Source organism: Rhipicephalus sanguineus, chromosome 2 (genome assembly GCF_013339695.2).
Source record: "Rhipicephalus sanguineus isolate Rsan-2018 chromosome 2, BIME_Rsan_1.4, whole genome shotgun sequence".
Lineage (NCBI taxonomy): Eukaryota > Metazoa > Arthropoda > Arachnida > Ixodida > Ixodidae > Rhipicephalus > Rhipicephalus sanguineus.
Window position 1 is genome coordinate 174,149,437 of NC_051177.1, and position 72,089 is coordinate 174,221,525.

A 72,089-nucleotide genomic window follows, 5' to 3' on the forward strand; every position below is an offset into this window, starting at 1 on the left:
ACATCGTAATTTAGTAAAAAGAACTTCTTCTTTTCTTGTTGAGCAGAAATTCCTAGGCCAAGGGAACAAGAGGTGTCGGTATTCGTTTAGATGAGTGATTAATGTTTTGCCGGAGTCTTGAATTATGGCACGCCTTCTAAACCTGTCACGAATTAGGAGTGCTGTTATGGGAATAACTGAGTATATAGGACCACTGAGAGCGGCTTTCGCCAGAGAGTCCGCCATTTCATTCATTTTTATCCCTTTGTGTCCCGGTACCCAGATTAATCTAATTAAAGTTACGTGGGTAGGAACAAGAAAATGAAACGTACGTAATAATTGAGATTCGCTATTTGCAGCGAGTGCTGAACACAAAGATAATGAATCTGTAATTATTGCAACTCTTGATGTTGATGGGGTCAGCTTTCGTAAAGCCATATTTACCGCTAGAAATTCCGCCCGAAATACTGATAAGAAATCAGGAAGTCTTAATGAAAATGACCAGTTGAAGGTCTCAGAGAAAATACCAATGCCAGATTTTTCTTCGGATTGTGAGGCATATGTAGCTATGATATTTGTGGTATGTATCCCCTCTAAATGCCTTTGTGGTAGGCCGTTTAATATCTGGTAAGGCACATTTTTGGCATGATTTCGATATATATTGTCAAAAATGATTTTAAGGTTGTGCCTTTCCTTGTCAATGGAAGGAACTTCACTCAGTTTAACATCTAAGGGTCCAATAAGTGCTTGTACGTAACGCACCTGTGGTGTATGAAACTGAGGCCAGTACGATTGAAAAAATAACGCTGGGTGAGACCTGAAAATAATTTTTAGTTTTATAGGATATTCATACATCTTTAGAAAAGTTTGTACCGTTAGTATCCTAAATCTGGACAAAAGAGGGGGCAATCTTGCCTCTAAGTACAGGACATTATTGGCTACGAATTTCGGGAGTCCGAGGCATAACCTTACGGCCTCCCTTTCCAGCAGTACAAGTGGACGCAATTTAAAAGCTGGTGCACCCGAATATAAAACACATCCGAATTCTAATACTGGGCGTACATACATTTTGTATATCATAATTAGTGTGTCTCTTCGCATCCCCGATCGACTGTTGCAAAGTCTTCGTAAAACTCCTAGCGCTCGTACTCCTTTCTTTGTTATGTATTCAATATATGTTTGCCAGAGGAGACGAGTATCATGAATTATTCCCAGATATTTTACCGAGTCCACTTGTGGTATGTTCTGTAGGTTGCATGTTAGTGTTATATTAACTGGGTTATCCAAAGGGAAAACTATCACTGAGCTCTTTGAAACATTGAGACATAAATGGATAGCCTCTAACCAATTTTGAATGGCGCACATATACGTTTGTAAGCCACACAGAAAAGCCGTTTTTTGTCCTCTTCCTCTTCGGGCGCATTCTAATTTGAATATCTGATGCACACCCACTGCTGATAAGCAGCAGCCACCATAATAAAATAGCGAGGCGTGCTTACATAAATGGTGAGTTCTTAAATCCTGTTTATATCTGCGCGTTCCTCGGCCAATCCCCGAGCTATCTGTAGGGCCGTATTCATTCCCATTTTATTCATGTCGCTAGCTTGTAGCGTTCTCGCTCGTTCCGTTGCAACACACAAGTGAATTCCTCTGTAGTGCCAAGGCATATAACGGTGGTCTCGTGATGCCTGCTTCTGTGAAATATTTATTCCCACACATATATATATATATATATATATATATATATATATATATATATATATATATATATATATATATATATATATATATATATATATATATATATATATATATATATATATATATATATATATATATATATATACTCATTTGTTTCCCTGTAAGCAACCTTACCTGTTCTATTGCAGCGCGAGTGTTATATTCGCTGAGCGCGTATGTTCACGAAGGCGACGCTTGAACAGAGCAAACGTGTCTGATTCTGTTCGCTCGCTGGCGAAAAGAGTGGAGCAGATGCAGCCGCGTGGCTTCGTTTTAAATGCAGCGTTACCGAAGATGAGAAGTAACCTTAGCGCGCACACGGTGGTAGTACGTCACTGTTACCAGTTCAGCTTACGTCGCGCTTCGGCACCATGCTTAACTCCGCCAACTTCAGGCTTCATAAGCAAAGGGAAACACAATATTGTGCATAAATTGGAGGCTGAAGTAGCACTACCATATCGTCGAACAGACATTTTTCGCTATTTAGAGATGCACTGCGGAGATTCTATGTGCGCATCACGCTTTGACAACGTATCAACCGAACCTTTGAGAAAAATTACAGAAACAGTGTAACGCAGGCGGTACAACTGAACAGATTGGCACGTAAATTACCATGGCGGCTCTGTCGTGGAAGTTGACAACCATCGCGGTGTTTTCCATGACGATAAATAAAATAAATATCTCAGCGTTAAGGGGACCCTGACACGGTTTTTTGAAGTTTTGTCAGCGTTTAGGCAAGAGCGTCCTCAAATCATGCACACCACAACTTAAGCGACGCACCGTATACCAAGGCCGCTACGGAAAATTACATCTATACTCTCCTCCTCATCATTGCCTTGCTTCCTCAACTCATGACACACGCTGGCATCGCCAGCGATCGAAGCGCTCTCATGAGCGCACTCGACTGTTTGTACTTCGCCCAGTCATGGCTTCCGAAATTGCGCGCAGTTTCGAAGGCCATGGTTCAGTGCACCCGGCAGCACGCCGTCTGTCTGTCTGTAGAGACGAAGCTCGCGGAGTGGTTGATATCTGTTCCGACGGGTGCCGCCACACTACCAGCCGATCTTATTTTATTCTCCTATCCAGGGACAGAATTAGAAGACGAGTGGGAGGCTCTGCTGGTGACGCACGACCCTGACAACCAGCTACGATTGGTGAACAGGGCTCGGGAGGCGGCAGCGAGCCATGGCTACCTGGACTGTGGAGGCCACCCACCTTAGGTCTGAAGTACAAAGAGCATGGTCAAAATAAATTTCATTTCTCTCTCTCTCTGCGACGACAACCTACAAAGTCATGCGGACAAACAAAAATATTTCGAGAACGATCACCGATAAGCGTAAACTCGGGCAATGTGGTTGTGTCTTCAGAGGTGACGTTACAGCCGCAGACACGTGGATCGTGGAGTTTACCTGATAGCGAGAGCGCGCGCGACGCTTATTGCAGCGACGATCTGAAGCGATTCCGCTCGCCAGATGCCTCACAAACATTACACGATGTCGCAGCTTGATAAGTCACATATTGCTAGATGTGTGGCACACAACACAGCTAGGGCAATTCATTGTGTCCGAGAAAAGAATCCGACAGATAGACACTGGGTCACTCAGCTCACGTTAACACGGAGCACGTTGTAACACAGGCAGACGGCACTAGCTGCGCAAAGGAGGTTCCGTAACGTAGACTGGACATATCCAATCAGATCAGCCGCCTGCGTGACGTCGCGCTTCCTAGATCTCATGAACTGGAAGTGGGTGGTTGAAAATTCGTTTCGCTGAGCCGCTGGGATCGGTGGCGATTCGCAGCTTTAAAGCCTTGTAATAAGTTACACAGTTCACGCAGAGAGCTTAAGTCGGTCTGTGAATGATCCTTAGAACTTGCTCTACGGGCCCAATGTGTTCGTACAAAATTGTCAAAAGCGTTTAAGGGTCCCTTTAATATACAGAAGAGAAGCAGGCACCCTTTAAATCGAGACTAATGTTTTTATGCCCCTCCGAATGAGAAATCCATGCTTATTAGCCGTGGGTAATATACATGTTATTCTGGATTGTTTAATATCACGTATCAAATTTCTGCCATAGATATTGAGCATCTGAGAAAGTCAAAAGCAAGTGAGAAACTGCGTCCGGGTTTTCTCCATACTCGTCTTCTTATTTGCCCCCCCCCCTCCTTTTTTTGCACCCTCAAGCAGTCTGGGATGGCCCTTGAAAGTATCGAAAACAACAAAAACAACAGAAAAAATATTCGGCAGATCCCACACCTTGTGGCAATCGCTTTCATGCGAAGCAGTCACCAAGTAGTTCTATGCTTCATTTTTCGGCTTTGAGCCGAGTGTTACGAGGTGAATCGACGTGTTTGAGGGGCGAAGCTCCTTATGCCATGGGTCTGTCCATCCTCCGTTTGTTTGTTTGTAGTAGCCACCTCTAGTTCGTGAAGTGCTCACTAGATGGCATTGGTGGCGCTCGCTCCACACATACACACACACACACACACACACATATACATATATATATATATATATATATATATATATATATATATATATATATATATATATATATATATATATATATATATATATATATATATATATATAATTGCATACAATATCGCTAGATGGTGCTAGTTTTAGTATAGTTCCAAAGGAACCAAAGGAATTGGTTGGAGAAGGCGGAAAAGAAGAGGCTAGAAGAAGAGGTAGAAGAAGCCAGAAGGAATGTAAATAAAATGGCTGAAAGCAAACTGCTTTCGTTGGAACTTTGCATGCCGACGTAGACGATGTGGAACGAGACCCCATACTTACTGCGGTGGACTTTCTCTGTCTTATCGAGACGTGGAACGCCAAAAGACCATATATCAAAGGATACGTTCCAGGCGTGTGCATCGATGATGCACAGCGCCCTGCAGGTGGTGTAGCCGTATACGTCAAACAAACCGAAAAGGCACAAGATCTGAAACTACTACCAACGACACAGAGCCACAACGGTGAATATGCTGCCATCGATTTTGATGGATGCATCATCGTGACCATGTACCTTGCACCCAATTTGTCGAGTGGGAATATCAAGGCATTCATTGACACGGCATTGTGTAATTATGGCAAGTACAAGAATAGACCATTTGTGTTAGTTCGTGACCTGAATGTCGATATTGCCAAAAAGAACAATGAGTGGTTAATACAACATATGAGAGCCAAATATGCCCTCACGTGCACGTGCTTTGAATCATATGAAGCCAACGACCATCCGAGGGACGTGTATAGACCTGGTATTTTCAAATTTCCAATTGCAACCCGTACAGGAAACGCTATCCCTTCATTTCACAGACCATAAAGCCGTGATAATGAAGGGACAACGCAAGCCAAGCATCATCTAATTAAGAAAAATAAAACTTTGATGTTTGTAATATACACACAGTGTTTCTCACTCTTTATATGATGATTGATGGGGCGTTACGCGGAAGGTTCACGGTTTACCAATGATTTCCTCCGGAGCTTCGCCCCACTCATCATCATTCACCACGTGGATATGCTGGGTTTTGTTTTGTGAGTGTAGTAGTTGTGTGCACATCGTGGGCTTACCAGGCACGCGGACAACACTGGCGTTTAAAAGATAACTTATGGTCTGACGTAACGTCAGCACTCACGTCGGAGCACGTACGTCAATATTATCGAAACGAAGTGCACTTTACAGTGCGATGACGTGAATATCATACCTAACTTTCGTTAGCGTATTCCTGCGGGGTCGAGCAACACTTAAATATAGCTTGCTGGATCACAGGAATACAAATGTGATGTTTATTAGACTCGTAACGGAACCAACACTGGAACCGCAGACGTTAGCCTGACATGGCACATGTATCGTAGGAGTGCATTGGTAATGTTTATTGCTTTGTTATATAATTATAATATGGATAGCCAGCACAACCACAATTGACGTTGCACCGACATTACGTCTGCATAGGGTGTTTTTCCAAAGCAATTTGTAGACATTGCGTGGCTCTGTGGTAGAATACCCGACTGCGACGCAGAATGCTTGGGTTCGATTTCTGCTGGGTTCCTAATCTTTATTATTCTTTTCGCTCGTCGGGTCAACGCTTCCGATGTCGGTTTTCTTAGCGCTCTCGCATTTAAATGACAAATGTCTGTTCTCGCCGTTCCTAGGTAAATATAAACTGTCAGTCACCTGTGGCGCCTACCCGTACACCGCGGCCCGTGGTAAACGGGTGCGTGCCACACGTGTCTGGAGGAAAGGCTTTGACTACGTACGCGACAGGATTTTCACGTTATTCATGTCATGACCCGACCGTCATATTCGTCAAATCCTCTTACCCTCCCGTGCCAATTTTGGTCTACACCAATTTAAGAAGGCGATCACGAGAGCACCCAGACGTAGGCATAGATAGATAGACGCATACGTAGATAGAAACGCCCAAAGTGCCTTGGGTTCGCTAAGAATTGCTTCGCATTTAATACTACTACCTCCACAGCTTTTGAAAATTACCATCCTACGGTGCGATAAATTTGTGAACTTATCTCTTCAAGTGGCGCATCGCCTCATGTCCTCGTTGGTTTTGCTGGAACGATTGTTCCGCCAAAGAGAGCTACAAAACAGCATCCGAAATCCTTGAGTCTCTGACAGGCGCGCTGCTTGGGATGATCGCGGAGGCCACGCCTAGACGTGCCATGAGAAGCATCGCGTCTATTTGCGCCAAGAGGCCTTCATTGTACAACTCTGTTGAGGATACTTTCACAATACGGGGGTAATGCCTTGAAGCCTTGAAGAGCTCAGGGCGGAGCTTACATGTATGCTGGTGATAATGTATTTCAGTCAACAGCCCCTTTCATCCAGCAACCGCTGTTCACTACGCCGTTTTGTTGCCTTCTATCTGCGTGAAATAAATCTTTGACATTGAAATCTAATTCAGGAGCACGATACGGATACTACTGTGAAATCTCTTTTTGGTCTCTTTTTGAGAGATCTATTTCGATTGATTTCGCCATTCTAGGTTCATCATCGCAGGCGAAAACGGAGATCAGCGTTTCGTTTTTAAATTTTTCACCAAAACTTCAACTGTCGCGTGTCAGTGTGACGTCACAGATTTCAGTCATTCGTTCATACTCTGGCTACATTCAAAGTTACAAAACATGCTATATTATAAATCGCTGGTTCCCATGGAACATAATGCAATTCACTTTTACCGATAAAGAATTAAGTAGAGCATAGCTGATGCTGTATGAAATCAGTGACGTCACAGGGAGTCGATGCGACAGCCTGTAGGTGGCGTTGCCATCACCAAAGCACACTGCCGCGGGTTTAGTTGGGGTTCCCGTTAGCCTCATTAACGAACTACGACATAAGACTAAAGAAGCATTGCTGACAGCCGTAGAAAAATGCTTAAACGACAGACAGATACCGGATAGTTGGCGAAAAAGTAGAATGAACTTAATCTATAAAGGCAAGGGAGAAAAGGATAAGGTTCGCTCGTATAGACCACCAACCATTACATCGGTACTATACAGGGTGGCGATGCAAGCAGTAAAAATGAAAATAGAAACATGGACAGAACATAACGATATTTTGGGAGAACTTCAGAACGGATTTCGAGTCGACAGGCGGTTAGACGATAACCTGTTTTTTCTCACTCAGTGTATAGAAATATGTAAAATAGAAAATAGGCCCTTGTACGTAGCTTTTCTAGACATCACTGGGGCGTACGACAACGTTAATCAGGAAAGTTTTTGGGATATATTGAAAGGAATGGGCCTAGGCGATGACTGTATACAGCTTTTGAGGGAGATATACCGAGAAAATACAATTTGCATAGAATGGGAAGGAATGAGTAGCAAAGAGAACGTTGAGATTAGCAAGGGGCTGAGACAGGGATGTCCTTTGTCCCCGCTGTTATTCATGCTGTATATGGTGAGAATGGAAAAAGCGCTAGAAGGTAGCAACATTGGTTTTAAACTGTCACACAAACAGGGTGGCGTGATGATTGAGCAGAAGCTTCCTGGTTTATTTTATGCGGTCGATATCGTCTTATTTGCGGACAGTCGAGACGATATACAGCGGCTGGTGGATATATGCGGAAGGGAAGGTGAAGCTCTTGTACTAGGATTTAGTGTAACGAAGTGTGGACTGATAGTATTCAATGACCCCTGTGATCACACGGTGTCAATACAAGGCCAAGAAATACCGATGGCAAGCGAATACAAGTACCTTGGAGTATGGGTAAATGAGAGTGATAGATACATGGAGGTACAGGAAAAAGGCTCGGCAGCAAAATGAAAGAGGAATGCTGCCATAATGAAGCACAGAGCGTTGTGGGGATACAAGAGGTACGAGAAGCTTCGAGGTCTGTGGAAAGGTGTAATGGTTCCGCCGCTTACTTTTGGGAATTCAGTGGTGTGCATGAGGGCAGAGGTGCAATCGGGAATGGATGTAAATCAAAGGACTGTGGGACGCCTCGCGTTGGGTGCTCACGGGAAGACGACAAATGAGGCTGTAAAGGGCGATATGGGATGGGCAGGCTTTGAGGCGAGGGAAGCTCAGAGCAAAATAAGGTTCGAAGAAAGGCTAAGAAATATGAAGGAGAGTAGATGGGCAGAGAAGGTGTTCCGTTATTTGTATAGGAAGAGCGTGGACACACAGCTGCGAAAAAGAACTAGGAGGCTCACTAGTAAATAAACGGCCGGTAGTGTAATCAGTATGTCAACAAAGAGCGTTAAGCGAAAAGTCAGAGAGGCGCAGAGGATTTACTGGACGACAGCTATGGAGAAAAAACCGGCTTTGAGTAGCTACCGAAAGGGCGAAAATGAAATGAGGAGGGAGGCATTTTACGATAATTCAAGGGGAAGCGCTTTACTGTTTGAAGCGAGGTCGGGTTGCCTTAGAACACGTAGTTATAAAGCGAGATTGAGTAAAGAAGAATAATGCACGTGCTGCGGGGAAGTTAAGAAAACGGTGAGCATGTTCTGATTGAATGTGGAGATATCCACCCAGGTGTACGTTTGGGCACGAGTCTACACGAAGCCTTGGGTTTCATGGACAACAATGGAAAGCTGAACACACCCGCGACTGAAATAAGTAAGAGGCGGTTAGAGTATTGGGGGCAGAAAATTAGAGCGAAATGACAAATATAAATATTGGGAAAAAAATAGGGACAGTCTGCCGTAAAGGGCAGAGAACTGGGCTAGGAATTTACGTTCTTTTTTTTTCCTGTAGTAAGATATACTTTATCGAAGCAGAGGCATTAGGACAACATAAAAACAAGAAAGATATTTTTTTTGTCGAGCCAGGTGGCACACTTGTCACCTGGCTCGACAGGAGACAAGTTAAAGGGGACGCTCATAGCATCCATTCATCCATCCATTTTTTCGAGTCTTCTCGCTTAACAAACGTCGTCTCGCAGAGAGGGTGCTCAATGGTATTGCGAAACTTAATTTTCTACTACGAGAAAATAATTATTCTCCTAAGCGTCCTTTTAGGTGCGGCTTCGTTCATGCAACTCATGATTTGGATCTTGTTTGTAACCAGCAAAAGCTTTACCGATAAACTGTATGTTTGAGGTATAGCCAGCGTGATGGTTACATTGGCGATTTAACAATTATACCTGTGATGCGCCGAACTGTATGTTTAAAAATGAAAGGAACCCAGCGACTAAAAATAGAGAAGGACTGAAATAAAAGACAATGCCAAAGACAAAGACAAAATTAAAGAGAAAGACAAATTTAGATTCAGCTTACGCAATTGGCAACCATCCAAAAGAACATGTTTTATTGTGGTAAAGCGATATGACTAAAACGCGTCACAAAAAGAAACTCAAATTTTAAACGCAGCAACATGTAAATGTTATAAAAAAAGAGAAATTATCCCATGCCGTCGTTCTACTTAATCCTCATGCACTCCCTCCGCTCGGAGCTCGACCTGTACTGGAAAGCAAAGAACTCGGCCAATTTCTTCAGCATGCGCAGCCGTGGGAAGGATCCGTAGCCGCACGCGTTACTGGCGTCCTCGTACTGAATGTCGGCTGCGGCGAGCGTGTACTTCAGGCTCGTCATGTTGCCCCTGGTGCGGCATAACTGCGTGGTAACATTAGTGAGAAAATGGAGAACCCAGTGAGTCGTTCGATGAAGTTGCGCCACAAAGAAGCAACGAAGAAGACACCGAGGCATAACGGAGTGCAAGAGTACCTAGCGTATTCTGGAACAATGTTTCACGCTACACACTCCACAATAACTACAGCGATCTATAGACTGAGGAGAGAGGACGACTACATCGCCCTTGAAACATGCAAACACTGCAAATCTCGGGCACTTCAGTGAGATTCCTATGAAGAGCGTTAGCACCTTCACGAGTCGATAGGTGCACTGTTTGTGATTAACGAGGTAAAGTGGATGTTTCATTCCTTTCTCCTGAAACTTCCAGGCAAGGTCATAAGGTGAAAACTTGTTTGTGAGCTTTGCACAACTCTGTATGCATATTTTGTGAATAACTGTGCCTTGCTGAAATACCTAATAAGGAGTAGCGTAAATAAATTATAAAGCATGCAAAAACGAAAGCACTTTGCGACTGTATAGATGTAGAAATGCAAAGTAGCATGCGCGAAATGTTTTCTGATCGAAAGACGAGTGCATGTATTTACCGACGAGTCTCGCACAAGTCAACGCTTTTGACAACGTAAATGAAAAAAAAATTGGGGACCCTTAAGCTTCGCCTTTAAACGGATACTGAACAAAATTTTCGCCGCCGAGATAAATGACTCAATTGAAAGATTGGGTGCTGAAATTTGTTAAAACAACCTTCATTTCAGCCAGAGCCTAGCAGAAAATAATGAATTTAATGCATTTTTCGCGAATTGGCGCGTCTAGCGGCCGCGCCGCGAACTAGAGAGGAAGTGACGCGAAACTCCGCGGATAGTGACTCGCCAACCGTGCTCGCAGCAAAATCGCTTACCAATCGATATCGCAAGCCGCCACCCGTGCCGCGCGTCTCTCTCAAAACGTGTTTTCACGGTCGGGAAGGTGTTCTCCGTGCGTGTTCTCAACCGGCAGCCAACGACGCCATTGCCGCGCTCTCGGCCGTATATTTGTTTTCTCAAGCGGAGCTTGCGCCCACGTCTATGAATTTGCCGTCGGTGTTGTGTGCTGCTACGTAATGTGAACGGTGAAGCACCTGACACAACTCAGAATGCCTTAACGCTGTTCTGCGCTAGGGTGTGCCCTGTCATACCTTTCCAACAGAGCCGAAGCTTCGAAGGATATGGATTCGCGCTGCGCGCCCATCGCAGCCAACGTGGGTGCCTTCAAAGCGTGACTTTTTGTGCTCCGAACACTTCGAGGATAGTGACTATGAGTTACTGTGTAAATTGCTGGTCCCGGCTGCCGACCCAAGTTGGGCTACGGCGGCTCGTCTGGCTCGTCGTTCTTGCTGTCGCTTGACACAGCAGAACGGTCACACGCATATGGTTGTATTTGGCGCATCCGTTTTGGAGGCCTGTCGAACTCGGAGTCGCAATGACCGCTCGTGGAACCACTGTCACTCGCACCTTGCATCTTTGCGCTCTCGCGACACGCTCGGTAGTTGTAGCGGTTTTTGAGGAATAAGCGCTATTTTGTTTCCTATGTGGGGAAAAGAGGACAAGGCTCAGCGCCACACCAGCCACCCTCGGTTCTTGAGAGGAGAGGTGGAGAAAGGGAAGTGGCAGGGCAGGAGAGAGCGTGCCGGTTGCCCCCCTCTTGCTGAAGCACTCGACGTCACGTCCGCCGACAAGCGCAGTGGCATGCAGCCGCCGCGCTCTCACAATCCACTAAAAATACGGTCAACTGCTCGAAATTACGTGAAAAAAACGCTGCGTACAGGAACAGTCGTGTCGTCCGAGTCGAATGTAAGTGTTTTCGTAGCTTTTTCAAATTTTTGTTCAGTATCCCTTTAAGAGTTGAACGCAATAGCGAAATCCGGCCCCTAGTGCGCACTTCAACCACTAAGTGCATACTTATTAATGTGTATTGTTACACACACACGCACACAAACACACACACACACGCGCGCGCGAATGGTTCAGGTTTTTTATCTAAAGCAAGAGTCGCATGCCCTCCAAGATACACGTTGCGCGCTCGCCATCTCGGAGGCGATGAAGAGTCTCACAATGCCTCACAGATGGCAGCACATTATCGAGCGTTTGCTGTTTGCTTGTTGATACGTTTTCCGCTAGATGGACATAGTTGTCCATTTTTAGAGCTGTTTGAAAGTTCGTGTGTGTTTTTAACGGCGATGGCTGCACTGTCCCGGCCTTTTTCGACATAGTTTGATGGCCCCCCAAATGCGCCTACAAATCGCCGAATGGGCTCGTTTTCGTCGTGACACCTGTCGAACAAAATGCGTTAAGGAGACTCCTTCCACTACATGGCATTTACATAGTGTTTTTTTTCCGACGCAGCTGCAAGTAACATCGTGGCTTTGTGGTAGGACACCTGCTTGCCACGCAAACGGCCCGGGTTCGATCCTGAATGGGACCGAAATTTCTATTCTTTATTTTATTTGCTTCGTTCTCGATTTTTCGCTCACGGTCGATTTTTCGCTCACAACCAACGGTGCCGACACCGATGGCGGAATTTCTGCGACACGAGCTCTCTAACGCTATCGCGTTAAAAAAGAGAAGTCACTGTTATGACTAACAGGAAGAAATGCATGACGCAGAAGGTTGAGCACCAGCGCATCATCGCGTCGTGACGTTCGCAATTGGCCGCACCGGTACCTTCTCGACGTTTGCGTTTCTTTTATTAGGGTTTTGGCGCTAGGCTATGTGATGGGATTGAAGATTCGTGAGGGAAGCATTTTTTTTTTCTTTTATTCGCACCTAGTAACATATGTTACTAGGTGCGAATAAAAGAAAAAAAATGCTAATTATGCAATCGGAAGTCCTGAAGACTTCACGAGCTCGCTTCAATAGTATGAATATATACAGTTAGGGTTAATTTATTCATTATTAAAATTTATTGGAAGTTTGATGTAAAAGGAAGCCATTCCAACAGGGGTCACTCTTCGCAGAGAACCTGGTCCGGGCGAGGGCTAACGTTAGTACGAGGGCTAACGTAAATTCATAATTAACATTTACTGGCTCTCGGATGGCACCGCCAATATACGTGATTCGAACGATCATTAGACGTATAAAAATTAAGTTTCTGCGACGCCACGATTAAAGCGGCTCGAGATGATATATGAAACATATATATGAAGTATAAAAAGATTCTCTGGCCTTCAAGGTTGAAAGGAGCATGAGAAAAAAAGGGGGAAAGATATGAATAGTCGCCCTAAATTAACGTCGCTCTGCGGCCCTTAGTACTGTTAACTTCATGCAAGAGCGCACACGATAATTGAGCTGAAACTTCGGTATTTTCAAAGTACGGCTAACAGAACTTTTCCTGCTAGTATTGATACGTATGTTGCAGTAGTTCCCTACATTTCTACGCAGTTCACTATGCCCGTTGAGCTCTCGCAGTAATGTGCTTTTGAAGCCATGCTTGTAAGAAGTATTAGTCGGTTTTTACATTGAAGGTATCATTGCGCAGCCTGTGCAGGTGTCTTCGGCTTTCGTCATCTATGGCGTTTGCTAAAACTCACGTGATCGAACACGGTGAAGTGGTGTGAATGATGGTGGGAGTTAATGAATAAATAAATAAAGCAAAATGCCTTTTCCTGGCGAGGCAAGGTGTGAACCCTGCCCCTCACGGCCCAAACACTACTGTCATGGCCACTGGGCTATGCAACCACGCGTGCACAGCATGTATTTATGGGAGTCATAAGGATGCGATAGGGGCGTCACCACACGGGTCATTCGCCCCTCACCTCTTGCAGTGAATCACGCGCGTCTCTGTGCGGGAGTCATAGAGAGTTTTAGTGCCGGGTAACCAAGCGGCTTGGTACACAAGACGCTGGGGCGACGGTACTGCGCATGCACGAATCCCCGAGCACATACGTACAGAGCTAATCGCGGAGGCCACGTCCGAAGTGTCAGCTGTCACGCGTACGTATGTGCTTGGGCGCGCTGTCGGCGATAACGTACGAGGCCACGCCTTTAAATTTTTACAGTTGCGTGAGTGTTCTCACCGAAAGAAAATTATGGAAGTGCTATGAGTTAATGCTGATGTACCTGCAAAGATTTTATACCAGTAGTGAAATAGAGTATGCATGTCACAACAATTATTAGCCTACTGAGTATCTTCTTGGGTTCTACATCACCAGATGTCGCAAGCAGCGCGGCGCTATAACGTGTTTTGTAGATGTCGCAGAATACAAAAAATCTTTTTGCATTGTCTCGATAGATAGCTTAGTCATATTAATTAGGTATATATTATTGAAAACAATTCGTTTTACGTCAGAATCTATGTTTGATTTAACATTTTAAATTATAAGAACGGAAACAAATCCAAGACGTGACAATGCGGTTTGGCGCTGCGAACGCGAGTGACCTTCGTGCGGCTTGCGTGTGGGGACGCACACCTATAACGCATGTTCGCTTACGTACGCATCCTTGTGCGTACCCAAGCTCTTGCGCCCTCTTGCATTTGCGTACCCGGCAATAAAGCTCTCTATTCTCGGTCTGTCGTTGTCACCTTCACTTAGCGCACGTCGTGCACCTCACACGCCACGCGCTAGCGACCACAAGACGGCGACTACGCTAACGGTCGTTTCGCCGGTGCGAACAGGACCAAACAAGAAGAGACGCTCATCATGAGCCAGCTAAAGGGTATATAGAATAGATAGTGCAAAATTTACGTAAACTTAGGAGGAAAGTGTAATCATTACACTTTCCTCCTAAGGGTTGCCACCTTACCACTAGAAAAAAGCCAGCTCTATTTAGGGGAAGGGGAGGATGGGGTGGGTATACAGGCGGTTGAATTTACACTAAAAAAACACGCCATGTTCAGTATTTGACACGCAATGTGATGCATTGTAACATTGTTTGCCTAGTCAGAAGTCACGATAATGTACATGTACAAAAAAAAAGAAATCAGGGCTGACAAGTTGTTCTGTTGGGGTAAAAATAAATGCCCTCTACATATATGCCATCCATTTGGGACGTAAAACCCCAGAAATTGTTATTAATACATGTCATCCACGGCCAGCAGCCAGACCTCGTTCTCAGGTTCAGATCTCCAGTCTTTCGAAACAGACATGAAGTAATTTTCACGTCTTCGAAGGCGGAAAATTTACGCTCATGAAGCAAGCACGTACCCACTGATGTTGATTTTTCGCTCTAACTAAATGATTAGTATAACTGGACGGATCAATTACTTTGCGTTTTTAAAGGCACGAGATAAACATTGGTTGAAAATTACCTCAGATTTTTGGTGATTGACGCAAGATATTTAGTATCTTCCATGTTACTGAATATACGTTTACAAAATGAAAAAAAGAAATAATCGCGATACGATGGCCAAAAAAACGGGCCAATGAGGCTTTGTCTTAGGTGCGCACAGGCAACCAGCCCTAAAAGACTGGCCGGGTCGGTTTAAAAACCGAGCAGGTGACAACCCTAAATTGTAATGCCTTACGAAAGGAACTACAGCTTCGCTCATCAATGGTTTTTATGGCGTGAAAATTCAGCAAAGGTTGTCACAAATCATTAGGAATTGAAGAACCCAGAAGCTGCCTCGACGGTCAATGAATTACGTCAGGAACTACGCTTCGGTGATGATTCTTCACATTACCCTCATTGTTCATGAAACGTTTGTATATATTGGGAAGCAAGGGAGTTTCGACGAGATGTTATAATGTGCTCCATTACTACAAGCACGTTACCAGCTGCAACTTCATAAAACGCAGCCAATATTTTGAAATATGCTATCTTTGAGAATCTTGGCCAGTTACGTAAAATGGGCTTCAAAAGTTTAGAGAACGCATAAAAAAGCTGAATATTCTCGCTGCTTAGCCAGGCAGCCTTGAATTTATATTTCAGGCCGGTTTTAAAACGCGTCCTCCGCCGGATAATGGCAAAGCTTGTTCGTACCCACCGCTGTAGTCTAGTGGTTAAGGTGCTCGACTGCTGACCCGAAGGTCGCCGGATCAAATCGCGGCCACGGCGGCCGCAATTTCGATGGAGGCGAAAATGCTTGAGGCCCGTGTGTTCAGTTTTAGGTGCACGTTAATGAACCGCAGGTGGATGAAATTTCCGGAGCCCTGCTCTACGGCGTCCCACATATAGTGGTTTCAACAAGTATTATTAACCCTGTGTACGTCTATGATTAAGTGTTATTCTTTGCTTTATTTCTTGTCCTGTTTTTTTTTTTTTGTATTCATGCGCATAAACGCTGGCGCATGCAACTTATGGCACAGATCTGCGAACTTATCAGTCTAAAAGCCTCGCACGCGTTCTCACCTTTGCACGCAGATTTGAAGCGCTGTCGTACGTGAAGAACAACCTTTCAGTCTTGTTGTATGCCACGAGCGCTTCATACAGTGTGTCCACTTCAAATGTGTTGTTCAGTGAAGGGTCCGTACAAGCCTGTCGAGAGAGAAGGATTTAGGAAGGGTAGGATATTGAACCATCTCCTAAGCCATATTAGACAATGCGAATAGTTCAAAATTAGCAGTATAGAAGACGAGGCATACTGAAGAAGCGCTAAGCTTACGTTTGAGATCCGGGAGGCAAAGCCTATTCAGTTCTTCTTTTACCTCAATTTACATTTTATTAATTGTAACCGCATTTGCTCGGTTTATATGTACTCTAAAAAAAGGTGTAATTTGACTCTTCTTTGCTACACATGTGACTCTCCATGTATAACTCTCTTTAGAGTGTGACGATCACACTCTTCGCGGGACACACGACTCACAGTCGTGGGACACACGACTCTCCAAAAGAGAGTTAGCGTGGCTCTCTACAAAGAGTTATACATCTCATGACTCTCCTAAAGAGGGTCAACGTGACTCTCTAAAGAGACTTATCCATGGGATAGTCACATGGGGAGCAAAGAAGAGTCAACGGACACCTTTCCTTCTTGCAGTGTACCGATATCTAAAAAGGCACTATTACCCTTCGGTCTTCACACTCGAAGCGCAAAGCAAGAGGTATCATTTCACGATGTTTCAGGTTGCCATACATGCAGATTTTTTCAATCGTACGGTGTCGGGAAGCTTTTAACTGCAGGTGGGAAGGTTCCAGCAGGCCGAATTTCCTATTCCTTTGCTTCAAGGTCTACATGACTTAGCCTGTAGCACAAAAGCTATGGACAAGACGAGTAAAGTTGCTGCCGCAATCGATGCAGCGATACGCAGAAGCATATGCGGTTTTACAAGCTTGTGTCTTTGGCGCACAAATTTTGTCATCACCCTAAAGGGGTAGCAGGGAAGCATAGGGAGAAATTGGTATTTTCCGCTGCTCATAAAGGGGACTGTAGTGAAAACTAGAAAGACCATGCATAATGAGGCATGAGTACATATCGTGCGCCACTTGTGTTAAGTACAGTATTCATTTGAGCTGCTGTCGGGTCTGCTTCGTACAAATGACCCTGTGCTGGCATTTGGGACAAGGATCCTTTCAATTAATTTTCAAGTCCATCGTGCAACTTTAGGCCTAGGCTTTAATTTAGCCATAGGTCAGATGTGTACTCGTAATACCTGTATTGTTGGCATTCTGTAGGAGGACTTGTTGTTGTTAGCGTTTGCTGAATTCCATAGTGTAAGACGAAGACACAAATACAAAGACACGGACACACACGGCACAAGCGCATGTGTTGTATGTGTCCATGTATTTGTATTTGTGTGTTGGCCCTACATAATGATGTGCCGTTGGTATTGTTTGGACTCGGGCTGCTTCCACATTTTCTTGTATTCTTCCACCACGTCCGGCTGACTCCTTATGTTCTTAGTGTAGCTCGTGACCGTGCGCGTTTTCTTTTGTCACGTGGAGAGGAACAAGTTTTTCTTTCTTCGCCGAAATGCATGCTCTGCAAACGCTGCTTATTTTGTATGCTTCACATTCGGTACCGGCAATTTCGCACCGTTCCCACAGTCTAAAAACGAATTAGAATTGCTGTTATACATCCTACAGGGCCGTATTTGAATATGTTTACCCTGCCGAACTTTGTAGTTCCTAACCATGCCATAGAGCTTGAGACTCAGCTTTTGCCCATTTCGCCTTCAGACATGTACCAACTAGCCCGAGGTTCTACAGAGGAACATTCAGAACATTGGGAAGTGGATCTACAAATTTACAATCAAAACGCGTGTACCCGCATCGCTAAGTAGTTTAGTGCTATCATTTCGATGTGGATGAATGTACCTAGGCCGTGTTATAAATTTGGGTGCATGGTATCAAACTACAAATGAGCGAGCTTAATACGAGTTCCCCTTTACGGCGTAATTGATAATACACAGTTTTATTTTAGCGTTAGTGTGATAGCGGCTGTTATTAGAATAGCGTTACTATACCGCAAATGTTCTTTGCGGAGAGCGAGTTTTAGTTGAGCGGGATAGCATTTACGTGCCCAAGTTCTGACTGTGACGTCCGTCAGCGGACGATGAATGCTTCAAAAAAAGTGACAAGAAAAAACATCGAAATGTTAGCCTGTGTCCCCGCATGCAGCAATATTTTCACTTCTCAGTGGTAAAAAAACGGAAATATTATTATGATCCACGCACCAAAAGCGAAAATTTATATGCTGCAGAATAATTTACAATAACTCCCTTGTTAGGCCTAGGAACGCTCGAAACGAGAAGCTATCTAGAAAACTCCGCTATGTTAGCCATGAACCTCGAACATCGAAAGTGCCTAAAGGTAAGCGAAGCCATTTACCGCAGTCATTTGCTGCGACCGATGTGAATCCGTCAACATCGATGCCAGATTCAATTCGCAGCAGGAGTACGAAAAGGCCGCCATGTTTTACATGGACTATATGTGAAACACGCAAACACAGTAGCGTGAAATCTGAGAAATAGCGTGCGCACGCTAAACGCTATGGGTCGTTTATCGTATTGCGCATGAGCATTTCGAAACCGCTCTTCTGTTAAGCCAGCTATTCCGCAAAACCTCACAAGTTATGATACTTATTGTGTGTAAAATCACCGGGTTACCGGGACAGCAGTATGTATCAGCAAAGCGTTCAGGTGATTCGTGAAACTATAACGGCGTGGTGATGCTTTTAGTTACAAATGTGCCCTGCTCGAAAGGATATTATAAAAATACAACAGAAGAGTGACCGACGCGTCTTGATGAACGGATCACTAATATTTCATTGCATTTCACTTATTGGCATTGCATTTCATTCATAAGGAGGTGTAGTGTTAAAAGCACAAAAGGAAAAAATGAGAAAGGGAAAAATACAGTAAAAACAGTAAGTTAAACAGAATATGCAATTTTAGCTATGGCATTTCGGAAGTGCTTGTAATGGTAAATGTCTACAATGTCTACAATGTACTGTTATACCATTAGTAAATTAAGCGTTTGTATTCTACTGTTAAACTTTACGTCATAATCGGCACTGCTTTGTGATGCAGGGCTGTTACACACCTTAATCCGCAAACTTTATTTCTCTTACGCAAACGCTAATAATGTTTTACGTAACGCAACGTGCAAATATTTTTTTTAACTTCATTGCTTTAGTGATGAATATACTTTCCGAAAAGGTATCCCACATTGCTAATGAGTTCGTGAAGTTTTCTACACTGTCATACGTCGTGATTGTCATCCCCACGGTACAACTGTCCCTCACTAAGTCAACCAGACCGTAACGAGCGCGCTACAAATTCATATTTTTAACGAGCGCGAGCGCTTTAGATAATCCGGGACCCGAGCTCTAAACTGTCACTATACCTAAGAACTAAGTAGGCGTTCTTCTGAATTGTTGGGCCGAGCAATGACATTGCGGTCATTACTATTACAGGAAAAGTAGGCCTGTAACAAGTACTCGATCAAATATACGCTGCAGATAACGTAAAATACCCAATATATCATTTGTGAACCTCCGCTGGTATGTTCACAATGTATCTGATGAGATACAAATTAAGGAAATACGTAATTCATGTTTCTTATGATTACCTGAGCTATAAAGCGACTCATGTGCAAGACGTACACGCTGAATATAACAAAGAACGCTCGCTTTCTTTTCCCCTTTTTTTTAGCGACCTTGGGCTGATGCATGAGCCTTCGTTATGCAGGGTTAATCTTTTAGAACTGACCTATTTCGCTGGGCTCTAGTCTCGTTACAAAATATCCTGTTTTAATGCCGTTTGCGCCAAAACATTGAGGAAGAAAGAATATTTAATGGCAAGCCCAGTTTTTTCATGTGCAAGGCTTAAAAAGTGATTCAATCAGAAATAACGAACATCTCAAAATGATAAACAAGGAGGGATATTTTGCGCCTATATAATGTTGTTAAAAACTCTGATTGCAATGCGGCATGCTAAACGGGACTAGTAAAGGTTTGTAAAGGATGTGTCACCTTACAACGGTATGCAGTCTTTCTTGTTTGGAATTTCGCGGAACGCGGCGGTTTTCGCTATTTCTCATTTGTTCCTTTTTTCCGCGTTGCAAATCAAAAAGCGTGACGGGCCATTAAAGTTTCATCCTTCCTGAAGGTTTCGGCGCAAACCGCGTCAAAATCGGATAATTTGTAACAAAACTACATCCCAATATAATAAGGCAGTTCTAAAAGAATCGTCCTATATACAGTAAAACAATGGTTTATACTACACATTAGAGCGTTTGATTTTCACAGTACTCATTTCGTGTTCTTGAATGCTTGTTAAGTGATCTAGAAAGACTTATCTGGTTCAATAGCACGATACACAGAAGCTACGCGATGATGCGCACCTCGGCAATGTTGGTGATCTGGTCGTCTTCCGTTGGCTTGCGAGGTCGGCACTTCTGGCCGAGAGAGTAATTGCCGGGCTTGTCGGGTATGTAGTCCACGTAGAATGGCGTGTACCACCGGCCGCCCATTCCCACAGCCACAGCGTACGTGGTGGTGGAAGGCCACAAATCGTGCCTGTGTTGCAGGTGGTAAATGGAGTCGGCCTAAAAAATGAACAAGTGCCACAATTGTCACTTAAGGAACGGCAAAGCAAACGTCACATTCTAGAATCGAGCGTATTGTGTTGGGCTTGTCATTCTGCGTCTGAATTTAGCATTCGCTTTGCCTTGAATGGGGAACAATCAACTAACTTTCCCCGAAACACATGCTTATTTCCTAGCGAAAATGCTTTCTAAAATCGTTCACTCATGTTTCATCAACGTAGATCTATTCACATATCTTCTCGCAAAAGTTGTACTTATCTCCCTCCATGCGGGTATAATGCAGATGCCGAAAACAACTATATTTTGCATGTTTTCACTTGTCGTGAAGGCATCAATGTCGCCTTTGAGCACAGAACTTGTGCACTGCTTCCTACGAAGATAAGTCTCTCCGTCCGTGTGCTGCGTGCCACGTTTGTGTATACGAAATGCTTCAGATCATTTCTTTGACTTCCATTTTCGGTAAAAGAGCACCTAAACGCAGCAGTTCTCCTATCTTTATGAGTGCATTGCAACGCGAAAGAGCAAGTGAACAGAGGTGTTCACAATAATATGATACAAAAATGAATACTCGTGATCAACTCATGCCAACTAGGAAAGCAGCAGCGAGCGCCGGAAACAATACGCGTGCAGCGTGGCCGACTCGTAGGACAGACAGCGCACGCGCATACGCAGTGTTCGGGTGGCCTGCAGCAAAATCGATGTGCAATGTGGAGGCGATGTGCCATGTGTTAATGCAACACATGGCACATGCTTGCGACGTGAACGACGTGATGCTTGCGCGAGGGTTTTGGTAAAAATTCCGTTTCTTCACGAGTCTGATGGACAGTCCATGGAACACCGACGCCAACATTCGGCGGATTATTCAACAAACCGTTTCACCGGGAAACGTTACCTTATGTTCGTACGGCAACGACACGACAGCTTCCCGCGAGTCGTCGTGGCGTGACGGGCTTTCGTGCCGACGACTTGGAGAAAACCAGTACGCTGACCGAAATCGGTGTATCAGTAATTCAAGAGATTGTAGAGAGCCCAGCAATTCAAGATATTGTATCTTATGCTTAATGGCGCGCGCGCGTGGTATAAACGTGCTTCCTAAGTGCAAATACACGATATGCGGCGTCTGCTACCCGTCCATTTCGTGTCTTAAAAGGCGTAGTACGTCACCTTCAGCGATCGAGACCGCCTTCGTTTTGCCTCTAAGTATAAAACAGTCGATCTCGATCGCTGTACAGAGCGCCATCGGCACCGTGTCGCCGCTTCTCATTTCTTGATTAAACGATAGGATAAACGGCGACACGGGCCCGACGGCACGCTGCCAAAACCAGTACCTTATCGTTCTGTGTCGAAGGTTGCCGGTAGCACACGTCGGCGCTTTTATGGACGAAACGCTACTATACGTATAGCGATAGATCTACGTGAGTCATGCTAAAAAAATTCTTAATTACGTAGAAGCGCACTTGGGGTTCTATACCAAACGGGCGACGAAGGGTGGGCTCCTTGGGAATAAATACTAATTAATGTGGTCATGCGAGTGTGGCATCAGCCCTTTCGCATGAAAGCTAAGCCCTTTCTACATATGATGGTACATTCGTGCAGATTCTAGCACACTAACCCTGCATTATGAAGAGCACGAAAAGCCGGACAAATTCGGTGTGCAAGCTTTAGTCTCTACTCAATGGAATCCGCACCCGTTTCTGTTTGACACGGCCGGCTAGCTAGTGCTAAGCTAGTGTATTTCGACATCAGAAGCTTGTTTTGATTAACACTCGGTACGGGTACGTGTAAATGCTAGCTTAGGCGAATTGCAGAAATATCGCTTTGGTGCGCTCTATTCGCGCAATGGCCTACTACATGCATGGTGAATGGTTTTATCGGCTTAGCTGCAACGAGACTCGTACTGCGCACAGCGACTCTTGGTCATCAGTGTGCCAGAGTCGTCGTAATCGACATCCAGCCTTAGCGTTCCTTGACAAAGACATTACTAAAACGACTAAACATGAACGAAAAAATAACATTACCCGCTCCTTTCGTGAAGTGCACCTCCATGCAGCGGATAATTTCGTCGCGCCGGCCGCTAAGGTGGCGCCACAGCCCAATGCTAAATTTTGATTAAAATTTCATGCTCTCATTCATCGACATTCCAGTTTTTTAAGCTACGGCTGCATGAAAACTTCGCAGTACACGTTGCACTTCTTCGCGCTATCTAGAATAGAATCATATGCTACCCAGCTGGTTTCGTTATACTAGTAAGTACAGTGTGTTTTCCTAAAACACTTTTTTTAACTGAAGTGCTGGTGAAGACCTCATTGGCGGAACTAGTGCATAAACGCCGTTATGTCATTGTGCAACCTGTCCCTAATGTAACTACGATTTTCATTGCCGCTGATAATATCAAACACGTAATTTGATTACAGGTCGTAACATCATCAACAATATTTGCGCTACCTGAACAATGAACGATAGCGTAGAACTATACATTCGCAGAAGTCGAACCCCGAACCTCGAAATTTTGGGCCTACAGGAGGAAAACAAGCACTTCTAATATGCCTACAACGGAGCCCTTTTCGACATTGGCAATCGCGTAATAATAAGCAAAACGTATACGTACACATTCTTTACTTGAACATCTGTTCTGCTAATGGTACTTGCTTTCAAAAGTTGCAATAGTGGCATGATCTGAGTGATGAGTTCGCTCCAAGATAAAAATAGGAGGTTTTTAGAAAACAGGATGTTACAATAAATGTAAGTATTATTGCATGACGTCGGCTTTATTTAGCGGGTTAGTATTGCCTTCAAAAATTCCGGCAGATCACACACTGTAGAAATCAATTTCATGCCACCCAATTAGCGAGCAGCCACTTATGCCACATTTTTTTTCTATTTCGCGCCAAGCCTTACGAGGTGAATCGACCTCTTTGTGCAATTTGAGTAGGTGTATCCATATTGTAGGCTCACCAAGCACACTGCCTACAGTGACGTGTAAAGCGCAGCTCGTTGTCCGACGTAACGTCGCCACCGTTGTAACTTTCATGGAAACGAAGTTTAAGCAGCGTTCGTTGGCGTATTCCTGTGTGAACGAGCAACGCTACACAATAGCTTGTTCAGTCATAGCTGTACATATATAAGTTCATTGAGCTTTTATAAAGCAAATAGCCAAAACTGCAGCCACAATTCACGTTAGAAATGCACCACAACCATAGAAGTGACGCTAGCCAACCATTGATGTAATAAACTTATTCACGATCTTAACACCTTTAGCGCACCGAAGGGACAGGAACACAAAAAAATGACGTGGACGCAGCTAAAGCAGTCGTGTCCGTCATGCACTCATGGCTTCCAGGTGTTAAGATGAATTACCAACATGCCCAAGCTCACGTTCTTTCAAGTTTATTCACGATCGTCGCCGTGGTTGCTGGCTAAGGATCGTAGGAGAGCGTTTTTCAGCGTTTGTCTGTTACATCAAAACTGCCAACTATAACATATGGTAGGCCTTTCTTTTACATGACCTACGCAAAGTGTCTCTTAAGGTTTCAAATGTCTATTTTCTCTGTTCGCTGGTTGATATAGACCGCGAATCACCTGTAACGCATACCCGTCTACTATATGGGCTGTGGTCTGCGGGTATGCACCGTAGATGACTGGGGAAAAGGGTTCCATAGCGTACGCGACAGCCATATCATGTTATTCGGGTCTTAACCCGTCAGTCATGTCTCATGTCCGTCGTACACTCATGGCTTGCAATGACAATTTGGGTGCATGCATGCCAGGGGCGCAGCCAGAATCTTTTTTTTTTTTTTTTGGGGGGGGGGGGCACCTCCTTGATCTGAAGTGGGGATCGGGCTAGCAGATGTGATTGAGTGTCATTTTGTGCTCTGTATCCCTTGGCAAAAATAAATTTCCTGAGGGGGGGGGGGCACGGGCCCGGTGTGCCACCCCTTGGCAACGTCACTGATGCATACCAAGATAAGGCGGAGACCACGAGAGCGCCCAGACGTAGGCGGCCAGATAGATAGATAGATAGATAGATAGATAGATAGATAGATAGATAGATAGATAGATAGATAGATAGATAGATAGATAGATAGATAGATAGATAGACAGACAGACAGACAGACAGACAGACAGACAGACAGACAGACAGACAGACAGACACGGTGACAGTGCCCTTGGTTTCTAACAAAACGCTTCGCATTTAATACATGCTAGCGCAGGAAATGTTCTTTAAAAAGGTTTTTTAATGAAGTACTGCTTTGGGCTAGTTTGCGCACAGCGCGAAAATATATATATGAAAGAACTTGGAGGACGCTTGAGCTTCGCCTTAAATAGTGAAACGCGATAGCGTAAATGGGCCCCATTCCCATCGCGTACTCAATCGCTAGCCTGGCTTCGCTTCTCGGTGGACACCTAAACCATGCCGCATAGAAATTAACGTCTGTGCGCCTGTAAAAGGGCCCTTTCAAAATACCCTAGAATACCTCCTGCAAGTACATTTGTGAAGTGCCCACTACGACGTAATTCTTCCTTTTGCGAGTTGGCGAGGTACCCACTAGGTGTCCGTAAGGGAACACGCGCACTTTAATGCTGTCATGGTTTTCGGACGTAAAACACCACGAATATTAACATGCGCACCTGCGCAGCTGCACTCGTTGTTGATGCTGCTGTTGTTGATGATGATAGTTAATTATTTATGTGCGCTTTGTAATTCATCGGTATTTAAACCAACCAATCGTCACGCAAATCACGTTTTGACGCCTGATGTGATTCTACACGAGGCGTCACACCTCGGGCTACATAACATTCATTTAGTGTTCTTTTCTCCAAACCTGTTTCGAGCACGGGCGTGATTTCGTGGTAGAACGCCCGCTTGCCACGCAGAACTCATCGAACAGAAGTTTTACTTTTTATTTCTTTATTTCCATATACCTCGAATTTTAGCCCACGGACAACGCTGATTTTTCGCTCACGACCAAGACGCCAACACCGACAGTGAAATTCATGTGAAACGAGCTCTTTAAGACGAAGAGAGCTTCGTTTCTGCTTGTTGTAAAAATGCCAGCCTGCAAAGTATTTCATTCCAAAGCGTAGGAATTTGGCTTCTCGTGTGTATCTGTAGGAGCCAGGTCTACTCCTCCACTTTCGTAACGAGTCGCGGTGCCACTTGGCTGTCCGTCGTACCATCGCTCATAAAACTAAAAGTAATGCTAATATACCTACCGCCGCGTTGAAACTGGTGCAACGCAGCTTAAAAGCACGCGGTAGCCCAGACTTGTTCGTCTGGTAATGCTGTTTGTCAACCATCACACGCAAATAGTTTTAATCGAGATGAAAGAAAACCACTCTACTGATTGCCGGCGCCGACACAGGAGATATGTCACTGGGAGGCTGCTTGCTTGTAGGCGCCTTGTAAATTAGCTATTAAGACAGCTGCCATATCCATCTACTCTACATATTGATTAAAATCAATATCTAGCAGTAATAATTAATCATTTTTGGGGTTCAACGTCCCACGGCCATGATATGAATATGAGAGACGCCGTAGTGGAGGACTCCGGAAATTTCGACCACCTGGGGTTCCTTAACGCCCACCTAAATCTAAGTACACGGTCCTCAAGCATTTTCACCTCCACCGAAAATGCCGCCACCGCGGCCGGGATTCGATCCCGCGACCTTCGGGTCAGCAGTCGATGTCGTAACCACCAGGCCACTGTGGCGGGTGGCCGCAATATCTAGGGGCAGGCAGATAGGTGCATTAGCACTATAAATGTGGTCTACACGATATAACCAAAGCTGAATTCATCATTTCGAGTACATTTCAGATTCTATAATCTGTACAGCAGTGAGTCACCTTACCAGGCGAACAGGGTATAAAGACTTGCTAAACGGAGAGTCGAGAAGATCCGAGGACAAGATAGTTGGCGGGATGAGTCGGCAATCAGTGTACCAGTTGTCAGCCTCGGCGTGATATGCGATAACCACAAAAATATCCACAGGAGAAGCCCTGCGCCAAATAAAAATAATATTTAGCTTCAGACATTCGTTCATGCATGTTAATTCAAAGAACTCATACACTAAAGACAGCAAAGCTGTAGATGGAAATCTCACACTACTAAGTAGTCCTGCGTGCGTGCTGCAACACGAAGCACACCTGTAGAAAAAAAAGCCCGAAACTGTGCTAAGAATTCACTAAGCGCTGCGCAGTTACTTCGCAGTAACCGTGGCTTTTAAGAAAAAAAAATACGCCATCTCCCGCTAAAGGGAACCATGTGTGGATGCGAAGCAGCGGGGAGCCAGTGTCAGCGCCAGTGTCAACGCTGACGTGGACACTGCCGCTGGCGCTAACTCTGACACTGACGGCGGCGTTGACGCTGGCGCTCATCGCGGCGTTGCGCAGGAGAGAATGAGGCGCGCGCATTCCGTCATTTTATACCGCGGAACTACCGTGGCGCCCCAGCGGAGTATGCAGCTGTCGCACCACCTATCGTGCGCGGCGCTCCGTACAGTAGAGGATTCCTAGATGAGAGAGAGGGGGGAGCGTAGGAGAGGAGAGGAGGAGGGGACGCGCGCCGCTTCGTAGAGTAGAGGGTTCCCAGAGGAGAGAGAGGGGGAGCGTAGAGGTGAGAGAGAGGGGGAGGGGATGCGCATGCGCAGTGGGGGTGGACGCCACGGGAAGAACGGACAAGGCCCCCGCCATAAGATGCTTCGCATCTAAAAGAAAAGTTCATCATTAAATCAGAGCTTAGCAAATTTATGTTATGAGTTATATCCGACTGATTTCCTACATGATATGCAACGGCTCTGGGATGCCAGAAGTGCAGCCTCTGTAGGCCTGCCGTTCTGGCTGTAAGTACTCCTGATCAAGGATATTTGACAGACCTCCTTTATCGGGACTAATCACAGCCAAGCTGTCCGGGGACAGCTTTTTTTCTACAATCCCCCCATCTGTATTTCACAAAGATGGCAAATAAACTTATTATTATTATTATTATTATTATTATTATTATTATTATTATTATTATTATTATTATTATTATTATTATTATTATTATTATTATTATTATAATGCGAAACATCGTTTCTTCTGGTTCGTCGTCGACGTTGGCATGTTGCAGCCTGCTCTCACAAATACGCCTTAATCCGTAGCCCCCCTGATCTTCCACTGGTAATGGCGCTTGACGTACAAGTTGTGTTGCTCACTGATCTTGAACATTTGTACAAACCATAGCACCGCATTCCTCTGTTAGCGTTAGCTGCCGCTACACCCAAGCAACTGTAGAGCTCCCCTATTAAACATCTATCTCCGAAGACAAACACATAGAGAAGCCCCAACGTCTTCACTTGAATTATGCTAATGGTAACTTTCCTTAGGGCGCCCATTTTTGACAGTATGGCCGCATATATCTGCTGTGGCATTCCAACGAAGTCACTTATTCAACGATATAATTTGTAAAACGGCAAAATACATCAGAGCCATGTATATATGTATCACAAATTTTGCTCTGTGATGCAGCCCATCCCATACTGATGGGTAAAATCAAGGCTATATTTCTACAAAATATTGTGGACAGTCAGAAAAAATGTTTTTAACGCGATAGCGTTAGAGAGCTCGTGTCGCAGAAATTCCGCCGTCGGCGTCGGCACCGTTGGTTGTGAGCGAAAAATCGACCGTGAGCCAAACATCGAGAAAGAAGCAAATAAAATAAAGAATAAAAATTTCGGTCCCATTGAGGATCGAACCCGAGCCGTCCGCGTGGCAAGCAGGTGTCCTACCACAATGGCACGACGTTACTTGCGGCTGCTTCGGAAAAAAACACTGCATAAATGCTACGTAGTGGAAGGAGTCTCCTTAACGCATTTTGTTCGACAAGTGTCACGACGAAAACGAGCCCATTCGGCGATTTGTAGGCGCATTTGGGAGGCCATCAAACTATGTCGAAAAAGGCCGGGATAGTGCAGCCATCGCCGCTAAAAACACACACGAACTTTCAAGCAGCTCTAAAAATGGACAACTATGTCCATCTAGCGGAAAACATATCAACAAGCAAACAGCAAACGCTAGATAATGTGCTGCCATCTGTGAGGCATTGTGAGACTGTTCATGGCCTCCGAGATGGCGAGCGCGCGGCGTGTATCTTGGAGGCCATGCGACTCTTGCTTTAGATCAAAAACCTGTACCATTCGCGCGCGCGCGTGTGTGTGTGTGTTTTTGTGCGTGTGTAACAATACACATTAATAAGTTTGCACTTATTGGTTGAAGTGCGCACTAGGGGCCGGATTTCGCTATTGCGTTCAACTCTTAAAGGCGAAGCTTAAGGGTCCCCCAATTTTAAATACACTTATTCACTGAAATCTCTGCCAGATATCATGGCTCTGACGTCCAGAAACTAGTGAGCTGTAGTTACGCTAGAGTACACTGCGCATGCTTCATCTTCTCACTTTCCAGCTTAATCGTAATCTAATCCATGACCATTACCAGAAAGAAGGTCCACTGTAAATAGGCGTCGGAATGGCCACTCGTACTGGAGGTGCTCATAAGTACGCAGGAAGCCTGCCGTAGGGCCGGCAGGTCAGGATGCTAACGGTGTCTTCCTTGATTTATTATGCACCAGCCTTCAGCACTGCTCAAACACACATTTTTTTTGTTCCAGCATCCACCTACACCAACTAGCGCGTCACAACCGTTACAACACATTTACATCGCATTCTAAAGTCGCCTGCAGAACATGTCAAGAAAATTGGACACGTCGCTGATCACCACGATGAGCGGAATCGCAGAGACTGAGAACCTTGGACTCAGGACCGCGAGTACGCCACTCGCATTCTAGCAAATCCAGCACTCGCGTTGGTGGTCCCTATCTTACTTTCAATGAACATCTCGAGACTGACAATAACCTGGTGGGAAAAAACTTTGGGTAGGGCCAGTTGTGTCATCGCTGAAAACATTGACGACTGGCGCAAAAACCGAGGACAGTGAAGGCATAGTTCACCCGCCCTGTGTGTTTATGCCTTCACTGTCTGTCTTCGTTCTTTACGCTACTCGTGAATGTTTTCAGCCATGAACTAGCGTGCTTTTCCGCTAGGCCACGAATAAGGATGGTCATGGAGACGTTAATGAATTTTCTAATGGTGACCTTGCCAACCACATAATTTTGCGCTTTCCTCGCTAAGTTTTGACGTAGAGGACGAGCTCACTAGCACAGTGAAAATAAGTCGAACTACACGACAAAGCAAGCCCTGTTAGGTCTAAAAAGCAGAGGCGTTATTCTAGTGTCTCTATCTGTCCGCGCAGTATGTTCTCTATTTAATTAAAATGTGCAAGTTACTATACACAAGAGCCAGGTCATCTTGCATTACTCGAATCACTCATTCTCCAAACCTACACTTTTCGTCGCGGCGTTAAAGTATTCTCACATAACGCGTTTGTTACCTGAGCCTTTGAGCGACAAGTTCTCCGTTTCGGTCCGAGTACAGCGTGTGGAAGATGATCGTGTAGCTTGGTCGGTCCGTTGGGCTCTTCTTGTAATACATCAAACTGGAAATCATCTGCGCAAAGAGTCAAAAAAGACATATATATATAAGATGTCTGTTCCACGTCTTCAGGCTCGCACGGCAATATTCTAAATTAGGCCTGGTAGCTTACGTGCTAAAACAACAGTGTGATTATCAACCACGCCGTACTGCGAGACTTTGCATTCAGATAAACTTGCTACCAATGTTTTAGCGTGCATACTGTGAACGGTAATCGACCCTGTTTGCATTACTACGCTCCAATCGAAAACATAGATGTTCCATGTGCATCCTGAAGATGCAGTACTAAACTAAACATGAGACAATAGGATCAGTGCTGCGCATGCGACTTTCACACACGCACAATTATATATATATATATATATATATATATATATATATATATATATATATATATATATATATATATATATATAGTCTATTATGTCACCTGCATGTAAACACCGGAAACCCATGTTCGTGTCCTAGCCACATCTCCGATTTCCTTTTCATATCCCTAGCTTCTAAAGCAATACCACAGTATTGGTTCTACAATTGTTGGGCCAAAGAGAGAGCCACACTGTTTTTCCCACGTGACACGCACCTGCAAGCTTCTAGCCGCGTATTCCACGGACGTTGCAGCGCTCATTGTAGTCGATCTCAGAGGTGCGTTCACTTGGGCGTAGTGGTAGATTCGGTTGCGCTCCCAGAAATAATCCAAGAAATTCGTTGTCGTCATGTTTCGCACAAGTAGTTCCATTGCGGTATCGTTCCTCATGGTCGAGCTGGCACAAAGAAACGGAAAAAGCTTTACGTGACCTTAGTGTTCCATTTAGTGTCTAATGGTGCAGCCCCTAGCGTTTGGTGACTCTCTGGTTCGCTTGGGTGGACTCTAAGAGTGAGAGAAAACAATTTCGTATTGGGCATGTGGTATATATATCTTAATGGCACATACTCGCGAGAAAACGCTCTGCTCCTGCTATGAACTCATTCACTTAAATTAAGCGCACTCGACGAGTTGGCCTGCGCTTACTTCTGCGTGGCATTTGCGATAAACTCCGGCAGTGCACCGTCGTGCAACCGAAGTGGATCGCAGAGGCCACGTAGAAAGAAGCGCGTGGTTGAGATCTTCCCCGCCAGATGCTGCAACGATACTGGTTGTTCACAAGAAAACCGTCTGTTGTTGAATGAGCTGTCCAATTAACACTTATTAATTATTATGACAGTTAATTAGTCATTTTAATTTGTCCGATTTCATATATAATCTATACAATTCTTAAAAACCATTACTTCCTTTTTTATATGAACTTTTATTTTTATTCGGATTTCATCGCATTCCAGATAGCTTTCAACTTGCGGTTGGCTGGGGGCGAATTCCGGTGTGCTTCTTGAAAAGCATAATGCCGCTAGATGCTAATGCCGAAACGTTTTATTGTCCTGCGCATACCCTAGCAATCGAGACGGCCAACGCAAACTCGGACCTATACAATAACTGTGCATATCATGGCTAGACGATGGATTTAGAAAAAATTACACCATCTCCCACTCAAGGGAACCATGAGGGGATGCGAAGCAGCGTTGGGGGTGCACACCATGTTTCCATTACGTTCACTCGACGTTTCCGTTAGCGAAAGGCCTATTGGGGGCTCCGGAGGGAGGTACGTGGAAGGGCCAGCGCCCTGCGGAGGCAGCGCCCGGTAGGAGCTTCCGGGCGCGGGCACGTGCACCCTATCTCGACAGGGATTAGCAGATGACTCCTGACTTTCTATTGACTTTCTGTGTGCTGAGTTTGCATTGAAGACAGAAATCACGAAGGACGCTTCGCTCGCTGCAGCGGCGCGTTTTGCTTACGCCAGCGTTTTGTTGGGTAATGTTAAGTCGGATGCTAAAAGAGTTAACTTGTATACTTACTTTTTATAACATTCCAATTTGTTGCTATCGCATTTACTGATTCGCCCTTGCGGCGAGACTGTGGTTTTTTTGTGTAATAAAAATGTAATATCTTCCTCACACACATTATTGAACCTCCATCATTCACTACACCTGTTGTGCCTAAGAGTGCTATACCTTAACTGTACGTGCAATGTAGAATTCCATGCTCCTGTCCGCTGGTCACGCCATTCCGCTAGGAGTTTAGTGTCGTAAGTTTGAATTCGATCCCTCGCACGCGACTAGTTTCTAACGTTTTCGCATCCGGTGATGCTCTACAGGTGAATATGGTTTGTTTGCAGATAGCACATATTCGTGATACGGAGATTGTGCACCCGAAATAAACATAGCATGAAGGAGCATAAATAGCGTACACCAGCTCTGCAAGACAATTCGGCAGCAGTTCCATAATAACTGATGCAGGAGAACAATCCCGTTCAGATGCAACATCTGTGAAGCCGTCGTCACCTCTCACTTTAATCAGTCTAGGACCTGTATTGCAAATCAGTTCTGCGGAATCCCGCCAGATGGCGGAAGGGTTAAGAAAGGGAAAATAGACAACCACCCGTTTGTAGCTTATTTCTGTGGCTTATTGTGGCTTTATTTCTGAGAAATCCGTATGGATTTCCTTGTGGCTTCGTGCTACAAACGGGTGGTTGTCTATTTTTCCTTTCTTAGTCTAGGACATACATATCATCAATGATGTGTTAGCCTTCGTCCGCTTAGAGAAACGGAAATCTGGAAAGAATACACCCCACAAGAAAACCCTCCGAAAATTAGATGCCTACATTACCACACTGCAAACCGTTTCACACCCTTATAGGTGTATTTGCGATAAAACACCTATCGTACACCCTTTTTTTCTGTCAATATTATCCGAAAGGATGTAATGTCTTCCTTGCACACCCTTCGCACACCCTTTTTTAATTTTTGGGTGTACAATGGGTGTATGTTCTGTTAAACACCCATGGGTGTTCTTTGGATTTTACACCTATGGGTCAATTCACGCAGTGATTTGACCCATAGGTGTAAACAGGTATCGTTGTACTGCTGAATGCAGTTAACTGAGACATTGAACACCACGGGCAACGCCTCCTGAAACCACGGGTCACCACCCCGTTCGACAGAGCGTCTTGGCACAGGATACTGTTTCACGAGGCACCTGAGTGTGAAGCTACCTGCTCGTGAACCAGTAATGGTTCACTTTGGTCTGCTAAGCTTGCCACTCAATTTTCATTATTTTAGTTGTGCATCACAAGTCTGCTGTAATTGCAAAGACGCATGTATTTTGCCTACTTTATTAGGCAAGTGGTAGTGAAAATAAAATATAGCATTGTCGTGCATGAGGTTCTGAATGCAGTGAGTCAACTGATGTTACTTATTTTGAGCTCACATCCAGATTTATTTTTGAGAAATCATTTCCAAAATAATTTCATTTATTGCTTGATTGGATTGACACGTTGAATGAATGCCCGAAATACATTCGGAATAATATATGTATTTGTTTAGCATTCATAAGCATTTGTTCAGTTTAGAGACAGTTGGCTTCACTGCTCTGTGGTCATCGCAAACACCTCTCAACGCTTAATCTATAGCATACATATACAGTGAAATCTCGTTGACACGATTCTGCATAATACGTTTTTTAGCCTAATAAGCTTTCGTTTTTATTTCCTGCCAACATCCCTTGAAAATAATGCATTTTCATGAGTTTAATACCATCACATTTTTGCCAAACTGGATAATACGACCGCGAAAGTGGATCTTGACCGATATATCGAGAAATCCTGCGTTTATTCTTCGCTATGACAGCTCGCACCGCGTTCCAACAAGCCACGATCTGCGCGTAGCAGAGCCGCTGAGACCACAGCAGAACCAGTTTAGCGGCGAAAAGAAGGCTGCTAGGCGATCTTTTCTTTGAGATTATATATATACATATATATTGCCGCTTTGTGAGGGCCTCCCCTCCAGTGAAGGGAGACTTTAAGCCCTGCTTGTAGTCAAGCAGCCCTTACTGTGTCGTCGCAATGCTTACTGCGATTCGAATACACTGTGTAAAGCATAACAAAACATAACACTGCCGCAGAAAGAAAGCGAGAAAGCTGCGCCCACGCGACCCAACAACGGCCGGGGCGCCACCTCCTCTGCCGGCGCAGCCGCCGCGCGTGCGCAGCGCGCGGAACAGCTCTATCACCACGTGACCTAAGCAACGCGCTCAGACACGCCGCCGGACTCCATCGTTTTCTTCGTGTGTTGCGCATCGCCTCCCGATCGGTCGAGTTTTGCAATCGGTGTGTTTCGGTTGTTTGAAGTGTGCGTGCGCTGTGTGCTCGTCCTTTACCTTCTGCCATTGCTGCTTATTACGAAGATGCACTATACTCAAAGGGAGACCTGCAGCTTCATATCGTGGAGTACTCGAACTGAAACGGTATGTACCACTATCACGTTGCTACGGCCAGCGCTTTGTTAACTCCGAGAGCGCGATCTAATGCCGTTAACTAAGCCTTTCTTAACTGGTTGACGATCGGTGAGCATTTGTTAACGTAGCGAGCATATGTGAGTGTATTGTTTCATCGGGATGAAGGCAAAGTTGTGTGACATTAGGCGCGGGCAAGCTTTGCTTTGTTTGGTGTTGAAAGCAGTGTGCGCATGCGCGGCTGTGATTCGGAGGGGGATTTGAACGCAGTTGTGGCGGTGCCCTCCTGTCGGCGGTGGTGTTGGAAGGGGGCCCCGCTCTCGATGAACCACTATTTTGATTTAAGAATAGTTGGGTTGTGACGGCGCCTGTTACCTCTAAGCGTCAAGCGTGTCTAAGGCGCGTATGCTTCGGCCTGTTGGTAATTCAAGTGCATTTTTTCGCACAAGAAAAAAAAAACAGGACAGAAAACGACGACGTGGTGTCCGCGTCGTTCTTTTCCGTCCGTGTTCGTTTTGTGCGCTAAAACTACCGTGATGCTCGGGCTGATGCGTGTGGGTCATTTTAACGCAGCATGTTGCTTCGTTTTAGGTACGCCGCGCGAAGCTCGCCTAAGTGCTAATACATTCCGTTTCGTTAAATTCGTACCGACGTTTTAATTCATCCGTAACATAGGTTTCCTGATAATGCCGGCACCCGTGCACGGGGAGCCGTTCGTTAAACTTGGCTTGTGTTCGAATGAATTGGTTTGTGTTCGAATGAATTTTTCATGTCTGTGTGTGGCCGAATCGCCTTAACTACCTGAACTGTGCAAGCGCTAGTTCGAGCATCAGTGTGCACTTAGACGTGCGCAGGGTTCCCCATCAGGGGGGAGGGAAGTAGGAAGGTTAATCGCTGCCCCCCTTCCGCCTTACTACAAAGTCAAAGTAGGGGGCAGACTTTGCGCCCCCCCCCCCCTCTGTCTGAATTGACTAGGGGGTGCGCCCCCCCCCTTTCGCGCGTACGCCTGAGTGCCCGCGTTCGAGCACAATTTATTTTATTCTATTTGTTTCCATTATGTCTAGCTTTCATTATTTTGTTGTGGTTATTAAGAGTTATATGTGCCTCGCCTCGCTTTGGCGTTGTAACTTCGCTAAATACTTTTACATGTACAAACATTAAAAAACGCAGTTTGTACGACCACCTCCAATGATATTATTTGGTAAAAGACAAGCCTAATGATTTATAAGACGTTTGATTATAAGATTTATAAGACATTCAAGGCTGCAACTTGCAGCCTTGAAGAGAAGTCCTTCTGCAGAGTTTTGTTTTATATGCTTTTTATCGCTGTGCAGGAATCCTTCATGCCACTAAAGAATGCTCCTTTTTCTTTAAAAATGCGGATGATATTTGTCAAATAGTACTTTCTCTTTCCCAAACAAGCTAATTGCACGTAGAAAAGCTGTTAATTCTCTCCAGTTCCATATGGGCTATGTTATGAGCTTCATTTTTGGATGGTACTATCGCGAACAAAAATCACAGCATATCCACGGAGTGAATGATGATGAGTGGGCGAAGCTGCGGAGGTTCATCGGTAAACCGTGAATCTTCCGTGAATTCTGCCCAGTACATCATCACCGACGTGAGATCGGGCGCGTTTATACTAAAGGTTCGATGAGTTATGACGACTTGCAGCTCACTTTAATTTTACATGTACGCTGTGAATTTTCATTGTTTAGAAAACCATTGCTTTAGAAAACACCTTGCGTCTTTCGTTAAGCAGCTGGCGTCTTTTTCGTTTTGCTTTAGAAACATCTGGCGTTCTTTCGTTTTGTTTTTACAAAACATCTGGCGTCTTTCGTTGGTTTATTTCATCAATCAACGGCGTTTTGAACAAATTTTTTATTGTTTAATCACGCACAGGAGAAATCTCACCAGGCACTACCTTGGAGGTAAACAATGGCTGCTAATGGGAATGAGAGACAGAAGAAGTCGGCTTTTAGCTAACACTTACACTTCTACAGAGACAGAAGAATTCGGCTTTTAGTTAACGCGCACGCTGCGAATTTTTTATTGTTCAACAACGCACAGGAGAAATCTCCCACCGGCACCACCTTGGAGGTCAAAGGGTAAGACTTGTTACTCACTACTACGAGCACGACGAGGGACGAACGGGTGCCGCCTTAAGGAGCTTCGCCCCTAATATGAGCTCGAACACGCGAGCGCGTGGCGAACAGCCTTGAACCTTACGTCGGCTGATTCGCAGCGGCTAGAGTCACTGTATATGCTACCTTTAGGTAGCAGAGTTGCGCATAGGTCCGGCTAGCAACCAACGCTATGCGGTGAAGTCGCACTCCGTTTGTGCAGGCGACATGCCTACCGTGTCGGCGATTAACATGTCTCGCGTGTCGAAGATCGGCGATAAACATTGGCTGTCGATGAATAATTCATTTCGCTGCAGCGGCGGCGTCGAGAAATACAAAAATTGGCCCGAGCGCCAGCTTCTCCGCAATGCGTGGTTGCTAGCGGCGTTTGGAAGACAGATGCGCAACTCTGCTACCTACAGGTAGCATATACAGTAACTCTAGCAGCGGCGGCTGTCGGAAACAAAGCGGAAAGGGCGCCGCGCTTCCACTAGCTGTTGACCCTCCCGCTTCGATATTGTTGATGCGAAACGGCATCTTAGAGAGTGTCAGTGGCCGCTAGCGGTGATATGAATTCCGATCAACGCGAACAGCCACATCAGACTAGGTAGCTGCTGAGATATCGGCTGTGACGTAGCCTGCCACGATGCGCAGGCCATGCTTGCGCATCGTTATCTCGGTGGTGTCGGCTGAGGATTTTGCTGCGCCTCGTTTATTTATTTTGTTATCATTGCTAGCGGTCATTGGTACGCAATCAGCCGACATCTCGCAGCAACGCTAGCGAGGCGGGAGTACCAACAGTCAGCGGAACAGCGCCCCCCCTCTCCCCTCCAGTTTCGGCAGCGCCATCCACGTATCACCCTATCTCAGTTTTAAGGCTATTTTCCACGTGCTCGCATGTTCGAGCTCATATTACTCACGATAGTACACGGTACAGAAACTGTTATTTACTGAAACAAATAATTGAAGTCTGCGTAGCGCTCTCCAGACAATGATCTTTTTATTTTTTATCATGCAGGAAGCGAGCGTTCCAATAACACCTTGCATTGTGTACGATGGCCCCGATCTTCCCTATGCAAGCAAGCTTTTCCTCCATGTGGACAAAGAACTGCTCTTCAGTGGGTCCAACGCCGAAGAATGTGTAGCTGCACTCATGGCAGCACATTGGCTGTTAAATATCGACTGCCATCACAAGGCGTTCAACGTTCTCGTCGCCGTTGAATGGCTCCTTCTTGGCCAGTGGGTAATGACTCCGAGGATACAAGTAGTAAAGCTCCTGAACATTTTCAAGAAAGCCTAGAAAATAGGCCTTAGCTTCTGCTTAAAGTATGTCGCCACCTGTGATTAACTCGAGCTTAAGCCATAAAGTTATATTTTCATATGGTAACGAGTAGTTATTTGTTTTACATTATACAGAAACGAATACTATGGCGGTACTAGTATTTCATTTCAATTTCTTGCTCACTTTCTTGTGACATTTTAATACAAGCCATATTGTCTCTGCCGATTTCAACATGTTCTCACAGGTCATTCCACTTTGTGGGTTATTGGCTTAGTTTTTATATTCAAAGGAGTTTGTGACTTTTTTGCAGTAGTTTTAATAATTGAGATCTTTTGCTATTGAAACTTTTGCTTAACAAAACTGCCAGTACTTGTCAGTGAAATCATTGCATCGAATATTGTTTTAAAATTTATTTTTGAGCTATATGACAAGCTTTAAGTTCTGTCAATATTTTTAAAGGAAATAAATACTCGTTTTATTCAATTACCAATGATTCTGTTGTCTTTGCTTGGAAAGGGATAATCTTTAAATTTCTCTGAACATGCCCGTGTAAAATTTGGTTGAACTGTTGTTATGTAGGTAATGCTTCTGCAGGGCTGTCGTGGTCATAACGTCTCTATTCCCATGCATTTCCTGCATATTACCGCATTCAGCATGCGCTGCAACGTGCGCGTCATGGCCCGATTGCTCACTTTTTTGTGTTGGAGCCACAATCCATTGCTTTTGAGAAAGTGGGAAAGATTTCACAATTCCAGCAATGTGCACAGTTTTCTACTTCACTCATGTACTTTCCCAGAAAATAGATAATATGGAGGCCTGCTGTGGAAAACGACATTCTGAGTCCTTAAAATGTTGCGTGAGTTGTCACGGAGCATTGATACCCTGCTCGTGTATCAGCTACAGCTGTGTGATGACAGTGTTTACCCTACTAAGAAAGTCGACAACAGGCACAATGGTGTGGGCACTGCTGGAATTTTGAAACTTTATCAATCCACTTTCTCATCAAGGAATGGCACATTTATGAACTATCTCTTTAACAGGAGAACGACCAGACCGTACCTTGTGTGTTCCTGTTGATTTCAAACACATACACTGATGTTATGCAGCCCATTTAAGACGATGGCACCTTATTTTATCAACTGCATAAGTGCAGGTATAAGAATTGGCACCAATATTTCCCTTCTTAGGAAGGGCAACTACAGCGGGAAAATTCATGCTGGGGTGCGCCCGAAGGGACCAGGTGTCTGTAGTGCCCCAAGGGGGCTGACAGGGAAGAAGGTTCATTTGTGCTTCTCCCTGTAACTGCTACCTTTTCGAGGGCGGTTTCATCTATTACACCCCACTCGCACGGGTGTAGCTTGTTCTAAGACCCATACTGCACTTTACGGCTGTATTACAATGAAGCATGTTAAATTGAATTCCTCATTATGAAGTGGAAATAACGCCCTTGCTTCATATTTTGACACAAACGCCTTGGTCATTTGTGCTCCATGTCATTTGTTCTCCTTGTTTGGCGGCATACGCGATGCCGCTCCGCACACTCGAGAAAGGTCATTGAATACCGTAGAATTTGTCTCGGATGTACGAGCTTTGTGTTTATAAAAGCTTGGCTTTATTTTGTACTATTGGATAACTGTGTGAACATCTTGCAATGTGTGTCAACACATTTTAGGTAATGACTGTATTCAGTCACGATTGCACTGTATATGTAAGGGCCATATACGCCGTAGTTCATATGCACCATAAAATCAGTGCTGCTGCCAGCATTTTCCTTCTGTGGCAGGAGCCACTATAATGGTCATGCGCCCTTGAAAGGACTAGCTAAAGGGTAAGCTTTCTAGCGTTTCAATGGGAGCCAACTTGGAGGGGGGAACCACTCGAATTATGGAAATTTTTGCCTGGGTGTTTGGGTGTAATTGTGCATAAACACCCTAACGCCCTTTTTCTCGTTTGGGTGTAATGTGCTTTTACACCCTACACCCTTTTTTTCATTTGGGTGTAATATGCTTTTACACCCAACCACACCCATTGGGTGAAAGTTTGAAATTACACCCATTGTATAGGTGTAATCCTGCTTGGTACACCTATTTTTTGGGGTGTAGGGGTGTGAGTTATAGACACCAAGTTACACCCATACGGGTGTAAAGTGGTTTACAGTGCAGATGCCGCAATGAAAAATACGTTGGTCACGAGCATTAAGCTACAGTCGAACACGCATATATCGAACTCGCAAAAATAAAAACTCGCATTAGTTCAATATATCTTATCATTCGATATGACGCTATTAAAGAATTTGCAGTATTGTCGTTGCGAATTTCGGTGCGAAAGTGGGCTTCACCACATGGCTTCGCAATAATGCATTATTCAACTCATAACTTTCTGCTTTTGATTTAGTAATGCTCAAGGGAGCAACATAAAAAGAAGTTTCGGCTTCCCCTGACTCCTTTTCACCTGGCCAAACAAACGTCGAAGGTAGCACTACCTGTTTACTATCAGCTTCCCCATGCAAGCTTGCCTGATCATACGTGCTGTAAAGGGCAAGGCTTACAAATAAAATTAAAGTCGAACGATGGCAGCACAAACAATGCACAACTCCAACAACATTACGCAAAGCATAATTTGATATCTCACTGGGGAGGGTCCTACCATCCAGGATCCCGCTGGTCTCAGCTGACCACCTGACCCTCCTGATAAGAGGTTTCTCTCCCTTAGGGTCGGACAACTCTTCACCCACTGCTAAAAAAGTATTCATATTGTTCAAGTCTGCCTCATGGGATTATCGAATCGCAAAAGCATCTGCGGTCTTACCTTTACTTATTATAAGTTACTGAAAAGTATCATGTAATGAAAGAACAGCAAATATCGCTGTAGCCAACGCTTGGACAAGTCAAGCTGTGATCCTCAGGGCAGCAACTAAGCAAGACAAGTTGATTTATTGAAACGTTGGCTCAAACGACGGGGTCTGTTCTTTCATCACTTCAAAGCATCCATGTTTTCCTACTTCTGTATTGTTTGGTTAGACATCCTTGCATGCCGAGCTCGGGCACAGTGGCTACAATCCGTGCTGTCCATGATGTGGCGAATGCACTCACTTTGCGTCGAAGCCTATGGCGTACTCTGTTTTCTGGCTGCCTCTCGCAGAATCGAGGAAAAGTTCGAAGTCTTCGTTGTAAGGAGGGGTGAGCTTGCTTCCATCGGGCGTGTACAGGGAGTCGAACACTGTGATGGCGCACAGTCCGTCGGGCGCAGGCACGTACGAGCTCATGTCGAAACCCTCGCTCACGGTGCACAGAAGGGAGCCTGGCGGCAGCGGCCTCTCTGCGGGTGGTCGGCAAAGAAAAAGGTAATGCACGAAACTCGGGGATTATATTTATTGTATCCAATCTAATATAGATAGTATAGCAAATCATATGAATGATCATGTCTGATTGGCCGATGCCGGCTGATTCCAGATAAATTATCGACTTTTGGCCGATCGTACACAGTGACAACGCGCCTCATTGAGGAGATCCTAAGGCATTCATATATTGAGAGAGAGAGAGAGAGAGGCTGAGTGAGTTAAACGCAGTGAAGAGCTACTTATCAGGATTTCTATTGTGCGGAGCGGAGTTTACTGAACCAGTTTATGCCATACCCTGAACATGACTACCCTCACCCCCATCCAAAATTGGCACAACGGGTAGCCGAAAGCATAGAAAACTCGGTGTTGTGACAACGAAATTACGATCCTGCCTAGAAGCATATTTGATACCGGCTCTTATTTTGATATCGTATTTGATAACATCTCTTAGTCCCTGACTTTACTATTGGATTTGTGAACGCGCTAGTAGCAGGAGGGGGGAAACGCAGGTAATCTCTAGGTATGTGAGGAAAATGGAACAAAAAAGCAACAGCAACAAGCGTTTCATGTGTGACACTCATACTTGAACCACTTAGAACTTTGCTGGCGAGAAAAGTCGAACACGTACGTTTCGCTGACATACTGGACGTATATGCAACGCCCAGTATCGGTCACTGTCAAGTGTAACTGATGTTTCGGTTTTAAGGAAAAACAGGAGTCGTCTTTTATTCCGAAGACATAACTCTCAGGCTGTACTACGTGTTTCGTGGTAAACCAGCTTTGACCGCGTTACCTCAAGGAGAAAGCCATTTAGATCCCTCAACAAACTTTAAATTATCCGGCGTCCTACGTCGACGGCGTCAACAAGAGTGATGCAAAAACTCATCATCACGCGAACGCGTCACAGACCCCCAAAATTTGTGACCTCACGTGACGTAACGTCACATGATGACGTCATCACATGACATCATAGCTTGGTGAAAAGTAGGCCGATCACGGAGGCAGTGCAAAACAATGTGAGGTATAGTTAGCTTTCGAAGGGTGGCGGGGCAGGATCATTGCAATCGACTCAGAAGGAAAAGAAGATGGCTTTCGCCTTCCTGTCGCCTTAGGTGTGTGCATAAGAGACCCTGCGAGTTTTCTGTCGTGCTGCTCCTATAGGACCACTTACATCCCGTTCTTTTGACTGTAACTTAATGTTTAGAACCAAGAATATAGAGTGCAGATTTGTGTCCACCCAGTCGTTTTTTGTTTTTGTTTTTGTTTTCTTATATGTTCCCATACGTTTCCAATACAAACACGGACCCTACACCTCGCGTTCTGTCAATCTTTTCTGTAGATAGCACATTGTCACGACAAATTTACGGCTAAAGTATAACGAACACAGCGAGGCAAAGCCGCAACGATATGTGTTAAGAATGGTAGTAGGTCTCATTATGTTTCGGAACCTAGCAGAAATAGGCTACAATGACGCAGAGAACGGTGAAGATTTCTGTACACCATTCGCATCCTTGCTCCTATATTTTCTCGCGCTGTCCTTGTATTTGCTTAGTGGTAACCATATCGGGCTGTAAGTATTAACACAACAGACTGTTGAGCTAGTTGGCTGTCCATGAACACTGAAAGAATGAGCGCTAAAATTGACGAGCACAGAAAGCAGAACACACAAAGGACTGGTGCCAGTCCTTTGTCTGTTCTCTATTTTGTGCTCGTCAATTTTAGCGCTTATTCTTTCAGTTTAAATACTAACTAGGCGAAATTCACAATATATCGACAATATTTTAGCATTCCTAAGTGGAACGCTTAGGATTCCGAGTGTTCAAAAGTAGGGCACGGACACGGCTTTTAAGTACACATGCAATTAGGATGCAAGGCTACTTAACGTACGAGTGGTAGTGGTGGTGGATTTTCTGCCTTTGGGAGAAGCCGTGCTCCAGGTGGCCGGAGGCCAATCGTCGGTGCCACTCGCCGGTGCCTTTGAGGCGGACGTAGCTGCATTGGGAAATGTTAATTGAGACCTTGGCTCTTCGCAAAACGAATCATAATTGTCACTCATGGTGAAGGCGATAAGAGTCACTGACCTATAAAGAGCGTGGTACAACTTCGCATTATAGTGTATCTGTTGAACCGATATTTGAATAACCGGCTGTCTCCTTGTTATTAACTATCCCGACGCTTGCTCCATCGACAAAACATCAGTTAATATATTGAGCGCAAACGTTGCCTGAACTGGTAGTTTTTCATCCGTGGAAGTATCTTAAGCAATGACGTTGTAACGCAGTGACGTTGCTTTCCTCTCCCCGAATCATCGACACGATGCTTGAAGTCGATGTGACTCTTCTTCATGATTAGGTGAGCCGCTACTGCATTTTTCGAGCTTTTATACAACGCGGTGAAAAAGAGGCAATACGGTCGTCAAAGCGGCCAAAAATAAAAGAGGAAGGATACCTGAGCCTCCACCCTTTTTCTACATATTCGATCGTTTCTTCTCAATTTTTTTTACCGTGCTGCACCAGGATTGAAAATACGGTTGGCAGCCTAGTGCGCAACCAATGCAGCAGCTGGCACAGCGCAACGTAAATTTCATTTTACCGATGCCACATTCGATGACATGTTTAGCGAGGTGTTGCCTTGTTCTTGTGAGTCAGTGTGCTTAAACGTCCCGTGGTCATGCACGGCCAGCAAGCTATGAGCAATCAATGCCTAATAGGCGTCGTATATTATATTATCAGTGGAGTGCGGATCATCCCACCGCGCGAGGAGCCAATTGAAATATTTTACGCCACAAGTACCTGATCCCGCAGGCGCCAAAACGACACTGCCTTTACAGGCGGTTCATTTCGTTTACATCAGCTCAAACCATTAAAAAATTCATGTTTCTCAATAGGAAGCTGTAACAAATCGCACTTTGCACATTTCTTTTAACCGAATCTATCACATAATAAAAATTGAGTGCTACACGACATTTGTACATGTTGATGACTCGGAACGTAATGTGATACGTACCTCTACTGCCCCGTATTCAGGAACGCTCCTCGACTTGAACTTGACCAAACTTGACTTGCCACCACCTTGGGCAGCGCGTTTGAAACGCGTTGAAGGCGGTGGCAAAGATTTTCTATCGAATTTTTTGTTTAAAGTAAAATATTGTCACGTAGTTGCGACGGCAAAGAAAGGAAAACGCGGCTGGTCAAGTTGAGACGCTTTAAAGGGCCCGTCACCAGGCCACATAGCAAGCTTTAGTTAGGCGCTGGAAGATCTTGCGTGCAGAATGAAGAGCATTATGCCGCAACACTTTTTTCAGATCGGTTCATTACGAGCTCAGAAAAACAATAATTTGTAGCGGCGCGAAATCATGACGCGAGGAGACGAGCTGCAAACCCTTACCACTCGCCCCGTGTAGCCTTCGCAAGCCAAATCCCTTCCCGGCCCTCTTCGGCATCGGAGCCGGAGGATCACACGACCAAGGAGGTTAAAAAAAATTGCTGGAGCGGTGAATATTGCGCAAGAGTGAAGCCGTGCCCACCACAAGATGGCGGCTGCGGCCGCCATCTTAGTAGGGGCACGATAAATCATCGGCGTTTGGCGAAGGAAAGCGAGCGTTTTCCACGCACGCCAGGGTCAGATACTGCTCCAAGCGTGTCTTTGTGTTACTAGTTTTCATCAGTAAGCCTCAAAGTCATGGCAAATTTTATTGGAGATCAGTCGCCAATACTCCACTCGACGGGTTACTTTTTTCGGCAACAACTATCTTTTATTTTATAATTAACGTAGTATTTATACTAACAGATCAAAGCCATTTAACCTCTTAGTAGACACCACCAGAAAAGAGCATGTTTCCGAGTTCTTTGGTGGGCAAAAGCTGGCTTCACTTGTTCTGGCAAGGCGTTGCGAGAGCTTCCACTCCAGAATTTTTTTTTAAACCTCCTTGCACACGACCAATACGCATAAGCACGTCATGCGCGTGCATAGTCACGTGCGCATGCCATGCCCGAGCCAGCCCGAGCACGCGAGCGACATTGCATGGCCGCTACGTTCTTTTTTCTTTTTTTAACACGAAATTCTTTTATGCCGGGGTCCACCAAGATTTTCATGACGCATTTCCGTCAGGGATATACGTCAGCAAAATGAACGCCATCAGATGGCAAAGAAAAAAAAGCTATAAGAAAAATGACACCATTTCGCGCTAAAGGGCACCATGAGGCGATGCGAAGACGGAGCACTTGCACGATTGCGTTCCGTTGGCGTTCGTTGGGCATGCTACCGACCTCGCGTCGTGGAACGGGAAGAGGAGCGTTACGCGTGTCTTGTCTTCCCTCTAGCATGGCCGTTAATCCTCACAGGGTGAGCGGGGAACGCGGTCGACAGGCGCGCGAGAGGGGGGCAGCGTAGGAGAGGAAAGAGAGGGGGAGGAGACGCGCATGCGCTCGCGCTCATCGCGGCGATGCGCAGGAGAGAATTTCGACATGTCTAGCCCGCGTTTCAGAGGAAGAAAGCGGAGGGGGAGGAGAGAGGGGAAGTGACCAGGAGAGAAAAAGTGGAGAGGGGAAAGAGAGAAAGGGGAGGGGAGATGGGAGGGTGAGTGAAGAGGGGAAAGGGGATAGCGGAAGTGGAGAGGAGGAGTGGTGAGGGGGAGTGGAGAGGAGGTGTGTGGAGAGGGTATGCGCATGCGCAGTAAGGGTAGTCACGCCGCACACCACCACCACCACCACCACCGGTTTGAACTCCGCTATAAGATGCTTCGCATCTAAAAGTTCCGTCGAACTCATGACCTCTCGGTCCGCGACGACGGCTGGCGGGCGTTTAGCCCACCAAGCTACCGCCAAACACATGACAGCGGTTACATGAACGCACCTTTTATCTTTCAAACTTTCCTCTCTCACAGTGCTCTTGGACGGATGGACGGTTGCTATGAGCGTCCCCTTTATAACGGGGCTGTGACCTGTGTGCCACCCAAGGAGGTTTAAAAAAAAATTCTGGAGTGGAAGCTCTCGCAACGCCTTGCCAGAACAAGTGAAGCCAGCTTTTGCCCACCAAAGAACTCGGAAACATGCTCTTTTCTGGTGGTGTCTACTAAGAGGTTAAATGGCTTTGATCTGTTAGTATAAATACTACGTTAATTATAAAATAAAAGATAGTTGTTGCCGAAAAAAGTAACCCGTCGAGTGGAGTATTGGCGACTGATCTCCAATAAAATTTGCCATGACTTTGAGGCTTACTGATGAAAACTAGTAACACAAAGACACGCTTGGAGCAGTATCTGACCCGTAAAAGTTGCTATATTAAATTCGTCTGGCGTGCGTGGAAAACGCTCGCTTTCCTTCGCCAAACGCCGATGATTTATCGTGCCCCTACTAAGATGGCGGCCGCAGCCGCCATCTTGTGGTGGGCACGGCTTCACTCTTGCGCAATATTCACCGCTCCAGCAATTTTTTTTAACCTCCTTGGTGCCACCAGGCTCGAAAAAAATTCACAGCATATCCACGGAGTGAATGATGATGAGTGGGCGAAGCTGCGGAGGTTCATCGGTAAACCGTGAATCTTCCGTGAATTCTGCCCAGTACATCATCACCGACGTGAGATCGGGCGCGTTTGTACTAAAGGTTCGATGAGTTATGACGACTTGCAGCTCACTTTAATTTTACATGTACGCTGTGAATTTTCATTGTTTAGAAAACCATTGCTTTAGAAAACACCTTGCGTCTTTCGTTAAGCAGCTGGCGTCTTTTTCGTTTTGCTTTAGAAACATCTGGCGTTCTTTCGTTTTGTTTTTACAAAACATCTGGCGTCTTTCGTTGATTTATTTCATCAATGAACGGCGTTTTGAACAAAATTTTTATTGTTTAATCACGCACAGGAGAAATCTCACCAGGCACTACCTTGGAGGTAAACAATGGCTGCTAATGGGAATGAGAGACAGAAGAAGTCGGCTTTTAGCTAACACTTACACTTCTACAGAGACAGAAGAATTCGGCTTTTAGTTAACGCGCACGCTGCGAATTTTTTATTGTTCAACAACGCACAGGAGAAATCTCCCACCGGCACCACCTTGGAGGTCAAAGGGTAAGACTTGTTACTCACTACTACGAGCACGACGAGGGACGAACGGGTGCCGCCTTAAGGAGCTTCGCCCCTAAAAAAACGAGCCATTGTTGCGACTGTCCCATTCGGCGCGTTTTCAATAGAAGTGAATTTCGTCAACGCTTCAACACACGGCGAGGTAGTGGCTTTAGCCCATAGCAAAGATCCATATCGAAAAATGGCTCTCCGACGCTCGCCTGGCTGTCGCACCGCATTCCCCGCTCGCCCTGCGTGAATTAACGGCCAGGCAAGAGAGAACACACGACGCGCGTAGCGTTTCTTTTCACATTTCACGGCGCTATGAAGGAGTGCATATCGAGTATTAGTGTTTATTATCTGCTTGTTGATGTCATATCTGCGCGGGATTCACCATATGCGGTGTCCACGTGTATGTTAAGAACTTCAGCTACATCAAGGGTTAAATTATGATTATGAGCGTTAGTCGTCCGTACAGTGATGTGCCACTAGGCGTCAACGTGAGCGCGTCCACATCAAGAGTTGCTATATCTGCCAAACAACAGTAGATATTGTACAAGCTCTCATATACCAATGCTCTATAAACAGTCAACTACTTCTGTGACGAGACGTTTCACTTTCGTGTTAAAACGATTCCTATGACACAGGGAGCAGCCATCTTCTTTCTCTTTTTTTAAATGCGAAGCATTTCTTAGCGAACTTCTGCGACTTTGAGCGTATCTATCTATCTATCTAGCCGCCTACGACTTTGTGCTCTCGTGGCCGTTTCGTTAATCGGATGTATACCAAAATTGGTATCGCATAACATGACCCTATTACGAACCTAAATGACAGGTCATAACATGGAAGTCATGATATGCATGTCATGAACAGCGTGATTTACATTCCATGGCCTTGGGGCTTTCGCGACCATTCCGTTAATTTCATATATATCAAAACTGGTATGACGTGACAAGAGTTCATGACGAACATAATGACAGGTCCTAACATGCAAATTATGACACGCATGTCATGTGCAGCATCAAGGGCGTAGCCAGAAATTTTTTTCGAGGGGGGGGGATTCAACCATACTTTATGTATGTTCGGGCGTGTGTTTGTATGTGTGCGTGTTTGTATGTGTGCGGGGGGGGGGGGGTTTGAACCTCCCCAACCCCCGCCCTTGGCGGGGGTTGGGGCCCTTGGCTACGCCCCTGTGCAGCATGACTTACATGACACGGCCTCGGGGCGCTAGCGGCCGTTTAAATGAATGGATATATACGAAAACTGGTATAACGAGACATTTCTGTATGACGAACATAACTGATACGTGGTAACATGAAAATCATGACATGCATGGCATGTATGTCATGATTTACATGCCACACTCATGGTGCATTCCCGGCCGTTTCGCTAGCTTGATATACACCAAAATTGGTATTGCGCGGCGCGCCTATATGACGAACGTAAATGAAAGGTGGTAACTTGAAAATTATGACATGCATGACATGTACGACATCATTTACATGCCACGCTCATGGCGTACTCGTGGCCGTTTCGCTAGCTTGATATACACCAAAATTGGTATTGCGCGGCGCGACTGTATGACGAACGTAAATGAAAGGTGGTAACTTGAAAATTATGACATGCATGACATGTACGACATGATATACATGCCACGCTCATGGCGTACTCGTGGCCGTTTCGCTAGCTTGATATACACCAAAATTGGTATTGCGCGGCGCGACTGTATGACAAACGTAAATGAAAGGTAGTAACTTGAAAATTATGGCATGCATGACATGTACGACATGATTTACATGCCACGCTCATGGCGTACTCGTGGCCGTTTCGCTAGATTGATATACACCAAAATTGGTATTGCGCGATGTGCCTGTATGGAGAACATGAATAACAGGCGGTAACATAAAAACCATGACATGCATGTGATGTATGGCGTGATTTACATGAAACGCTCATGGTGCGCTCGCGGCCGTTTCGCTCGCTTGATATACACCAAAATTGGTATTGCGTGACGTGACTGTATGACAAACATAATTGACAGGTGGTAATTGAAAATCATGATATGCATATCATTTACTTACGACATGATTTACATGCTACACTTGTCCGATCGCGGCCGTTTCGCAAGCTTGATATACACCAAAAGTGATATTGCGCGACGCGACTGTATGACGAACATTGGTGAAAGGTGATAACATCAAAACCATGACATGCACGTCATGCATGGCATGATTTACATGCCACGCTCATGGTGCACTCGCGGCCGTTTCGCTCGCTTGATGTACACCAACATTGGTATTGCGCGATGTGACTGTATCACGAACATAAGTGACAGGTGGTAACATGATAATCATGATATGCATATCATGTATGACATGATTTACATGCCACACTCATGGTGCACTCACGGCCATTTCGCTCGTTTGATATACACCAAAACTGATATTGCGCGATGTGACTGTATACATGACGAACGTAATGACAGGTCCTAACATGCGAATCATGTTATGCATGTCATGTACGGTATGATTTACATGACACTGTCATGGTGTGCTTCCGGCTGTTTTGTTAACAGGATATATACCAAAATTAGTATGACATGGCACGAGTGCTTGATGAACATAAATGACAGGTCGTGCATTCTATATACTAGAATATGCGTTTCATTAGCATGGTATATACACAGATTGTGCAGGCATGCGTGCATGGCAAACATGCGACATATGGTGAACTAGATGCCATGGCATGAACGATTTGATTTGGCTCAAAGACAAACAAGGCGATGTATGCAGCACTTTGCTGACTGCGTCGCATTACATCGATTTCCACAGTACGTGGCACCTGCCGGGTTTTTTTATGTAGCGGTTGTGGGAGTTGTGTCGGCGTTCTCAGAGGTGCACTGCCGGGTTCTGTAGGACGTGCATGAAAGCTGCGACGTTTGTACGGGCACGAAACTAGCGGTATCAAGAGCCAGTGCCGCAGGAACATTTAGGTAGACGCTGGAGGATAAATGAGCCTAATGAGCGCTGGAACGGGGTAGAAAATTACAGAGTTGCGTTGTCAGGGCTGGCGTCTGCTCGACGCGCAAACACGAACGCATTCGAAACAGAGGCTGATTAGTCCCCATCTCGTTGCGATTCGCAGTAAAAAAAAAAAGGCGGGGGGACACGCACCCATTCCGTTTGTGTGTCTTATTATTTCTCTCAAGTTTCATTCATCTATATTCAAGCAACAAATTACACAAACTGCACATGTCGCGTAAAAATAGTTATCGCAGTGTCGCGTGATACTGTGGGCGACGTCACAGCACAGATGTCTACGTAGAGGTGCGACGTCAGAGCGCTGACAACTACGTAGGGTCATTTGTAGTAGTACGTTATCCACTCCTTCATTGGGCGCGCGCCCGCGAGACGAACAGAAAACGGCGTTCAGCTTGAAATTTGACCTATTTCCGCGGCGCGTAGCGTTGCAAATTCTCGCAGACGTGATTGCGAACGCCCAGTGTATGCACTGCGCTCGTCAGCTCAAAATGGACAGACCTGGTGAGGGGCCCTTTAATGGGCGAACTTATGCCCAGCAAGAGAAGCGACACTCAAAGTGCAGCAAAAGCGGCAAGCACAGACGTCGGTAATCTAATCAGCAATAAAGCGCGTCGGCATTTATACATGTTGCATGGAAGATTCCAGCGTTATTGTTGGTGGCCAGATTAGTTCCAGGATAAACTATATTGTCCGCGTTGGGCGCGTATTCTTATCAGAACATTCTGAAATAATCGGGAATGTTCTCAGACATTCGGTACTGGTTTGCGCAAGGCAGTGGTTTCTCGTGTAACGGGCCGGTTACTTAAAAATAGAAAAAGAAGCGCGCGTGGCACTATGTTGCATGCGGTAAAGGAGTACGAAACGATTTTGAGACATCGAAAAAGGGACATTTTTCGTTTCCTTGGTACGCAGTGTTAACGCTCTCCACACACCGGAGTCAGACAACGCGTATAAAGTATTGTAATTTGATTTTAAAGTTTTCGTCGCTTAGCATCTTCAAGCCAGCCCCACCGCAATAGACATTATCCCGACGAGTCAACACAGTTCCACTGAGTTTGCGAGTTCTGCATCCCGCATGCAGCCTAAATCATAAAAACCACTGTTGGGGTCACTTGACAATTCGTTAATCGTTGTTTACGTGCACCACGAGCAGACGACAGATCTGCCGCTAGTACGTCGCGAGTTGCTGTCTCCCCGTGACGTCACACCGCAATGACACGTCACTGAGAAGCCGTCCTCTCGATATGGAAACCGAAAGTGTTTTTTAAGGCTGCATGCGGTATTAAAAATTTATTCGATGCATTCCCAAGCCCACGATACTCTTTTTAGGGTTCGCTACACCACTGTTCTTATTTAGCGAAACAATCCGAAAATATTTAAAATTTTGTCAGTACTTCTTTAAGAATACGCGCACCTCCTAGTAGTATCATCTACGCTCTTGTGGCTATACTACTCGCTGGTGTCATTCTAGAGAGGGGATCATGCGGACTCATCTTTCCGACACGCAGCATCCTCGTCGTCGTGACCGACAGGCGCCCACAGGCCCCAGTGAGAAAACACTGCTGCCGTAAACAACATTTCAATAATGATAACGGGCCTACACTTCTTCGCAACTTTGCATGCATTGATGATAGTAACATAGCATCAGCAAATGGAGACAGGAGATATAGAAGCTGAACATCGCTTTTTCCTCAAGTACCGCTGTATCTGCTGATAGCGCCGACACGCGTTTCCATATCCTAAAAAAATAGGGCAGCTACATACTTGTAGTGCGAAGACTGCGGAAACAGCCGAGATGGTGGCTTTGCCCTTCTCCTTCCCCTCATCCTCATCCTCACTTGCCTGCTAAAACCCTTTGCTCTACTATAGCATACATGGCTGGGCTAGGCATTACCCTCTCGCCTCCTCCGGTCCCTCCTCTTCACCATCACTACCGTTTCACGCCCCGCTGCTATACTATACTATAGATGACTATGCTATGCTTTCTTTTTCTCCTTCTCTTTCTTTCCATCTCTTTCGCTCTATCTCTTTCTCTTCCTTTCGGCGTTTCATTTTTCGTATTTTTCTTTCGCTTTCTCTCTATCTTTTTTCTCGTTCTCTCACTCATAGCAACGCAATCATATGGTTCCCACAAATGCTTGCTCTGCTACTGTGCCTGTATAACCCAGTGGTTACGACGCTCGCCTCCGGTCTGTGGGTACCCAACTTCCAATCCTGCCTCGGCAACAAATTTTACTTCGTTTTGTTTACTTCTTTTCATCCTCCTCTCCTACAACTTTCCTTCCTCCTCTCCACTTCGCCGAACAGTTTTCGCCTAACGCTCGCCTCCCTCCTCCTTCCCGCCTCCTTACCTCAGCACTCTTGTCTCCCACCTCAGGCTCCCACCTCCTTCCCCACCGCGCTCCATCACTCTCATTACCTCCGCTGTCTGCCTATTATATCTTCGCTTTCCCGCGCCCCTGCGGTACTCTGTAGTTGGACTTGCCCAATTCCTTCGCCACATACCCGCCCGAGTTTCTGCGCTCAATTTGCCTAAGAATGGAGGCTTTAACAGCGCCGCGGTCATAAGCGCAAGGGCGGAACTTCCGGTCGCCTCCACCTGGGAAGAAACGTCACGTACGGCGTCACTGGTAGAGCAGCACGTAGCTGTGTACTCTGGTTCTCACAGTATATATGCTGTGAAATCAGTCAGAAATCCTAAGCTTAGGTTTCTGATCACCCAACCCCACTCCCCAGTGACACGGAACAACCACGAACACTGGCAAACGGCCATACTTATGCAACGCCAGGCAGAACCTTCATTTTCAGTCACATTTTGCGCAGTGTTATGACACCACACCTGACGTTTCTGCTCAGAAGGCTGCGACCGAAAGTTCCATAATTGCGCTCTATAGGATATGGTAAATCGCGGCGCCTACGTCGGTCTATAAATAGTGTATGGGGCTACTTCTCCTTGACAGTGTGGCTTGAAGAGATGTACAATACTACTAACATCATTTTCGAAGGGTAAGACACCTTTCAAGTAAATATCTAGGTAGTTGTAGACGGAACGGAGTAGCAAGGTGAAGAGGAAGTCGCACTGTTCTTTCAATCGTGCCTCAGCACAGAACACTTTTCCCACCTATACGATATTGGGGACACTGTACTCAATACTGAATTATCACTAATGTCAACTGTCGCCATGAAAAGTAGAAAAGAAACAGGCGCGAACATTCCGAATCGACATCATGAAATTCACTGCTCATAAATGTTTGGACGTGTTAATTTCTCCTCACTTCAGAGAACACCTTTTCTGAATATAGTGTCGCTGACGAGTAGTGTATGATATATACACGTGTAGGTGATGCATGTGATGTGTCGTGTTAGCTGTATGCTTGTAATTAACAAAAAAAATATGCTCATCGGCTTTTCGTAATCTTCGTTACTATACTATTTCATGAGAGCGTACTTTTCTGATTTTTATTACTTTGCGCTTTTGTGTGAAAGCGTAAAAGTTGTGTGTTTCTCACAATTGAAAAGGGAAAACACAAACGCTAGAGCAACGAGGACTATACGAGAGAGAGAACTAGCGCTCTCGTTTAGCCCATCTTTATTTAGCGCATCTGTTTAGGGTTCTCGATTATGGACTAAATTATCCCAGCAAATGTTCAACTACGTCTTTTCATAAGCACGGTAGTGTAGCTTCTCCTATCGCATATATAGCTAAACACTAAATATGATACAATTCACGCACGATCGATAGAAAATGTTGTGCCAGCACAACACGCGCAACTTCCAATAATTCGTGTTACATTATGTAGCGCCCCAAGCACCGACATAATGTAAGTTGTGGCTCGCTCCATAAAGCCAATCTAACCACATCAATCACGTTTTGCTTTCTTTACGCTTACATTCACGCCAAGAGAGCGTTACGTAATCTCTGCAGGCTTGACAAACGGTGCATGGCTTAAGCGAGATGCGAACATGGCACAATAACCGCAACCCGTACTTGATGTAGGGGGCGCTAGAATCTGGTTGAAGCCACCACGTCTAAATCCGGCGTCGTCGGCTCCGCTTTTGGTCTCCAAGCCTCTCTTATCGGCGTCTCGGGCACCTGCAAATGACGCGAAATGCACGCGTGAGCATTTTGGCGAGTTACGTACACATGGCATGTTTTACGACCTGCGCACGCAAACGCACTTTATCGATCATTGACGCACATGGTATTCGGTGTGTGCGGTGTGCCGAGGCCAACTTTGGCCATGCTCATTTAATTAAGCTCGTGACATAATTACGGAGGGAATATACGACGATGAGATCTGTGCTGTTTTGCTTGTGAGTGCCTTGAATTCGCAAAATGAGTTCGCCGTTGGCACAGATTGTTTAAAAAGCGGCAGTTAGTTACCAATATAACGAACTACTCGCGGAATCACGAAAGCTCGCATGACAAATGGAGCACGTTTGCAAGCAACGTACTGGATACACAGACCCATATATATATATATATATATATATATATATATATATATATATACATACACATAAGGGCGTGGTAATATACATAAAAGAATAATACAGTTCGAAGCAAAATTGCGAAATTCATCAGGAGTGCGAGTGGGGTGAGAGCCGCTGGAAGCGTTGTGTGATGCATTCTGGGAGGCAGCATAAGTGGAGCTCCGCTTCATGATCAAGTGTCACACCGGATCACGCGATTATCAACACGCTTGCGGAGGCGAGTCAGAACACCTTTTTACGCTGTTATAGAAGCCCACCTCCACCGTGAACATCTAATCTCCTACAAACCATTCAGAGATATTTCCGCGGAATGCTCGTTAGACACCTTACATCTACTGCGTATAGCCGGAATTTTCTGTGAGGCATGAAGAGGGCACTTTCAACGAATCATATAATATCTGTGCGTTCGTCTCCAATATGACAACGAATATGTCAAGGCGACAATATGACAACGGACAAGTGCAACAATATTACAACGAATACAATACGCCTTGTATGCATTCCTGGCTTTTTTTGCTGCTATATGAGCCAAATAGGCCGAAATAAGCTTTGCCCTCACACCCCTATCACCGCTCATCGATGTGCCACTAATTGAAATAAGAGTTTTCTATATGCCGATTGGCGGAACATGGGAGAGGCCTTTGCCCTGCAGTGGGCGTAGACAGGCTGATGATGATGATGATGATGATGATGATGATATGCCGTTTTAAGGCGAAAGCCCCAAATGTCTCATGACTCAGCAGACTTTGCAATATTCGGCGAGACCTGACAAGCTCGCGAGAGTTGAGGAGCGGAAAAAAAATCGAATAAAATTACGTAAAAAGTGATGCGATGCTCAAGTGAGTGTATGTATGCTGTCGGTGCACCAAATGTCATTGGGCCTCTATGTATCATGGCCTCATCAATGACGCGATCTTTTGACGTTAAAATGACGTCACAAGTCGACGAAATTTGTTAAATCATCATGACGTCATCACAAACATCGTCGCTTGGTAAAGGGCGGGCCGCTCCCGGAGGAAATGCTACACGATGTGAAGTGCAGCGAAACTGAGCAGGGAGGTGGGGTTGAATCAATACTGTCGACTGAGAAGGAAAATGTTGATTTCGCTTTCGAATAAATTTAGGAGACTGCATGAGGCCCCATGACGAGTTTCCTCCCACCGAACTGTGACATACTTCAAGGACTCATGCGATTGTGGTACACGAGGAACTAATATTAAGACTCTCACCACCGTAGAAAACTTAATTAAGCGGGATGGCATAATAGCGTTAAAATGGGCATACTTTTAACTCATGCAATTCGACTGCTTGTCTCTTGGGCACTCACCAGAATTCAGCATCACGAGCATCACGAGGACCAGGGTGACCATGAACACCGTGCAAGCCATCGAGAGACAGAACCAGAAGGCGTTCTTGCTGACATCCCTTCGTAGAAATAAGGCGACATCAACAGGTAAGTAAAATATAGGATAAGTGATGCGTCAACCGAAAATTAAATTGTCACGTTTTATGTGCTAAAACACAATTTAATTATGGGGTACGCGGTAGAGAAAGAACTCCGGAATTTAAGACATTTCATACTGCGAGCTAACCAAGTGTATTCATTCGATCGCCTGTTGTATATCCAAATAATAAGCTGTACCACATGTGCGATTCTCCTCGCTTTGTTCTATACTGCTTGCAGACACTAAGTGTAAGAAGTTAAGAACACACAAAATGAGAACTATCAGTGATCTGCAGAATTTTGAACACCTACCACGTATTCTCTCAAATGAAACTGATACTTTAGAACTAACCAACATTTTCTGATAGACACGCTTCAAGATTCTCTCAGAAAACTGTATTGAATACGGTTAAGTACAATTTTAGTCTGGAATTGTACCTCAATGCGCTTCGGCTTTGCGTAGGTTTCAATGTGTTAAACTTCATTTTTGGGCGTAAATGATTTTCCTTCTTGCCGCTTGTGACTATATGTCTGCAGTCTTGCTTCTTTGCTTCGCTCAGCTTTAGTGGCACATAACGTTTTTTATATCTATAGAGGCAATTTGGAATGTTCAAAAAATTGCATAATTTTAGGTTTTCGTACATTGTGCTGTTTCCCTACTTGTCTTATATGGCCATAGCGAGAAACATTTTTTTTTGTGTGAAGGAGGCGGAGGGTACGTCGGACCCGTGTTTATGTGTTTTCGTAGTTGTGTTTTTTTGGGAAGTGAGCCCGCGCCATCGTATTTAGCCGTGTAACGCCACAGCTACCGCGGCAGTGTAACGAAGTGTAAAGCACACAGCTAACGCGGTGGATGTGAATGGTGGTATAGTTTTTTTGTTATTTATTATAATGTAAGCCGAATGAAAGTAAAATTACTGTTGGTCGCATAAAAGAACGTTAGTGCATTCTGCCGACGCTTAATACCGGCAATAATTAGAGGAGGTAAGGCAGAGGGAAAATGGAAAGAGAGATAGAGGGCAAGAACGCAGTATCGATACAACAGAACACAATTGAATTTAATTTAGTTTTGCACTTGAATTGCGAGGATGACCAGGCAATAAATGCTGCACTCAGCAGCTTGAGGTTAACCTGGCCACCTCGAGAAACTAAAAAGACGTAGCAATGCGCTGAAGCTATTTACGTGAATACGCAGTACAACTATTGGTGGCTATTAAACTCACTTTTCTCCTACGGACTTCTCCAGCAGCCTCGCAAACGGGCACATGACTATCATTTAGCGAAGAATTCAAAATTTCGGTGAGTTGTTGGGTGTTATTCCTAACAGTGGCTCCCAGAAGCGCACGAAACCTGCCCGTATCGGTGCCGTTCAATTACACCGTTCCACGGTTTGTTGATGAGGCGCCATATCGGAAGTATAAGTTAACTAGAGAAATGATATTTTGTATAACAATCCTGGCTTAGCAAACAGCTCAATCGCGCGGTTTACGTAATCTTGGTAAGTGACAAACGGCGCAGAAATAACGACACTTGGGTGGCACCACCTTAAGTGACATTTCTGCATCAATTCGTTGAATGTGGTGTCATAAATTTTGCGGGCCCCTCACATTTGTGCAATAAGTAAAATAAAAATATCATCTAAAGGTACAATTCACGCTCACTGCTTTCCGCGCCCTTTTTATGCAAGAAACTGCATGTGTACCAGGAAGTACACTTCTGTGCATGCTTTGAGAATTCATGGCTACCGTGAACCTCGGACCCGTGACCCATATTCAAACATTTTTTTCGCTTTCGCTTGACGTCCTCGCGACAGCATGTCCCCGATTACGCTTGTCCGGTATACATGAGCAGGATTTGGCGACATATGCACGTACTGCCATCTCTCGTCGCTGACGGCGGTGGCCTGCCGTAACTGAATGGGAAATAGGCGAAAAAATTCTATCTGACGAAAAAAGTTAGTTGTCAAAAACGACCCGCGGTTATATACAGTATAGGCTTATCTGAACATTCTGTTGAAATTACAGTGTCGCACCACAAACTGCTTGCTTCCCGGAGTTTGTGGTGGGGTCCCATGTGTTTCTAATGGAGCCCCATGTGTTTCTAATGGGCGTGGCTCAATTGCCCTGGGAAGCCACATGCTCTGTAGTGCAATACTGTAATTTTACGAAAACGTTCCAGTAGGTCTCTACTGTACAGAACCCCGAGTCGTTTTTGATAGCTTCCTTTTTTCAAGAGATATGATTTTTTTCGCCCATTTCCTATTCAGTTATGACAGGACGCCGTTGCCACCGCCAAGAGATGGCGCCACGCACAAATGTTCCCATATCCTGGTAATGTGCTCTGACATGCACATTTTACGTGAGAGCATTGCAGTCAGAACGCCCTTAACCGAAAAGTACTGCGTGTGTCCAATTGCTGCAAATTCCTATGCAAGATACTTACTTGGCCTGTCCTCTGTCTATGAAGGGAGAATTTCAAATGCACAAACACGAGCAATTATTTCTCGCTGTCGCTCTTTCTTGGAGCTTCACACATGTGAAACTGCACTTAGTGCTAACGAAGCCTACCAAAAAATAAAGCGTGCCACAAGGGCTCAAAACGTTTTCCTCCTAACAACAAGAAGAAGAACAAAGAAGTGCAGCAAGTGAGAGTTCCTTAGATTCACGTTGGCCGTCCCTTCCTTTCGCAACATCGTGGCATTTGAGGACAACACGTGATATTCTTTATGTTCTTCAAAATAAACAACCGTACGCATATAACGGGCCCGGTGTCACCTGCTGCAAAAGGTCCACCTCTGTACGTTTTAGCGTACTGAACTTCAAGAACCGTAACTGTTCATGAAATCATCTTACAAATGCGTATATAGCCGCCTATTCGGGCTTCGTTATCAGGTGGCAGTATAAGTAAAGTACACACCCATTGCTTCCGTGCTCTTAAACTTACCCCCTACTACGGTGACAATCCTAAATATCATCGCAAACTGAGTATTGAACATAGCGATGCGTTTTTCCACGTCTTATATATGTGATCTCTGCATGTATGTTCCTTCCTTCATATTGTACCCGCCTGCTGTAATGCACACATGGGGCGAAGCAGTTGTGCAGTAATAAATAAATAAATACGTAAAAAAATAAATAGACAAAGAAAGAAAGGAAGAAAGAAGGAAAGAAAGAAAGAAAGAAAGAAAGAAAGAAAGAAAAAAAGAAAGAAAGAAAGAAAGAAAGAAAGATAGAAAGGAAGAAAGAACCAAAGCAAAAATATATAAATAAATACTGCTCTGTGGTTGGTAGCAGCGTTCCGCGAGAAGCAATAATCCAAAGAACTTACTTGCTCCACTTGTCATCGACGTACCTATGAGAAAACATTGGTGCATATCATTCAATTTTCGTCTTACGTGCTTTTATATGTCAAGACAAGACCGCTATATCCGGTACCATAGTGAATTAAATAGAATGGTTTCGGCCACATTTTTTTACATGCATTGAAAAAACGGTGAACAGTAGCTGTGCGTCCAGACACCACCGCAATCAGCCAACAAACGAATGAATCGAATGCGCAACGCAGTGCTCGGCGGCCGTGCACTATAAAGCTACAGAGTCATAGCCACTGCGAAACACGATTTCTTGAAATATACGACCATTCTTCAAATAAAAATGGAACGACATATTTTGGACTCACAGTGGAGCGGCGATAGTTCGAGTGTGGCTTCACGTGGCCCACCATGGCCTCTTAAACTAAGCGCAAAAGGTCAAATAGAGCTCACAACATAAGAAATGGCCGAAACCGGCAATGGTATAGCGCTGGGAAGCAGCAGCAACCATAAAGCATTGCCCCTAAAGTATTATTGTATTAGCCTGTCCGGTACATCGATGCTGCAAAAGTTATAGAACGTCTTCTGGTTTAACTCGTCTGTCTCCCCCCAAACTATTTACATGAACACGTACAATCACATCCTGGCGTGCGATCTTACACTTTAGAACGGTGGTGAGTCATGTCAAACGCTCTATAAAGCAGTTATGGATAATTGAAGAACAAGGTATGGTTAACTAAAATGCTTTATTTTCTTTTAACGCGAAAGCGTTAGTTGGTCGGGTTGGCGAAAACGCTAGAAAACGCGAGCCCGCAGAAGTCAACAATATCCTTGTCCGGAGAGCACGCGACCTCTTCCATCGGTACTGACCGAAGCTTGCGCCAACAATGCACATTTCCAACATGGGCGTCTTCGGTGCCGGTGTAATCGCATGTGTACTGGTGCAAGTATGCGTGAGCCCACCAAAATGCGCTGTCGAGGCAGCCACGTCTGCCTTTGTACTCTCGTGCAACAGTCCAAAAAAGACGCTCTCTCCATACCCGATGGCAGCGGCCACTTCCAGCGGAAGATTAGGAGAGGCGGATCCCCGCAGCAGAAGTGGAAGTTCCGAGCCGAAGGGAGCGCACCATTGTCCGCCCTATTACTTGCTTTTCAAGTTCTCTACAGACGGCGCCCGGCAAGCCGCAGACGGAGCCAACGGAATTCATGAGAGAGCATTCTGCCTGCGCTAAGTGGCTGTAAAGCCCTGATGGTAGAGGTATTTAATCCAAACGCATCTGCTAGCCCATCGTTCCTCGCCATCATGAGTGCCGAGGTCAGACTCAAACTAACGATGCCCATTGAGGCCATCACGACGTCGGGAAGTACGGGGGCGATGACAAGAAGTGCGAACTGGCGGCAAGGCGCTTGAGTGGTCTGCTGTTCGCGTTTGTTCTCATCGCGCTCTTACCTTAGTGGCAATAAAAAAGACGTCGTGGATGACACTGGTGCATCTTTATTACCAGTCAGGTTAGAACCGCTTGAAAAGAAAGGCGAACCACGGAGCATGTAGGGGCCACACTGTTCGAATTTATTTTTACTGCGATAGCACGTGCATTGACTTCGCAGAATCCTCTCTAAAAAAAGTTAGCCAAAGGATGCGCTTTTGTGTTCTCATCTGATAAGGATATGGGAATATGGTTAGGTATCCTCTGCAACTTTCACTTCTGCCAATACGCGCGCTAGGCAGCATGAGCGCCATGCACACTTATTTTAAGGTCTAAAGCATATTTTGCGATCCCATATTGACCGAATGACGAATGACCGGACATGAATGCCCACCGACTGGACTTTGACAAGGAACAGAGTCAGCACTGACAAGTAAGGCTGGTCCAACACATTAGCTGTTAGAAGTCTTGAGTAGATGAACTATCCATCGATCAGGACTGGCTATATATTAGAGGTGTAGAGTTTACTACTAGTGTGAGCTCATTTGTAGTTTATATTTGTTGTGTATTTGTATATGTTTAGATTGCCGCACATTTTCGTTTGACAAATGTGTAATAAACCACGAGTCTTGACTGAGTCTATCGCACGGAAACACCTGAATCCGTGACAATTATATATATATATATATATATATATATATATATATATATATATATGTGTGTGTGTGTGTGTGTGTGTTTGTGTGTGTGTGTGTGTGTTTGTGTGTGTGTGTGTGTGTGTGTGTGTGTGTGTGTGTGTGTGTGTGTGTGTGTGTGTGTGTGTGTGTGTGTGTGTGTGTGTCGGAATGAAGGAGCACGTTTACGAAACTTCCATAATTTTACTCATTTACGTTTCGGCCGTGACACCGCCTTCGTCAGGATATATTGAAATACAAGCGTCCAGCCGCTTTTATGGGCATCAACACGTGGGTGAAGTGAATGTACAAAATTTGCACAATAACAAAACAGATATAACACATCAGACTAGATCAATGGCATATATATATATATATATATATATATATATATATATATATATATATATATATATATATATATATATATATATATATATATATAATATATATATATATATATATATATATATTGTTAAGACGTTTATTGACGGCGAGATTGACAGCGACGATGCACAACGACAGAGCGCAGACTCTCACGAGCACGAGCACGAGGGGCGTGCTCCCCGAGAATAGGCGAAGAGGGTGACCCACTAGGAGGCGCTTGAGAGGACGACCCATTATTGTTCCAATGCTTCTCTACAATTACCCCGGGTACGAAAAGGGAGCCGCCTGGCGACCTAACAGCTGGTCACTATGAGCGGGTCATGGTAGGGCTTGAGGCGCTCCACGTTGACAATGTCGCGCCCTCGACGGCGCATGTCCGAAGATGGTTCAATAGGTTCAATCAGGTAGTTGACCGGGGATGTGCGTTCGATGACACGGTAGGGGCCTTCGTATTTGGGCAGTAGTTTGGAAGAGAGGCCAGTTGCAGTGGTAGGAACCGAGAGCCATACGAGCGCTCCAGGGAGGAACGTGGGTGCAGAAGTGTTGGTGGCACTGCGAATGCTCTTCTGCCGCTCTTGGTCCTGCGTAGTAAAGGTCCTGGCAAGCTCGCGACACTCCTCAGGAAGTCTGGCTGTGGCAGAAATAGGCGCACACTCCGATCGATCCGGCGTCTATGGAAGGATTGTGTCGATTGTGTGCGACGGGTGCCTGCCGTACAATAAGAAAAAGGGTGAGAAACCAGTGGTGCTTTGAGGGGCGGTATTGTAGGCGTAGGTGACGAAAGGCAGAATCGAATCCCAATTTGTGTGATCGGCGGCGACGTACATCGATAGCATGTAGCCGAGCGTGCGGTTAAAGCGTTCGGTGAGGCCATTCGTCTGCGGGTGGTAAGCAGTAGTTTTGCGGTGAACAACGTCGCGCTCTTTGAGGATGGCTTCGACGACTTCCGACAGGAAGACACGGCCTCGATCGCTGAGCAGCTCCTGGGGTGGACCGTGGCGCAGCATGAACCGGTGGAGCAGGAAGGAGGCTACATCGCGCGCTGTAGCCGCTGGGAGGGCGGCAGTTTCGGCGTATCGCGTAAGGTGGTCTACAGCGACGATGGCCCAGCGGTTACCGGCCGACGTCAGAGGAAGTGGCCCATACAAATCGATGCCAACGCGCCCAAACGGCCGGTCAGGGCAAGGTAAAGGCTGTAGACCTGCTGGGGACTGGTGCGTTGAAGCTTTGCGGCGCTGACAATCGATGCAGGAGCGAACGAACTTCTGCACGTAACGGTACATCCCTCGCCAAAAGTACCGTTGGCGAATGCGGTGGTATGTTTTCGATACCCCAGAGTGCGCACACTGCGGATCAGCGTGGAACAATTCGCATATGTCAGAACGGAGACTGCGGGGTATTACTAGTAGCCACTGGCGGCCGTCGGCATTGTAATTGCGTCGGTGAAGGAGGTCGTCGCGAATGGCGAAATGATGGGCTCGACGACGCAACGCGCGAGTGGATGGTGTTGCCGATGGATCAGTGAGCAAGTCTATCAGTGAAGCGATCCACTGATCCTTGCGCTGTTCGGTAGCGATGGTGTGAATGTCGATGGAAGAAACGGCATTGTGAGACATTGAGCTGTGGGTATCGTCGTCAGGCAAGGGGGAGCGCGAGAGTGCGTCGGCGTCAGCATGCTGGCGTCCGTTGCGGTACAGCACGCGGATGTCGTAGTCCTGTAGGCGAAGTGCCCAGCGGGCGAGGCGGCCTGATGGATCCTTTAATGATGACAGCCAGCATAGTGCATGGTGGTCGGTGATGACATCAAATGGGCGACCATACAAATAAGGTCGGAACTTGGTAAGGGCCCAGATAATTGCCAGACATTCCTTTTCGGTGACGGTGTAATTGGTCTCGGCTTTGGTAAGCGTACGACTTGCATATGCCACGACATATTCAGGGAACCCTGGCTTGCGCTGCGCAAGGACAGCGCGAAGGCCAACACCGCTGGCGTCTGTGTGTACCTCTGTAGGGGCCGTAGGGTCGTAGTGGCGTAGTATGGGAGGCGACGTCAACAAACGACGGAGCTTCGCGAAAGCTTCGTCGCACTCTGACGACCACGAATTGAGCGGCCCATTACTTCCGAGGAGCTTCGTCAGAGGCGATATGATAGTCGCGAAGTTTCGAATGAAGCGCCGAAAGTAGGAACACAGTCCTACGAAACTGCGCAGTTCCTTGACGGACGTAGGTTTGGGGAACTCGGTCACGGCCCGAAGCTTGGCTGGATCAGGGAGAATACCGTCCTTGGACACGACGTAACCGAGTATTGTCAGCTGCCGTGCTGCAAATCGGCACTTCTTTAGATTAAATTGCAGACCGGCCTCACTCAAACGCGTCAAAACATGCCGCAGGCGTTGAAGATGCGTGGAGAAGTCCGGAGCGAAAACAACGACGTCGTCGAGGTAGCATAAGCATGTGTGCCATTTCAGGTTGCGCAGAACGGTACCCATCATGCGCTCAAAGGTGGCGGGCGCATTACACAGCCCAAACGGCATGACGTTGAATTCGTACAATCCGTCGGGCGTGACAAAGGCGGTCTTCTGTCGAGCGTCGTCAGCCATAGGTACTTGCCAGTACCCTGAGCGCAAATCGTGAGATGAAAAGAATTCTGCGCCTTGCAGGCTGTCAATCGCCTCGTCTATTCGCGGTAGTGGATACACGTCCTTGCGAGTGATCTTGTTAAGTCGTCGGTAGTCCACACAGAACCGCACAGAACCGTCCTTCTTCGCCACAAGAACGACAGGAGACGCCCAGGGGCTGTTAGAAGGTCGAACAACATCGCGGCGAAGCATCTCGTCGACTTGCTCGTTGATTACACGGCGTTCTGTGGGAGATACGCGATATGGACGTTGCCGCAGTGGCGGCTGGGTGCCAGTGTCGATGCGATGCCTAACGGCGGACGTGCGGCCGAGAGAAGTTTGAGCGACATCGAAAGAAGAGCGAAATTCTTCCACCAGGCCCAGAAGCTGGGAACGCTGGACTGGCGTAAGGTTGTCAGCAATGGAGGGACCAAATACATCAGCGGGTGATGAACCAGACGTGGAAACAGCACCGAGCGTACTGGAACTGTCGCAGTGCATTTCATCTGGTTCGTCCATAACTTGTGCGTCTTCGAGCGGTTCCACGCTACCGAGACATTCCCCTTGCACCAACGCGACACTGTACGGGAATGGATTGATAACAAAAATAGAGGTGCTGCCCTGGGTGACTTGCACGGTCGCGAAAGGCACCAGCAAGCCTTTCCTCGTGCAAACACGGTCAGATGGCGAGAGGAGTGCAACGGTGTCGGAAAGACTTGCGCGGTAGACTGACACCGCCGTTGACGAGTTTGAAGGCACCTTGGTGTCGTCTTTGACATGTACCTTGCCCGCAGCCGATGGATTATCTGCCGGCGTCCAATCAGGGAACGGTGAGAGCTCTATTTCGGCTGGTGCGCAATGAATGACGGCGTCGTGGAGGGAGAGAAAATCCCATCCTAGGATGACGTCGTGAGAGCAGGCAGGAATTATGATCAATTCGACGGCGTACAGAGCATCCTGAATAATGACGTGGGCGGTGCACACCGCTGTAGGGTGAATACTTTGGGCGCTAGCTGTACGGAGGGAGAGACCGGAAAGTGGCGTCGTCCCTTTTCGCAGTAATCGGCTAAGTTTGGCGTCCATGAAGGATACGGCGGCTCCAGTGTCGATAAGGGCAGATGCGCGAACACCGTCCACAAACACGTCTATCACGTTCGATGGGCTTCGCTGAGGGCTTTCGCAGTTCGATAGCTTCGCAGCCCTTGCCTCGTGGACTGCGACGACTAGTTTTCCTGGTCACGTGAGACCGCACGTGGCCGCATGGGCGACAGTGAGCGACGTCGTGGAGACGGTGACCGGCGGGTAGATGTTGCGGCGCGGGACGTCGGTGACATAGGCGGCGCTTGGTCATAATAAGGTCGGCTTGATTGGCTGGGGAGGGCTGATGCGACCCGAGGCGGCTCCATGCGATTGCAGTAGCGTGCGACGTGACCGGCGCAACCGCACGCGAAGCAGATGGGGCGGTTGTCGGAAGTACGCCAGCGGTTCGCGGGTCCCATCCATGTCGCAGAACGCGACGGACGAGACGGCTGCTGATATGAGGGCATTGTGGGCAGGAGTCGGGGCCTGGGGACGACGTCGACGTACGTAGGCAGCACAGCCGCGTCGAAGGCCTGGGGTCCGACGACGGCTTCGGCGTAACTTCGCGGTGCAGCCACAGGAATCGCCGGGGGCGGCCTGGCTAAGCTTGCACGTAGCTTAGTGGCGCATGCACTGGAGGCGGTTGGTGGTATTCAGGAATGACCTCTGCGATTTCCTGCTGAGTCGCTCGGCGGAGAGGAGGCAGGAGGGTAGTGGGCGGCTGGTCAACACGCTGCGGTGGAGCGAAAGCCAGTAGAGAGATCTGGCGAGCAATTTCCTCACGCACGAACGACTTGATTTCGGCGAGCAAGGTGGAGTGGTCGGAAATGGCCGACAAGCCCGCGAGATCAGCATCGCGTAATGGCGGTCGACGGGTCATCAAGCGCTGCCGGCACAGCTCCTCGTAGCTTTGGCACAGCGTGATGACCTCTGCCACTGTGCGAGGGTTTTTGGCCAGCAGCATGGTGAAGGCATCGTCGTCGATGACTTTCATAACATTCCTGATTCTGTCAGACTCCGGCATGCTCGCGTCGGCTTTTTTGCACAAGTCAAGGATGTCTTCAATGTAGCTCGTGAACGATTCACCGGCCTGTTGTGCCCGTTCACGCAACCACTGTTCGGCTTGCAGCTTACGGACGGCAGGGAACTATATATATATATATATATATATATATATATATATATATATATATATATATATATATATATATATATATATATATATATATATATGCCATTGATCTAGTCTGATGTGTTATAGTTTGTTCATGACCTACATTATCTTTTTCGTGAGGCGCCCCATGCACTCACCCTATGTTAAACGACAACCGTTGCATAAAAACTCTATGTTGCAGAATCGGCGTCCAGATATGGGAAAGGCCTTCTTTCAGATGGCAACGTTAGCTGACATTTTTTTTCAGCCCCCCTCCTCTCACTCCTTCAACTTTCTTCGCTCTTTCGGGAGTCTAAATTTCGCTACTGCAGCCCGCTGGTCGAGGTGAGTTTGAGAACCCCGATTTATGTGAATGAGGTGTTTTAACATAACTTTTATATTTTACCAGTAAGCACCAAACTGCTCGTTGAGGCCCATGCTTTCGATTTCTATATAGAAGGGCCTTCGTGAGTAATCAAAGACGAATTTCCGTTTTTATCACAAAAACGTTCCTCAGGCAGTTGCTTTGATGCTCTCTTGGAGAGGCCAGCCGGTACTGCGCTAGAAAATCGTGTCTTGGCATACGAACACGCCTACGAAATTCCATTTTCACGCAGAGAAGCAACCCCTTTCTCTATAGAATAGAGGATAGGCTACGTGATCTATAACAGCATTACTGTTGTACCTATCAATATAACAGGATGTTTCAGATAAAAAGCACTAACTATTGAAAAATTAGGCATGGACATTACGCGTGCCCAATTAGCGCAGTATTGTTCTGAGCCATATAGAGCTCGTCGGAATATTCTTTTTTCCAATTTGCAAAGCTCGGCAATTAACAAAGATTGCTTAATGAGATTTTTAAATAGTTACTGTAGAGAAAAATCTCCAATACAAAAGTTGTGGTGTTTGTTCAGAAACATCGAATTTTTCGATGTATGGTAAGGTAGCTCCCATGTTTAATTTTTTCCGGATGTTCGTTAAAGAGCGCGAGTTTTAAAAAAAACCGCGTGGCTGTAGCCTAACGCGCGGCGCTTTTAGTGCCCTCAAATGTAAGTTGAACGAAATATAAAAGGCTGCTCAGCGCACGAATGTCGATTTCGAGCAGGCTATCAATGACTGCGATGGACGCTAAATGATGGTTAGGGGCATACCGACTGAAAAAAAAAAGACGTACGAAAGAGCGGCCGTCACGTGTGAGTGCATCTTTTATCTCGGTCCTGCACCACGCTGTCACCCTCGCCCCTTCCAGTGCGTTTCTTCATTGGCGCGAAAAAAAAATGCCTACGCTGCATCAAATGCTGCCTGCGATCTCATGTGCATTTGCTTCGTGGCTACCGCTTTTTTGTTGAAGAATTTTTGTTGTTGAAACGGTATGCTCCTCTTGTCGCTTAATGTCCATCGCAGTCACCGATAGCCTGTTCACTTGACTTCCGTGTGAGAAGCAGCGCTTGATAATTCGTTCAACTTACATTTTAGGGCGATAAAAGCGCCGCGAGTTAGGCGGCAGTCACGTGGTATTTTTTTTTTAATTCGCGCGCTTTAAAGAAAGGTCTTCATTGGCAGCAGTGGCATTGCACGAGCTCCAACTTAAGCAGAGTTCTCTGTTCATGCAGTTATCCTGACCGCCCATTCTTCGCCCATCCCGGCTGCTTCATCGGTGGTTATCTTCGTGGTGTTGCATCGTCGCATTGCCCTTGGAAGGTGCTGGATCATCCACACGTGGTGAAGCTGCGACTGCGCGGTCACATCGTGGCCTGCTGCTAGCATCGGACGATTTAATAATAATAATATCTGGGGTTTAACGTCCCAAAACCACGATATGATTATGAGAGACGCCGTAGTGGAAGGCTCCGGAAATTTCGACCACCTGGGGTTCTTTAACGTGCACCTAAAGCTTAGTACACGGGCCTCAAACATTTTCGCCTCCATCGAAAATGCAGCCGCCGCGGCCGGGATTCGATCCCGCGACCTTCGGGTCAGCAGTCGAGCGCCATAACCACTAGACCACCGTGGCGGGGCAGCATCGGACGATTTCGCCGCTGGAGGTCTCTGCCCTGAGAGCAAGCCCTATAAATTTGCCGGCACCAGCATCTGCTCTTCATTGGCAGCAGTGACATTGCACGAGCTCCAACTTAAGCAGAGTTCCCTGTTCATGCAGGTATTCTTTCAAGCTCTTTTCTGTAATAGTTTCTATTTTTGACCACTGTCGCTGCTGCCAACAACTGCGTTCTGCTTTACATTTTTGTGTCTGCAATTGTTTTTGTGATCAAGAGTATTTACCATGCCAACTAATGCTGAACTCTCAAAAAAAATTGAAGAACTCGAGGCTAAAGTTAACAACTTGGCTAAAGACACATCTGAGAAGTCTTCGGCAGGTTCTTACTCAAGCTGAAAGAATCGGGTATAGATGTTGCAGAACTGCAAAAAGAAGTTGTATCCCTACAATCGAGTGCAGAGCACTTGAATGAACTTGTCGAGGACCTACGTAACCAAAATGTCACATTGGTAAATGAGAATAGGCAACTAAAAACCCAGAATGACTCTCTCAGCCGCAAGGTTGAAGAACTCGAACAAAACTCACGCATGAGCAATGTGGAGATCAAGGGCGTTCCCTGCTCCCATGGGGAAGACTGCAGTGTAATCGTAAAAATGATAGGGGAGAAAGCTGGCTGTCTAATATCGCCTGGTGATCTCGACATTGTGCATCGCGTGCCCACTCGTTCTAATGATAAAAAAAACATTATTGCACGCTTCTGCTCTCGGACTAAGAAATCTGACTTCATCAGTAAAGCACGTAAGGCGAAGCTCTGTGTTAGTGACCTTGGTATCACTGGCGCTTCTAACGCCCCCGTCTTTATCAATGATCATTTGACCCCAAGCAACAAGGTCGTCTTTTCCAAAGCCTTAACACTAAAAAAAGAAAAGAATTGGATGTTTCTCTGGACGGACGACTGTCAAATTAAAGCTAGAAAGACTACTAATAGCCGAGTTCTGCGCATTCGCGATGACTCTGATTTGTCCAAAATAGACTAAGCCTAGCATAATATGTTCAATGCATCACTTTTTATCGCATCAACATGGATGCCCTTATAGAACCAGATCATGTTAACTCGTTCATAAGTGGATATAATTCTATCATTCATTTTAATGCTAGGAGCTTGCGTAAAACACTTCGATGAAATCGATAATCTCCTGTCTTCCTATAGTAACTCTTTTTCAATTATTGCCATAATGGAAACATGGTTATCAGTTGATGACAGAAACCTCTATTGCTTCCCAAATTACAACTCGGAATACTGTAATAGACCAACTAGCAGTCATGGTGGTGCGGCCATTTATATATCTCCTGGTCTTTCTTATAGGAGAAGACATGATTTGCTCTTGCCTGTAACGAATTGTGAATCAGTTTGGATTGAAATCGCTAATTGCTCTCCATCTTGCGATCAGAGAGATTTCATATTTGGCTGCATTTACCGATCTCCCTCATCCTCAGTCGAAGATTTTTTTCTAATCTTGACAATGTCCTACATACCATTTCTCTTGAGAATAAAACTGCCATTTTAATGGGTGACATCAACATTAACTTACTCAATTACACTTCACCTGTTGTTGTTAATTACACCAGACTACTGCAAAGCTATGGATTCGCATCCCTAATTGATGTTCCTACTCGGCAAGTTCCCAGTGGTGCTGGGACGCTGATAGATCATGCTTTCTCCAACTCGCTAACATCTCCGCAGGTGGAAGTTCTCGACATTGACATTACTGATCATTATCCATTGCTCCTACGCTTCAATAGTCAATCTCGTCCTTGTACTCTTCCACATTCCAAATATGTTCTGGATAAAGAGAGTTTCACAACTGCCATAGCTGACTTAGACTGGACCGAGGTTAAATCTTGCAATGATCCCCAGAAAGCGTTTTCTAAATTTTTCTCTTTAATTATATCGCATATCCAAAAATTCACTTGCAAAAAGAAATGCAAAAAAATCTTAGCATTTTCCCATAACCCATGGATGTCTCATAAGCTATTAGCAGCTTTACGCAAGCGCGATAACCTCTACAAAAAAACCAAAAGCCAGCCGTTTAAGACTAAGTTAATTGCCCGCTACAAAAATTTACGTAACGCTGTAAACCCAGAATTAAAAAGCTGCAAAACGCTCATTTCTCGAAAAAAAATATCGCAAGCAGGTAATAATGCTAAACTAAAATGGGACATTGTAAACTGCTTTCTAAACAGGAATTCTCGACACCAAGTATCCAGAATTGTAATCGATAACATTGAATTTAACTCGCCTATTGACATAGCTGACGCTTTCTGTTCCTACTTTTTTAGCGTTGACGCACCCTCTCCCACACAAATCACACCACTTAGACGTCTCCCTCACTCTTTTTTCCTCTTTCCCACCACTCCTGAAGAAACACATTATGTCATAAGACTCCTCAAATCCACCGGTGCAGGAATTGATGAAGTCCTGCCTGCTCATATCAAATTAATTTCGCACCTAATTTCCGATGTTTTGTGTTTCATTACGAATTTGATATTCAAGACTGGCGTATTTGCTAGAGAGCTTAAACGCGGTAAAATAATCCCCATTCTTAAAAAAGGTGATAGCACAATTATTAATAATTACCGACCCATTTGCATTCTGCCCTTTTTTGGTAAAGTTCTTGAGAATTTGATTGGAGTACGCCTATCAAGCTACCTTGATAAATTTAATATTCCGTCCCCTTGTCAGTTCGGCTTTCGCAATCATTTCTCTACTGACCTGGCACTCATTCATCTAACCGATCAACTAAAAAAAAATAATTGACGAATGTTTATTTGCAGGATCAGTATTCATCGATCTAACAAAAGCATTCGACAGTTTAAATCATAGCATTCTCTTTACTAAACTTGAAGCGATCGGTGTATGTGGTCCTGCTTTAGCGCTACTAGAAAGCTACCTACATAACCGCGTTCAACTTGTGTCGATTTCTAATGCATATTCTAAACAATTATCTACTAACATTGGTGTCCCTCAAGGATTCATTTTGGGACCGCTCCTATTTTTGATCTATATTAATGATCTTCCTAACT

The 72,089-nt window shown here is 45.6% G+C and overlaps 1 protein-coding gene across 1 annotated transcript; it reads right to left on the reverse strand.

The window, feature by feature from the left end:
• Positions 1-9,598: 9,598 nt before the first annotated feature.
• On the reverse strand, positions 9,599-57,624 carry LOC119382045 (uncharacterized). Its single transcript, XM_049412984.1, has 10 exons — positions 57,581-57,624; positions 56,241-56,338; positions 54,408-54,512; positions 41,074-41,299; positions 30,836-31,016; positions 30,152-30,267; positions 26,578-26,725; positions 20,524-20,727; positions 16,093-16,218; positions 9,599-9,793 (listed from the first exon to the last, which is right to left on the reverse strand). Exons 1-10 carry the CDS (start codon positions 57,622-57,624, stop codon positions 9,599-9,601), a joined length of 1,443 nt encoding a protein of 480 aa, XP_049268941.1.
• Positions 57,625-72,089: the final 14,465 nt, after the last annotated feature.

Coding starts and splice junctions, on each gene's coding strand:
- LOC119382045 (XM_049412984.1), bottom strand. CDS start 57,624: ATGTGCCCGTTTGCGAGGCTGCTGGAGAAGTCCGTAGGAGAAAA. Junction 41,300..54,407: donor TCTAGCGCCCCCTACATCAA/GTACGGGTTGCG, acceptor GACCACCCGCAG/AGAGGCCGCTGCCGCCAGGC. Junction 31,017..41,073: donor GCCATAGGCTTCGACGCAAA/GTGAGTGCATTC, acceptor TCTTTGTGCCAG/CTCGACCATGAGGAACGATA.